This window comes from Vitis riparia, chromosome 8, assembly GCF_004353265.1.
Source record: "Vitis riparia cultivar Riparia Gloire de Montpellier isolate 1030 chromosome 8, EGFV_Vit.rip_1.0, whole genome shotgun sequence".
Taxonomy (NCBI): domain Eukaryota; kingdom Viridiplantae; phylum Streptophyta; class Magnoliopsida; order Vitales; family Vitaceae; genus Vitis; species Vitis riparia.
In genome coordinates this window covers 2,816,054-2,888,142 of record NC_048438.1, presented here as the reverse complement: position 1 = coordinate 2,888,142, position 72,089 = coordinate 2,816,054, and the positions used below count along the sequence as shown (strand labels likewise).

At 34.4% G+C, this 72,089-nt stretch overlaps 3 protein-coding genes across 4 annotated transcripts in view; all 3 read right to left on the bottom strand.

The window, feature by feature from the left end:
• Positions 1-14,328: 14,328 nt before the first annotated feature.
• On the bottom strand, positions 14,329-23,544 carry LOC117920458 (cationic amino acid transporter 2, vacuolar-like). Its single transcript, XM_034838005.1, has 14 exons — positions 23,240-23,544; positions 22,856-23,051; positions 21,975-22,059; positions 20,214-20,351; positions 19,959-20,077; positions 19,774-19,870; positions 19,497-19,669; positions 19,202-19,268; positions 17,305-17,463; positions 16,503-16,773; positions 15,923-16,031; positions 15,429-15,541; positions 15,034-15,109; positions 14,329-14,721 (listed from the first exon to the last, which is right to left on the bottom strand). Exons 1-14 carry the CDS (start codon positions 23,397-23,399, stop codon positions 14,565-14,567), a joined length of 1,920 nt encoding a protein of 639 aa, XP_034693896.1. The 5' UTR covers positions 23,400-23,544; the 3' UTR covers positions 14,329-14,564.
• Positions 23,545-29,471: 5,927 nt separating this feature from the next.
• On the bottom strand, positions 29,472-53,391 carry LOC117920525 (cationic amino acid transporter 4, vacuolar-like). 2 transcript variants are annotated; one of them, XM_034838119.1, is made up of 14 exons: positions 53,174-53,391; positions 47,243-47,444; positions 43,785-43,869; positions 41,728-41,868; positions 41,509-41,627; positions 41,336-41,432; positions 35,841-36,013; positions 35,662-35,728; positions 33,779-33,937; positions 33,388-33,655; positions 30,551-30,659; positions 30,191-30,303; positions 29,902-29,977; positions 29,472-29,793 (listed from the first exon to the last, which is right to left on the bottom strand). In XM_034838119.1, the coding sequence occupies exons 1-14, from the start codon at positions 53,340-53,342 to the stop codon at positions 29,631-29,633; spliced, it is 1,941 nt and encodes a 646-aa protein (XP_034694010.1). In that variant the 5' UTR covers positions 53,343-53,391; the 3' UTR covers positions 29,472-29,630. The 2 variants fall into 2 exon arrangements, with proteins under 2 accessions (XP_034694010.1, XP_034694011.1); XM_034838120.1 differs by lacking the exon at positions 53,174-53,391 and having other exon boundaries at positions 43,785-43,918; positions 47,243-47,411.
• Positions 53,392-61,643: 8,252 nt separating this feature from the next.
• The window catches only part of LOC117920817 (plastidal glycolate/glycerate translocator 1, chloroplastic), an 18,136-nt gene continuing 7,690 nt past the window's right edge, over positions 61,644-72,089 (bottom strand). Inside the window, exons 5-8 of the mRNA XM_034838461.1 lie at positions 65,763-65,872; positions 65,045-65,222; positions 64,683-64,812; positions 61,644-62,029 (exon numbers count right to left, since the gene is read on the bottom strand). Of these exons, the coding sequence (XP_034694352.1) occupies positions 61,879-62,029; positions 64,683-64,812; positions 65,045-65,222; positions 65,763-65,872 (569 nt within the window). The 3' untranslated portion in view covers positions 61,644-61,878. The remainder of the gene's footprint in view (positions 62,030-64,682; positions 64,813-65,044; positions 65,223-65,762; positions 65,873-72,089) is intronic.

Genomic DNA, 72,089 nt, shown 5'->3' with positions numbered 1-72,089 from the left:
AACTTCCTCAGGGAAAGACACACGACACTCACAAACATCACATCCGGACGACCGCCATATCACATCCGGACAACTGACATATCCTATCCGGATATATTTGTCCAGATCATTGACTGAAGTAAGCAAGTCTTGCACGTCATTCTAATAGCCTGCCATGGCCCACGTTCCGCCACCTGCAGAGTGAAAGGACAGGAATGAAGTGACAGCAAGTCACTTCCCACGATCTCTGACAGTCGCGGTGCCTCCCACGTCTCTATCAGCCGCCCGTAGGGTGATGATGGCCTTGCCACCACCTAGAGACATCATTACAAGCCAAAATATCCCCCTACCATTAAAGAGGGAAACAAAGCTTCTGTCACTATATATATGAACATTCACACAAGGAAGAAGGTAAGCTTGCTATACCTAATAAAAGACCAACTGATTATTCTCTCTAACCATGGCTGACAAAACCATCGGAGGGTGTGTCTGGACACCCTGTCAGGACGCCTTTTGCAGGAACGACTGAACCAGGAATCTATATTGGTTGAAATCGTGTGTCCACCCATTTGGCAACTACGTGGATCACCAGGGACGCGAGGCCTCAACAGTGAGCACATTCTTTTGATCCAAAGCCTGTTTTGGTCCGTCCTTTGGGTCAAAGAACATGTTGAATTGGGCTTAAACCAAACAGATCGGTGGATGGATAGTTGAATGATCGACCTTTTTCCTTGAGCAAAATAGTTGAAGCCTAACCCAGAAAATTAGGCCATTGATGGGCTCTGCCTTCGGCCCTGAAGCATGTCTAGCAAACCATTGAATGGACAACTTAAAGGCTTCTCATCCTCATTTGCTTCTGATGTGGGACCGAGGATATTGGGTTTTTGAAAATTCCATGTGAGGGTTTGAACCACAGACTCTTAGATCATGAGATGGGGTTATGAACGCTTTGTTGCTTATGGTTACTATTCAATAGTTGCAAACAAAAAATAAAATGACATAATTATTTTAAAAATTTTTATAAAAATTAATGTGTAAAAATATAAGTAAAGTAATGTTATATAAGTAAAATAAATTATAAGTAAAATAAATTATTAATAAAATATTTTTCTTCTATATTTCACATTTAAATATTATACATATTTTATTTAATAAAATTAAAAATTTTAATATGTTTATATTTATTCATGATTGAATTTTGATAATATTGAAGATGAAGATGAAAATAAATATTATTATTTTTAATTTCTTTATACATATTTTAAAATTTTAATATTATTTTAATATTAATATTATATTTATGACATTATTGATTGGATGATTAGTCCGACTATTGAATTTTGAACTGATAACATTTTTTCTTTTTTTTTCAATGACTAGTATGATTACGAAAACATTTATTATATATATACTTATCTCTCCCACCAACATTGTTTGATTGTTTTTTATGTGACAACTATGTTTTAGAATTTCTAATAATATATATGATGGGTCCAAAAGATTTGTGGGATGCTGTAGACCCCCGTTTGGGGCTCCTCTTCCATGCATTTTTTTACCAGGTGTCACAACCCCGGGAGAGCTGGCAGCATTTTTGGAAGAGTGGGGGCTAGTTTCTGAAGGAGCCGAGCATGCTAGGACGTGTGGCCATGGACACCACCACCTTGCCATGGTGGTGGTTGAGGATGGAGACGGGCTGATGGTTGGAATAGGGGAAGACTTGCAAGAAGGGATAAACAGAGGGCAGGTGAAGGCTAGCAGGAGGGTCTTGATTTTTTTAGGAGAGGTGGATACGGGAGGGAGATGAAAGAAAAGAGAGAGGGAGTTGTGTGTTTGGAGAGTGGAGGAGGATCTGCTGTTTCATGAGTTTCGTTGGTTTTGGAGGAGGATTTGGGGCATTTGAAGCTGAACAGAACCTTACTAGAGAAGGGCACCCTCAGGTATGCATGCTACAAGCTTATCGTTCGATTTGGCTACTTATCATTCCTCTATATATCTTGTTGGTATTTGAATGTTTGTTGATTTGTTTGGGGTGGATAATGGAGGTCACTTGATTGCTTGTCAAAACATGATCCAGAATTCCCATTTATTGTAAATCTTAGCTTGCTTTGCCCCTATTGTGAAATACCAAAGGATTATATCCATGGTTGCATTTGATGTGGTTTTTCTCACTTAATCAGAGGGCTCACTGATCATTTAGGAAGTGAAGCCTCTGAAGTTTCTTTTATTTCTTCGTTTTCTTTTGTGCTTTGTTTTGTTTTCCATCTTCCTCTGTTTCCGGTACCGGTTCATGGAACGCATTGTTTTTCTCATCTCTGCCCATGGGAGTAAGGAGTTACAGAAAACATATTCTCGTTATTGGGTTGGTGCTCTGTTGGAGACTGTTGCCATGTAATACAAGAAAAAATACCTCATCATTCGAATGGAGCCTTACAGGGTAAAAGAGTTTGCATGCTTTTGAGCCGTTGTTTGCATCGGTGGCGAATGCGTTGGGGAGTTTGGAGGGGATTGGGAAGGTGCCTAAGGAGCTTAAGGGGATGGAAATGGGACTGTTGGAGGTGGAGAAAGGTCTGCCCCAGGTTTCAGCAACCTTGGAATTTCTTCATAACCATGCTCGTCTTATTCATCGGGCTATATCACCTAAGACTGTCCTCAGTATTTCAAGTGGAGCTTGGAAACTCAGTGGATTTGGCTTTGCAATTTCATCATATCAGGCATCGGGTGATTTAGCTAATGTGCCAGCCTTCCATCATGCTGAATATGACGTTGAGGATTCAATACTACCCCTTCAGCCATCACTGAATTACACTGCTCCTGAAATGGTTCAGAGTAGAGGATCTCCAGCTGGATCTGCTTCTGATATTTTCAGTTTTGGGTGTCTTGCTTACCACTTGATTGCTCACAAGCCTTTGTTTGATTGCCACAACAATATGGAGATGTACACAAGTAGTCTGACTTATTTAACCAATGGAGCTTTCACATCCATTCCTTCGGAATTGGTTCCTTATCTGCAAAGAATGCTTTCTACAAATGAGTCTTTTAAGCCAACAGCTTTGGAATTTACAGGTTCTCCATTTTTTTTTAGATGACACTAGGTTGCGTGTTTTTCGTTTCTTGGACCACATGCTTGAAAGGGACAATATGCAGAAGTTTGAGTTTCTAAAAGCATTATCAGATATGATGGAAATCCACACTGGTGATGATTATCATTTCAATGCTAACGAGGATAGGCCATTCTCAGTTTTGTAGCAGACCAAGCTTGTGGCAATACTCTCAAAAAGAAATTCTCAAGCTAATGTTGGCGATGCCCAGCAAGTTGAAAAGGCTACGTGAGCCTTAGGTAATTATTTTAATGTGAGGGTTCATGCTTGTGGTGTGGGCATGGCAGAGATGTGCATTGGAGAATGGGCTTGTGGTGTAAGTATAGCATCATTACAATATGTAGAAAAATGGGTTTGTGGTGTTTTTTTCTTTTCATTTGTTTATTCCTTATGGACTTCTGTACACGTTTGGTGGCCATTTCCTTTTTTTTATTATTGTTATTACTTCCTTAGTTTTCTCCAATTTTTTTTATGTCAAAGATTTTATTTTCAAAATTTTAATTCCAAGATAATTTTTAAAGACACTAGTATTAATTTAATTTCTCAAAGCTCCAATTTTAATTTAGTTTTTCAAAAACTCCCTTTTTTTATAAAAAAAATATTTAGTTTTCAAAACTTTGACTTCCTAAAATTTAATTATTTTCAAATTTAATTTCTTTTTATTAAAATAAAAATAAAATTCCATCTTTAAATAATTTTTTAAAATTTCCATTTTCAAATTTAACTTTCAAATTTAATTTTCTAGACTTTAATCCTCGAGTAATTTTCCAAGTTCCAATTTTCATGACTCATAGTTTCAAATTATTTTTCTAAAATTCCAATTTTTCAATTTAGTTCTTAAAACTTCAATTTTCAATTTAGTTTCAAAACTTGATTTCCAAAAATTTGTCTTTCAGATGGTTTTAAATATTTTAAATTCATTTATTTGTTCTATTTATTCGCCTAACTTAATTATTTTTATTCTTTCATCTTTCATATAATTATTTATTTATTTATTTTATGTCATTTGTTTATTTATTTATTTGTCATTATTATTATTAGCATTATTTTCTCATTTTTGTACTTTTCTTTTCTTCATTAAAATCCTCATTCACCAAAACCTAATTTTTAATAAACACGTTGTCGTTTTTCATTCAGATATGCATCTTGTGATTTTATTTGGCTCTTAATTATTTTTTCGTTTTTCACTATTTTAATAAGCACAGAGACAATTTTTATAATTCCAAAATAATGGAATTTGTGATATTAATTCATGCAAAACAAATTGGGCTTTGGTGGGGCCCCTACATTTGAGATCTCTCTTCTGATTGTTAATTGCTAAGCCTAATGAATATTGTTTGGTTTTTGTTCTGATCTTTAACATGCATGCGATATATTTTGCATTTGATATTGCGCACTAACTCTGTTTCATGATAGCACTTTTACCTACTGCCAATGTACACTCTCACTTTGTTCATTTATTCACTATCATGACTTGCTTCTGATTTATGATCACTTTGATACCCATTGATTTTCTCATCAATTGCCACATCTGTCTCACCTTATTTAGTAGAGACCTGTTTTTTTAGGGACTTAAAGGGGTACTACGGTATTTACCATACCTTCCCGATAAGTGACATGACCCCTGAACCTGTATTTGGTTTCTCACAGACTGTCTTTTCCAAATGAGGAGTCACACTTAAGGTTTTATTTCTTATTTTGTTTACCCTTTAAAAATAAAACAAAAATAAATAGCGACTCCAAGTCATTTTCTAAACAATAAATCATTTTTCAAATAAAATTGAGCTCGCCATCGAGTGGAAGCGCATAAGCCGAAGTGCAGGGTCCACAGATGCATAACTAATTTGAAGTGTATAATATCTATATATATATAGATAAAAATACTCCTCTTGCTTGATAGATGATGTAGCTATGTAAAAAACAAAGTTGGAATAAGTGTACTAAAAAATAATTAATATTCCATAAAAATATAGATATATACAAATAGATTTCGTTTTTTTACTTTTGCATGTGGGTACACTCTTCCATGGTTGAACTAAATATAAAACAACTCATAAAATATTTATCAGAGAAAACAAAAAATAAAACAAAAGAAAAAAAAAAGAGACATTTAATATTCAATTTTTAAAAATAAAGAAATAAAAACTCTCTTATTGCCCATGTCTCTCTCTTTTAATCTAAAGAAAGTTTAAAAAATAAAAATAAAAAATCTCTTGACAATAACTCCATTCTCACATACAAAGGATACCAATGTGTTTAAATTTGGTCTTGCAATACAAATTATAATGGAGGGTCTAAATAATATTAAAGTTGTGGTGGACAATAAGAAATTTAATAATTTTAAGTTTTTACCTTTTTATGTGCTTTTTATTTTTTAGATATATTTTTTTAAGGTTATTTTTTATCTGTTAAGGATATTGGATAATCCATAGGTTAAATATCTTCTAGATCAATTATATAAAAACTTCTAGTCTAATCATATTTCTTTTATATCCTTGACTCATTATATGCTATTAGAAGTCCTAAAAAATAATCGTTCCTTTTTATATTCATCAATAAAAGAATTCTTGTTATCCTTGTTTTCCTAGGAATTCATGCTAAATCTTGACACTTTTTTTTGGTTATCGGATCATAATAAACAAGTACTTGTTTAATAAAAAAATTAACAAAATTGAAGATAAAGAAAGAGATTTAAATTTTGAGTAAAATGGGAATTGAGACAATCAAAGCTCCTATCAAACCAGGCTAAAGCAACTGTACATAACATTTGGATTTAAAATTGTGGCAGAAGTGTTGTTTTTTTGTGAAGATTTGCAATCCTCTCTATAGATTTGCAATGACGTTTACAATTAGTATCTCACAATACTTCGAGTTTGGTGTCATTATTTATAGATTTTACTTCTATCATCTCATGTGCCATCTTCACCCTTACAACTGGTGGGTATAATTCTCCTTCAATTACTTGTTAGATAAAAGCACTCAGACTTGTCTTCGATTACTCACTAGATGAAACTACTAATACTTTTTCCTCTAATATTGGTGATCTTATAATGACCCTCTTGGGATATTGCGTATTACATTAGTCAAAATAAGTATTTCATACATCAATATCAATTTCCATTTTTTCAAAAAGGAATCAAAGATTTTTCTTATTCCTATATAATTTTCATGTATGTGAATACGACTCTATCTTCATTTTTATCCGCAATCAATCTTATCATTTACGATCAACATCTTATGGAGCCCTTCTTGGGCGAATATTTTTCTATGGAAAAATAGAGCATTTTGTCGAAGTCTTTGCTAATGATTTTCAGACAATCTTATGGTTGTTCAAGAATCCTTTCATGCATTATGTTAGGTATCAAGGAAAATCCATTCTGGCTTCAAAAGGAGCGCCTCTTCTGATGAATAAATGGAAATATTACCTTATCAATTTCTGGCAATGTCATTTTTACATGTGGTCTCAACCACTAAGTATCCATATAAACTCAATATTTTAATCACTATTAATACTTAGAGAATGAAGTGTGCAAATTGAACAGGATATGAGTGAGTCCTCAAGCAGCCATGCTCATTTCTAAACTCGAGAGAAAATAGAATTATGACAAAAGAAATACTTCTATAAAAAAAAAAAAAAATTATTTTATTTAATGTTTATAAATTTAATTTTATTTAAATACTAATATACATTATAAAATAAATATTAATAAAAAAAAAATTTATAATTTTTAGATTTAATTTTTTTTTAAAAACCTTTGCTTATTTTTATTAAAAGAAATGATTAAATGCAATTTAATTAAAAAAAAAAAGTTTCAATTGGATTTTATTTACAAGAAAATGCTTGTCATTTACTTTTGTTGGGACAAAAATGATTTTTACAATTTTATTTATAAAAAATAATTATACCAATATAATTTTATTTGCAAGAAAAGCGATTTTTATTATTTTTAGTTAAAAATGGATTTTACAAATTTATTTCCAAAAGATATTTCAATTTAATTCTATTTGCAAGAAAAATAATTTTTTTAGGCTTTATTGAAAACAAGATTTTTACAAAGTAAGAAAATCTAATTCAATTTCTTATAAGAAAAATAATCCTTTAGGAAAGATGATTTCTTCCTATTAGAAAATGGTTTTATTTTTGTTTGATTTTAAAAAAAAAAAATGAATATATATACCTATGTACAATTGAGCCTCCAGAAACGTAGCTCTCAACAGCTTCCCTAACGAATCTCAATAATACAAAGGATCTCACCACTCACTGGAAAAATAGAAACCAAACATATGAATCAATAAATAGAAGCCCAAATCAAAGCCCACAAACAGTTACTATTCAGATCAATGAAAAAATAAACTCACCCATTTTTGAATCTTGGAATGGAGAATGGAGTGGCTGTCAGGGTGCGGCGCGGTTGGTGGTCCGATGGCGTCGCGGTGACAGCGCGAGGGCTGGTGGCGGAGGAGGTGGAGTGGCGGGCACTGTGTTGGCTATGAGCGGCAATGGTGGAGAATGAGTGAGGGCATGGCCCGGCGTGGAGGCGGCAGCGGGTGAGAGCGGTGGTGCTGTGGCGAGGTGTGGATGAAGAGAGGGAAAAGAAAGGGAGAGGCCCGGAGCCGGAGAGAAGGGACGCCGGCGGCGAAGGAAGCCGAGGCAGCGGCTTGGTGATCGCCAGAGATGCGCGGGTGCCGCACAGGGTGCAGCGGCGGCACTGGCAGTGGACGGTCACGCGCTGGGGATGGGGAGGACGGAGTGGTCGAAAAATAATTCCTAGAATTATTAATTTCAACAAAATGTTAAAAATATATTGTTTGTATTTTAAAAATTCAACTATTCTAACATTAAAAAAATTATTCAATGCATAAAATTCTAAATATTTTTCTATTTATAAAGATTTAATTTACACTTTTTGAAGCAATTGCCAACCCTTGTTGCTCATAATTAAGTTGTGGCTTCTTCATATAGACATCTTCTTCTATGTCACATGCTCATCTTCTGTCTAAATCTTTTATACTTGTTTTCTGTTTTGAGAAGGGAATAATCATTTCATGAACCTCAACTATTGCAATAATAAGGCACATGAAGAACATGAGAAAAGTAATGTTGGTTTGAGAAAACATCAATAACCCTGAGTATAAAATTTCACATGGAGAGCATGGAGGCGATCAAATTTATCACATAGCTAGCATCTATGGTGGTTCCCCAATCGAAAAAAGCAAGTTTATCAATGAAGAAGCAGGCGGAAACGAGTTTGACTTGATCTCGGATTGAAGAATGCAACAGGTAGATTAGTGTTCAAGTGCCTGAAGCCTTTCCAACATCCAAAGCTGCTTCCAGTGCTACTTCAAGCTCTCGATCGCCTCAAGCAACAGTTTTTTAGGTTTTAGGGAGTTTTTAGGTTTTTTTTATAATTTTTACTAACCCTCATTTTGTTGAAGGTTTTTTTGGAAATATTGGTTTTTGGCAAATCCAATTATGGGTTACCAAATATGCAACATGGGAAGCTTGCTTTATTTATTTTATTTCTTATCGGTCGTAAATTTTTTATTGCTGTTCTAGAATTAATAAAATAATTGGACGAGTTAATTTTGGATTTGCTTATGGAAAATAAATTTTCAGAAGAAGTTACTTCCAAATTAGAGGAAGAGTTAGTCATTTTTTTTTAAACAATCCTTGTGCATAAAAAATGTGGTTCTCTTTGCTCTTCAATCCAAGAGAAGGAGAACAATACCTTTATAATTCTTCAAGCTCTTGTACCTAAATGAAAAAGAACAAAGACTGGATGAGGAAAGTTCAAGGAAAAATAATTATAAAGCAATCCTTTTTTAGCATAAGTGTTTCAACTTAGCAAATAAATATAAGATTTGGAAAATTTCATGGTAGAGAATTTATATTAAGAAAGGCTACCAAAATTACAAAGAAGTCTCTTTTTCAAAATATTAAGTGGGAAAGGGTCATAAATAAGCCCATAGCCTCCAAGATCAAGCTCATATTGATTTTGAGCGCATCACCATCTTGAAGATTGGGTTACCCAAATACAAAACTTGGATGCATTCAAAGTTACATAAAAAATCTAAGTCGTGGGTTGTTTGCAAATAGATGATTAGTTCACAACCGATTCATGAATTTAGGCAATCCATTAGAGGATGTAGTACACTACCTTTTAATTTGAGAAATGATTGATCTTGATCATTATGATGAGATTTCCATGGTAAATACACTATGTGTACAATTACACATTGGAAATGACCTACGATGAGTTATAACATAAGGTTATTGAGTGGTATATATATATATAACATGTCAATTGATCACATAATAAGAGGATTTGTAACTCAAATATAGTAAAGGTAATCTTAAGAGGTTGGTAGCATTCACCTTAGTAGATTATGGAGGTCAATTCATAAGGAGACTATATACAATGGATAGCAAGTCATTAACCCGAACATCTTGTGTCTCATTGTTGTTTATATAAGGTACTAGAGTGCAATTAACTCTCTATAGTAAGATGTTGAGCCAATTTTAAAATTGGATTGTAAAGGAGTCAATATTGTCTTATGGGTCTCAATGGTCCATGGTCAAGCTCATATTCTTTTATGACACAATTTACAAGGGTTTGGTTCTTGATTCACTTATGTGCATAAGAGTGTTTTGGTAAATATGCAAGGTTGCACATGATTAAACGAGTTGTCTCTCTAAATTGAGCTAAATGATTAAGTGAAACTCGTTTGGGTTAATTAATCAATTAGTGGTCTTTTTAAGTTAGATTAAGTGACCACACCCCAAGATGGGCTTAAGTCACTTCAGTTCACGAGAGGTCTATAAACCCCCTTTAGAGGTAAGGGCTTCAAGATCTAGCTTTTTTTTTTTTTTTCTCCTATGTGTTCCAAGAAAGAAAGAGAGAACCCTAATCTCCACCCTCTTAGATCTCCACTATTTGAGTGCTAAATTTTAAGGAAGAGTCATTGGGTGGAAGACTCAAGGTGTACAAGATATTCCATTATTTTTGTTCTACTCTTCACCAACAAAAATTGATCTAGAAACATTCAAATCTTAGTAAGAATACCCAAACCCTTATTTTTGCATGCACCTAATCAAATCCAAGGCCTAGGTACAGAGAATTTTGAGATTTCCTATACCTATTTCCTTTATCATTCTGGTCATCACAATCACATCCTTGAGTTCCTGTTTCCTTTATCCTTTAAAGGTTCCATAGATTTTGATTATTACCACATCTTTGAGTTCCTATTTCTTTTATCCTTTATGGGTTCCATAGACTCCAATCATCACAACCAAATCCTTTGAGTGTTTATCTTCCTTTACTCTTTATAAGTTCTATAGATTCTGGTCATTGCACATCCTCAAATTCGTATCTATTATTTAGGTTCCACTTATTATGGTGATCATTTTGACCACATTCTTCAGTTGTTTTCTATTGGTCTAGGTTTCATATATTTCAGTCATCATAGCCACATACCTAAATTTATTGTTTTAGCTTTCCCATTGACATATGGGTTATGTGAACGGATTGGATGAATGGGTGTAAAGTAAAAATTATGATGGAGGTTTTGTTCATAAAATGCTTTATTTGTGAATTCGGATTTGCTAGTATATCACCTGTTTCGAATTTAGTGTCAAATTCGATACTAAATTTTTGTCAATATCAAATATGATATTAAGTCCAATATCAAAATATTCATTTGGGTAATATTGATTTTATATGCTCACATGTTTCTCTTAGACTCTATTTTAGATTAGTATCCATGTCTCATTGTATATTTTCATGGATTTTTGAAAATCTTATGATGAATTTAAAATTAAAATTTTAAAATACAGTATAATGAAAAATATTTCCAAATCTATAGCACTTTTTACCACTTTGAAAGGTGTCTCTTGAAAAGACACCTCCCATCATTTTTATATAAATGATACATGTTCAAAAAAATTGAATTTACATTGAAGGTGTCTCTTTCACAATTTTTATGTCAGTAACACATGTTAAAAAAATTTGAATTTATATTAAAAATGTATCTTCAAGAGATACCTTTTACAATTCTACAAAATCGAATTTATATTAAAAGTATCTTTTAAAGAAACATTTTTCACAATTTTCATATTAGTTGCATAGTAAAGAAATTGAATTTATACTAAAGATGTTTTCTTAAGACCCACTTTCTACAATTTCACAAAATTAAATTTATATTAAGAGATACCTTCAACAATTCTTGTGTCATTCATCCTTTAAAATAATTGAATTTATACTAAAAGTGTATTTTCAAAATACACCTTTCACAATTCCATATAATTAAATTTATATTGAAATGTTTTCCTTCAAGAGAAACTTTTAGTATAAATTTAATTTTTTTTTATAGGTGATTAATATAAAAATTATGAAAAGTGTTTTTTCAAAAAACACATTTAGTATAAATTCAATTTTGTGGAATTGTAGAGATGTTTTCAATGTAAATTCAAATTTTTTTCATTGTGTGACTAATATGAAAATTATCGAAGATGTCTTTTCAAGAGATACCTTTAGTATAAATTTGATTTTATAATATTGTGGAAATGATATTTCTTTAATATAAATTCAATTTTTTTTTTTCTCGTGTATGACTAATAAAAAAAATTATGGAAAAGTGTTTTTTGAAGAGACACATTTAGCATAAATTTAATTTTATGCAAATATGGAAAATGTCTCTTAGAGAGACACCTTTAGTGTAAATTCAATTTTATTTTATTTTTTTTAACATGTATGGTTAATATGAAAAATATGGAAGGTGTTTTTTCAAGAAACACCTTTCAAAGCGGTAAAAAGTGTTGTAGATTTGAAAATATTTTTATAACTACCATATTTTTTAAAAAAAAAATTCAAAGTACCATTTTCTAAGAATTATTTTTTTAAATAGCCGTAAAAACCTATTTTCATTGACTAAAATACTTTAGTTTAGCTCGGGTGATTTTGAGAATTATTGTAACATTTTTGCTCATGATATACAACAGAAGGATATCAAATTTAAAATGGATATGTGAAATTACTTACTTATCCTCCGCGTCCTCCTCCTTACGGTTCATCTTTGATTTCAAAAATGAGAAAAGAATCCTTATTTCAAAAATTCAAAATTCAAAAATATTACATAATAATTTATATAAAATTTGACTGACTTGATATTCATTATTTTCGATCAGATTCACATTCTTCTTTATTATTTCTTGACTTGATTTTTTTTTTTTTTTTTATTGTTTCTCGATATTCATTATTTTCCTGGTAACAATCTTGATTCAGATTCTTCATTCTTTCTTTTAGATGATAAGATGTATAATCTTCTTTAGTCAATTTCCAGATGTGATAAGACTACCACTTTTCCTCATTTAATCTTGGTGGTTTATCTTTTTGTTTTAAAGTGATTATGTAAATACCATTATTCTCAATAGTATTAATTCTTAATTCTATAAAAAGGAAATAATTGTTTGTTTTAGTATACACCAATATCTCACTTATATTCCATTAAACTCTACAACGATTCAACCCTATAAATATTAAAATTAAGAGAAGAAACACATTTTAAGAAAAAAAATCATGTGAAGTAAACCTTGTTAGCGATGTTAGTCATGTTAGGCTATCATGAACAACTAATTTTGAAAATCACAAAAAATGCATGACAAGGTCACCTTACATAGCTGAAATTATGAAGTAGATGCCCATGGAAATTGGGTTTCTTTATAAGGAACTTCACTCTCATACCTAATGCAAGTTTTTTTTTTTTTTTTTTTTTATCTAATAAATATAACAATTTTAAAATATATTACTAAATTTATAATATTTTGTGTAGTGAAGTCAGCATATGAAAATGGTATCTTAAAAACATAATTTTTTTATATTTTATTAAAGTTGTATCCTAAAGATCTAATTTTTGTTTATTTTATTATAATCATATCTTTACAATACAACTTCAAGTATTTATCATATAGCTTTTCTAGCTCTTCCTTTTTATATCCTTTCTACATAAATTATGTTAATATCAGGTTAATACGTAAGATATACATATTTTGTCACATCATAAATTTTTTTTATCAATTTTTTTTTTTTTTTCGTATATGACTTATTTTGTAATTTTTTATTATAAAATAACTATGTGGTTAAAAAATAAAAATATATTTATAAATTATATTGTAAAATAAAATTAATATATGTATTATTTAATATATATATATATATATATAATATAAAAAAATTTATTTATAAAGTTTAAATATTTTAATCATAAATATTGTTCAACATAAGAGAAATTTCATAAATAAAAAATATTAAAATACAATATAATTTTTATTTTAAACATTAAAAAAATTATATTTACTTCATTTTATTTTTTTATTCATTTTTAAAGTAAATATTAGCATAACATTAAATATTTTATTCTATATTCTACTTTAAGATATCATGTCCATTAAATTTAATATCCAAAAATATCATATTCCAATATGCATTTCCTATCAAATGAAATATGATATCCTAGAATACCTATATATCCTAATCTTATGTTATCCCGAGTCAATCAAATATAACCTTAATTAATTATTATTATTATAGAAATTGGGTATGTATATTTTAATTGCTACTTATTAACGAGTATTTTTCATCTCTTCTTAGTAATTAAGTTATATATAAATTTTTTTTCCTATTTATCTTCATTGAATCCTAATAAAAGTGTTAAACCAAAAATGACCATATTACCCCTAACCTTTTTGTCTTTTTTTTCTACTATTTCACTTATATTATTTTTATTAACTTTCTTTTTCTTCTATTTTATTTGTGATATACAAAAGGTATAAAATTAAAATTCCATACCACATGAGTGCAACACATTTGTTTTGTACATATACATTATATTATGCACTAAAATCTTGATAAATTAATAATTTTTTTTAAATTTATCCTAATTTGTATACGAAATTACTAAGATAATAATTTTAAATTCAAAAACTAGTTTTTGAACTCCTATATTTTAAGAATTATTTTTCAAATTACTGTAATATTTTTCAAAATTCTGAAAGGACTAATCAGTGATTTGTGACCAAATTATATCTCCAACTTTTTATATTTTCATTTTTTTTAACTTTATTGTAAAAGAAATAGCCTATGATAATGACATTTCTATATTCATGCAATAAAAGAGTTTACATATGTGACCCAAAAAAGATGTCATTGTTGGAACCATAGGTTTTGACTCTACAACATACACCTCATTCATCAAATGTTTGAAAAAAAAACATGCATTTCATCACTATAAATATACAGTATGGACAGGGATTAGTGTACAATTTTTTTCCCAATTCTGTACTACATTAGTAGACAATTTACATTGGTTTGAACAAACTGAGAATGCCACCCACCAAGGGAATATTAATTATACAAACAAACTCACTCAAAGCATCAGCCAGTATAAGAGTCATTCATATTCCAACCCCCATTCATATTCTTCACACACATCCTAAGCTAGGCAGTTTGAAGAGCTTCCATAGATTTCATCCACATCAGCTGCTGGTACATAAACTGCATTCTGCAGTGAGCTGTGTCTTCGCCCATAGAATCCATAAACGAGCACTCCTATCCCCAACCATATAGAAACCCGGGTCCAGGTAGCAGATCTGCAAATTACCAGACATAATGTTATACAAGAAACAGGGATGAAAGAACAGCTTTTTGCTCATGGTTTGTTCGGTTTACTTGAACAAATCAACCTAGCAGAGAACCTATCTGGGTCACTTATGCATTTAATGAATCAGGATCTGACTAAATGCCCTGAAGAAAAAAAATACTTAAGCAAGGGATTGAGGTGGGGTTATCTTGTTTTTTCAAGTTGGACCTGTCCCATGTTGCATCCTTAGGGTACAACATATTCCAAAAAATTCAATTATGTAAAATAACAGTGAAAAATCAAACTTCGTCTGGGTGCTCACCCAAGATTCACCAACAAGTAGACGTTGATGAGAATGCAGGCAATAGGTAGGAGTGGGACGAATGGGCAAATGAAACCTGAAAAGAAATCAACATTTCATCTTGTAAATTTATCCAAAATTTCTTGCATGAACATTGAGTTTCAATGATTTATTAATCAACATAACTCCAAGCCATATTTGAACTAGTTCAAATGGACACCATCCCCACATATATATATCAGGATGCAAATAAACCAAATCAAACAGTCAGGACCATGGCAAGACTACTAGTTGGCACCCACCATACTTTAGCCTGGACATGATCTAGATAGCCAAAGTAGGACACATGCCAGTTTTTATGTCAATCCAGCCTTACCAAATATATTAACTGTAGATGATTTAGAGTGAGAACGTACCTCCTGAATGCCCAAAGTTGTGCCTTGCATCATCTTGATCTATACAGGTGAGCACTATCAGACCAGATAAAAGTAAAGCACCACCGATTCCACAAAACATGTAACGAGGAAAGCTGGTAGTAGATCGACAAATTAGTGCAGCTTAAAGAAGAAAGAAAACTGAACCATTTGCAGGAAAAGATTCAGGAGGAAAAAGGAGAAAAAGATCCTTCACCCCTAAATGCCAGAGACTAATTTCCTTTTATCAGAATTAAATACAAGACATATTCACATGGTTGTTGTTTTAGTACATTATGCATATAGGTTCACACACCAATGAAGGACTGAAGTATTTCTCAATAACTCATATCAGCAGTTTCAGTTACTCTCCCAACCACAACTGAGGCCAGGGAGAATTCCATCTTGCGAACCAGGAAATAATAATTTTTTCTAAGAAAACCGCAACATAATGGTATTGACAGCAACTAAAGCAACGGTCTGGAAAAGAAACCCACCTGGGAAGGTTCACATATGAAGCAGCAGATGTAAGGAGAACCACTCCTACACATGTCAGCATTATGGTCCAGCCGGCAATTTTTCGCCTCATGTTTTCATCTATTATGTCTGAGACAAGCAATGCAAAGGGGGAAACAGTACCCATTTTAGTAAATCCCAAACCATGGAAAGTAATGAAAAACACACTTTTTACATGGCTTCTAGTGTGCATATGTGCCTTCAGGTTGCTCACCCAACCTCCACATCTGTGGATTTGGAATTAATACTCGAATTCTATATGAACTCATTTCATAACATAAGTTAGGTTAATTACTTGTACTGAAAAGTTCTTTCCATTTTAAACATTGTTTCATTAGCATTTGGGGAATTATTTTTCTTGCCACAGTGCACATATCCTATTATGTAAAATTGCTTCGTTGCAGGTATATATACTTCCAAAAGCACTTTAACCAAGTGAAATTCGAGGAATGACAAAATCCAGCACTGTTAACACATAAAGTTCACACCTTTTGAAATTTAAAATAGCAGAAAACAAAAGGAAATATTGTAAACAAGAAGAAGAACATGAAACAAACTTACATCTGTCTAGAACTACATTTTTTACAACAACAGGATCAGCTGATGCTCCCTCTTTAGCAATTAAAGGTCGAGTAATCTCATTAGAGGGGCCAGCACAAACTTTGGAATTTTCCTCATCAATCTTCTGGTTGCTACTGCTATGTTGTAATGAAACTGTATCAATTGATTCCTGATGTGATGGTGTGAGTGGCACTTCATCGGGTGGAACATATCGGAGTATTAACACAGAACATGCTACCATGGTGAAGGCAAGAAGTGTGCCCACACTGACCTGCAAAAAGGGAAAAGTTAAGGGCAACAATTTAAATATCCATATCTGTCCACCTATATCATTATCACCCTGCAACATATAGAAAGCTTTATAATCTTTTAGATGGTAAGGATCCCAGACTGCCATTCTAGAGTTCTTCTGGTTTAAGGGGCAGGAAACCCAAAAAAGAAAAAAATAAATATCAGCTTGAACTTCATTCAAGTACTGAATTATTTCCCCATGAACAGCCAGGAACTATTGTAAGGTTGAGTCCAATGAATTATCTATCATTAGAATGACCAACAGTTCAGTAATACATCCTTGATATGGTCATAATTGTTGAGTAGTTTGCTTTCTAGTTTAAAATAATTAAGCTCATAAAGGGGCCCAACCCAAAGCTTGAAGCCCTTTAGGGCAAGCCACAATTGAAGTGCATAAGTTATTCACTTATTCTGAAATGTTTGCTTCCATATTCGAAGGGATCTAATAACTGGGAAGTCCTCCCTGCCAAACAACATTGCTAGACCCTATTTTCTGAGAAAGTTAACTTACCATTCCTGCCAATTGTGAAACATCCATAAAGAATGCCAGAGTTGCAGCCCCAATACCAGTTACTATTGTGGCCTTGACAGGAACTTGTGTGCGCCTGTTGAGATCTGAAAAAAATGATGGCAGCAATCCATCTCTAGCCATTGCCATCAGGATTCGCGGCTGAGATATACATAAAGATATGAAAAATAAAAATAAAATATCAGCATTTCATCAGATGCAAGAGAGAACTTCTTTTGTGGTAAAATCTAATTAAGTTTTCATAAGTTAGCCAAAACTATCACCACTAGAAAATTGCAATACTAACTTAACCAAAATAAAAAAACAAAGGGAACTCATCCCATACTTGAGCATTAGAAAGTACAAAAGAAAGTATGGAAGAAAAGAAAAAGGAAGGGAGAAAAGCATCTAACAGTAAGCCCTGAATAATTATTAGATTAAGTCACAAGGGGTGAGGTTGGAGACCGGAAGTCTCCTTATTTAGTTCGATGCCAAAAAAAAAAAAAGGAAGGAATTGGCAATAAAAAGTACATCTAACAATAAAAAATGTGATTCAGATTTCAGACTAACCGTACACTTTCTAGAACAATAATCAGTTAAATCCTAATTTCTTATGGACTTCTTTTTTTCCTTTTCTTTCTTTCTTTCTTTTTTTTTTTATCAGATAATTTCTTATGGACTTATTATAATTCAAAAACCATTTCCTCTTGATTGTTTGAAATACTATAGGCCATTTATAATATCATTGCACATAAAACAACTAGGATAGAAATATAGAGAGATAGAGAGGAAATGCAACAAGAAGCATTTTTTTGATATAACAAACAAAAGATATAAATTCAAAAAAAAAAAAGAATGCACTAATAGAAAAGTGAACTAGAAGGATGAGGAATCATCCAGCCAGAGCCAAAAAAGACATAAAAGTAGCAAATAGCTTTTTACCCTGAATTTCTGTTGTTTTCAAAGTCAATTTTGTATTCTCAGAACTACTTGTGTTGGAAATTCTGTTCCAGAAGTTGTTGTAATGTGAGCCTCTAAGTTCATTTTGCATCTCACCCATCCACCTTAAGTTTAAAAAGGTTACAGGTGAAAATAATATTGTTATATCAAACAAACCTGTCGTTAAGCAGACCTTAGGGATGATAAGTGGTTCAAAGACCCCATTTTCATTAACAAAATTTGGAAAGCCTTTTTTAAAGTTTTAAAATGTCATCTGAAAATTTTAAGAGGATTTCTTCAATGAGCTTTTCAAAATTTCCCTAAATTGCCTTTTAATACATCTCTCGATTGTGTTCTAGAAAGTCTCCCATTTAAATTAAAAGAGCTTTTAGGTATACCTTTACACAAGAACAAATTCTTCATGTTTTTCAGAAAAAAAAATCTTTTGAACATCATGTTCAAGAATTATGGTTTTGTTCTTTGATTTTTGAAACACAACGAATTTTGAAACACACCCAAAGAACCCCTTTCTCCATTCTTTGATTGGGAGCCTCATAAGGAGTCGATTGCTTCAGGTAGATTTTGTGAACTGTTGCTTCCACTGGATGCCATAAAGTGTGTGTCATCTACAAGAGGTGGGCAAACAAGGATTTGTTGTAGTAAGCATGGATTTGTTTGTTCATTGCATTGTGTGGATTTCAGAGAAAGGGGTTGGAAGATTTATGAAAAAAGCTGATAACCTGGACCAGATATGGTGTTCAATATTCCTACAAACTCAACATAATTTCTTAATGATTAATTAGTGGACTATGATGGTCATGTTGTTTTTACCCTAATAGATAGTCAGTTGTTTGGTGTTTCCATGTAAAACCTGGTGTCTCTGTTTTACTTATTAAGATGAAACTGTGCATATTTAAGAACTATCCACAAAGGAAAATCCCAAACCATTCCACCAATTTACCTGAGGGAGGAGCGAACCCATCAATGTTGAGCAGAGAGCAGTAACAGCTCCAATAGTTATTATGTACCTGAAATCAAAATCAGGAAAATAGCTTTCAAAAGAGAGTTAAAACTTGAATGCACTAATATTTACAGAAATAATAGGATGCACCACAATTTGAAAAAAAGGGTATTTGCTTGGGCTAGACCTTGAGAGCTAGATCAAGGGGCAAAAGGTTAGGATGGGGGTGTTTCAGTTCTGATTCCCAAAAAGAAAAGTGTTACCATCAGAAAAAATAAATAATTTATTTGCTTACGCTGCCCATTTCATCCCATGGCTAGCAAATGCAGTGGAGATGGGGGTGTCAGGATCCATTGAATAATAGGGCACCAGACCAACAATGACAACAGAGACCAACATATATAGTATGCAGGATATCGACAGTGCAGCACCAATACCCAGTGGCAAATCTCGCTGGGGATTCTTCACCTGTTAGGATAATAAAATATGGCAGTAAGTACAAACCCCCTTTGGTCACAACATTGCCAATTATCTGAGAAGTGCAAGTTCCAGGAAGAAAAATCCATATATACCTCCTCAGCTGTGCTGGCAACAGAATCAAAACCAATGTATGCAAAGAAGACTGTTGCAGACCCAGCCAGCATACCATCTACTCCAAAAGGAAAATACCTATCAAATGAGAAAAACGAAAGTGTGTTAAATAAACTACCCGAGAAGGTCATCATATGGTTGGCATTGCAACAAAAACACCCTTTACCCAGTAGGAAGTTCATATCCAGCCCATCCAGTCTTGAAACCAAGATATCCACCAGCTATTACGACAAACATCATGGCACATACATTTCCCGTTGTGACAATGGCTTGTGCAACTGTACTCTGAAAGAGCGAATTGAGTATTAAAATGAATTAGGTTCACACTTTACATGGCAAGAAGATTTGTCTGGATGTAACCAAAACAAAACGTCTGAAAAAATATTGGAAAGGAAAGACAGAATAAGGAGAAGAAAGTAACCTCCTTGATTCCCACACACAAGAGCCCAGTGACAATAAAAACTAAAATTGCTGCACATGGGTCAACCACAATATCAAGTGCAGGAATATACTGACGGGCTATAAAAGCAGGTAGATCCCCACCTCCAAACAGCAAGGCCTGACAAGAATAAGGGAAATAAATTAAATAATATAGTAAGTAGTGAAGCAAAGAAGTCTCCCATACATTTCAGTACATAATAGCATAAAAGTCTAGCATGCAAGAAAAAATCTGAAACAAAACCAAAAATGTCAGAAAATTTGATATGGCAATCATCACCTGCCTCAGTGTTAAGTCAAGAAGATCCATAAAATTACAAACATGAACACAATTTCTTCCCAGTATGGCTTGATACGTCTCTCAAACCATTTCCATGATAGACTTTTGTGTGGTATTCAGTCTTCCAATTCCAGACTTTAATAGTGTTGGGGCATCAAGTGAGAAGCCACATTCAATCTAGCCAGTACCGTTTTGAAATTATTGGTCTTAACTACAGAGGCATTTCACAAGCATCTATTCGTTTTGCCTCTTTTTTCTTGGTTTTAAATTAGAGGAAGATAATGGGACAAGAAGTCCCCAAAACCAAGAGACAAGCTACAAGAAGAGGTTTACACCTGGTCAATATGAACACTAATATCAGGAGAAAAACTTATCCCAATATTCTGAAGCCTTACCTCAACCCTTATCAAATACAAACTGTAAAGGAGGAACTTGTTCTGTTTCAACTTTGATTACTTCTAAGCTAATCACTTCAAAGTTTAAGCATTCTTTCCTTCTAAATCCCCAATTAAGTTTCACATAATGCCAAATTCAGCAGCATCTTCTTTTTAGGCCAAAAGCATAGATGCACCAACCACTTAGGTGAACAGAAAAAGAGGCAAGGGATGCCAAAGAAACTTCTAAACCACAAGCAGATGTGATATCGAAGGGTTGAAGCCAAGAAATAAAACATGAATAAACACACACTGACTCTGCTCACAACTCAAGTAGCACTTGTTAACCCTCATAGATTTGGACTACAGTTTGTAGTCTCCCATGTTTACATGGAACTTAAACAATGGGGAGATTGGAGCAGTTGTTGATTTTTTTGTCTTCTGCTCTGCATCCTCCGGTTGGATATTCATCTTCTACTAAGAGAGTTTTGTTTACCGTTTCATGCAAAAAGCCTCTTTCTTTTCCTTTAGTTAGGTCAAAACCATTAGAACTCTATGTACATCTAATCTCATATGCAATGTCCTTGTTCTCAACAATAAGAGCAACTCCTATCTCAGCATGCTCAATTAACCCTGAGTGATGTTTTTCTTAAAATTTAAATAGGTAAATTATAAATATGCTAAACTGAAACCAAAAAGGAGAGATTCCCCATTAGAGCAGAAATAGAGTCACTATCCATGTCCAGTTTCACAGTAATTCAAGCAATTCTAATGCACATAAAGCTATATATCAACAAAAACTGATGACATATGGATTTGTATCAACTGGCATGACAGAGCAGATAGCGGATGATCCTGTTACTTAGAGAGCGAACCAACCTAAACCAATAGAAAGAAGCTTTTAGGAATCATGACGAAGATTATACTGTATAGACAAAACAGGAGTAAATGAACAACTTCCAAACTACTAACAATCAACATGTAATACACCATATTCAAAACCAAGAGCCAACAATATATCCTATCAAACTCAGAGGGAAACACATAACATAAAGAGTTAAAACTTTGAAGGAAATGCAAACAGCAAGGCCAGATTTGGGGATATGCCGCGTGCAACTGCTGAACCACCAACTGTATATTCCAGAATCAATGCCCAACCAATCAACCAAGCAACACTGCAAGCAATGATAACGTTAAAATCACAAATGAATTCTTCAAATGCTATGACTCATGAAATAAATATACATAAAAATGAATAAATAAAAAATAGAACAGATTCAAAGTGCCAGTGTCCCAAATCTAAAGAAAGAAATATTATCATCTGAACTCAAGGACTGAATCAATAACATGGTGTGACATGGTTCAGGTTGATGCAACCACTGGGACCAATAAAGGCATAGGGTAGAAGCTTTGAGAAAAGATATGCTTGCATCACGAAAAACAATTGGAAAATATCTCGTATCCTCACTTTTTGGCAGTTCACAATGTAAATAAAACAGGACATATCATTATGTAAAAGCATGGTCAATGCCCTAAAAGCAATTTGGAGATAAAATGATTCACGAAATATCACCAATATGGATCTAAAATTTTCATAATGCTTCTCCACCTGTTATAAACAACTATTGACTTGATTTGCATTTTTCTTCCTATACCATATGTAAGATTATTTGTATTAGAAGAAATGAACATTTTTCCAACACTTTAGACATATATAAGCATTCAAACATATATGTTCTTGAGTTTCACCCTACCCATCAAACACTTATGATATATTTCTTTTCATAATAATGTTTTTGACTTCAATTTGTGCATTATTACTAGTATAAACAATTACAAATTCTGATTTTAAATTCACACTATATGACAGCATTTTTTCCATAAAAACATCATCAATTTCTCCATGAATATCAACTGAATGGCATGTGGTTTAACCTCCAAATAGTTAGAGAAAGGATTTGAAGATATTACCTTTCACCAACACATATGTAGGAATAATGGTAGGCACTCCCGGCAGATGGGCAACGACTAGAAAGCTCTGCATAGCAAAAGGCTGAAAGTGCAGCTGCTATTCCAGCTATTAGAAATGAAATTGTGAGTGCAGGCCCTGAATGCTCCCTTGCCACAGTTCCAACTAGGATATAAACACCAGCCCCAATTGTTGACCCAACTCCTATTCAATTCACAGCATAAAATTTTCAACAATCTACTCATAATCACCGAAACAGAAATTCAGAAAACAACCCAGAAGGCGCATGATAGATGATTCCATATTCAAAATAAAAATCAGAAAACCATGGAAAATCCACCTGCCCAAGAAATTCAGAAAAGAACCCAGAAAAGAGAAGGGATTACCAACTCCAATAGCAATAAGATGAGTCACAGATAATTCCTTGGCCAATTTATGACCACCATCCACCTCCTTTCTGGCAGAATCAACCAGCTTTCTCCTCATCAATCCTTTGAATCCCCTTGAACCCCTCTTCTGTGAATCAAAATCACCACCCACACCCATCACAAATTCTTTTTAAAAATAAAAAATAAAAAAAATTATTGCACAAATAATTTTCCAAGAGAATGATTTTTGCCCAGTTTCCTCCGACCCAAAAGATTTGTCAGAGCGGAGGGAGGGAAGGAATGGGCAGTCTGAAATTCTGAATTGCCTGTTTGCAAGTGGCGTTTTAAAATGTGAAAATTCTGCCTAATTATTAGCTCCCATTCTGCTGCCCGTTGCCCGCTGCCCGCTGTCCTACCTTTTGGATGACGTGTGGAAGGCCCTCAATAAAATTAATAATTTAGTTTCATCCCAATAATTTAAAAGTAATTATTGTTCATTTGAAAATAATTCTCCGGGAATCTTGTTTTCCTGCAATATAAAAATTGTTTTTTTATTTTCTATTCTCAAAAATAAAAAAGGTGTTAATTTTAAATAGAATTAGGTAGAAATATATCATTATAGAAACAATTTTCTTTATATATATATATATGTTTGACCCTTACAATTATTATTTAATTCTTTTTTATTTTTAAATAAAATTAATTATATCTTTATTTCTCAATCATGTGTTTTTAAACACATAAATCATAAGAATTGAGTTTTTATATATAAAATGACATTTTTATTGTGAGGTATGACTCATATCATTAAAAAAATATTTTAAAAAAATTTAAATTGAAGTTTCCATTATTCATTGAGGTTTTAATTAAAAAATTAAGTTTTAAATGATAATTATGACTTCATTTTCACGGAAGGATAATGTGGTACTCATTAACAATTACGGTTTTATTTTTTAAATGAAGTCTTAATTGGTAATTAACATTTCATTTTCATGAAAGGATGATGTGGTATTTATATCAATAATTACAACTTTATTTTTTAAATATAATCATAATTAATAATTGACGTTTTATTTTTATGGGATGATGATGTGGTACTCATATTGAAATTATGGTTTCATTTTTTAAATGAAGTCTTAATTATCAATTAAAATTTTATTTTTGTGTGAAGATGATGTGGAACTGATGTTGGCAATTTCGATCTCATTTTTAAATTGAGCCTTGATGGTTAATTGAGACTTTTTTTTTTTTTTTTTGTGAGAGAAAGAGACTTAAAAAGATATGTTTTTGTGGTCAAACCGACTATTTTGACTCAAAATTCATGGAGAATTTTCTTTCTTTTTGTATTAAATTAAGAAGAAAGTATGGTTGGTTGATGATGATGATGAACCAATGAGAAAAACCTAGATTGGAGGTCGGTCCATTTGATAATTTAGTCATTTTCAATGTGAGATCAAATCTGATTAGATTCCGAATCTGACTAGATTCCGATGTGGGATGTTTATACGTCAGCCCATGTGTGGAATAGTTGCTTAAATCGGAAAGGCTGTGGGTGTGGGGAGAGGTTTCAAGAATTAAATACGATAAGGACAAGGAATTTTATTATAATTTTGAAAGCAAGATTCCATATCTTAAAAGGCAAGGAACCTTCTGTGTTTTTTTAATACTAATAATATAATGCCATCAAAATCACGAAACATCGACATTTCTATAGACGTGTGTTTTCAAACTCTTTTTTTTATTTTTGGGCCCCATCGGAAGTGTTTTCAAAAATAATTTCTCATAACAATGAGATAGCGGTTTCAAAAACAGTATTTAATAACCATTTTTTAAATTGGTTTTTAAGGTTTTACGAAAATAAAAATATGTTTGAGAACTTAAAAATAATTTTATAAGTTTTTTATGTTGTTAAATATCTTTCAAATATAATTTTATTTTTTATATTTAAAAAATTATTTTTTAAAATGACTCTCAAATTAGTTTTTGATAATGATCTTTCCAAGTTGTTTCTATGAAAAAAAAAAATCTATTTAATAACTTAAGATGTCTTTGACATATTTTTCATTTCTATTTTGTTAAATGTTTTTTTAATAATTTTATTTTTAATTATTCTTTGTATTTATAAATTTATTTTTTAAAACAACCATAAAAAATATGAAAATAATTTAAAAAAAATGATATCAGAAATCATGTTGTTTCATGTTTTTAAGAAAAAAAATTATTTTCTATTTTTTATTGTAAAATATTTTTTTTTTATTATTTGTATTCTCAAAAATTGAAAATTGATTGTAAAAATAATTGTCAAACTCTTAAGGCCATTTGAGGTGTTTTTTAAAATTTGTTCTTAAAATAAAGAATAAAAAAATATTTTTTTAGAATTTTTTGAAAATTGGAGTGTTTGGCAAGATGTTTTTTTTAAAAAAAAAATAGTTTTTTAAAATAAAAAACAAGAAATTTGTTTGAATGAAATAATTTATATTGTTTTTAAAGACATTGTATTATTTTTATTTTATAATAATAAAAAATTAAATTCAAATTAAGTATGGTTAATAAATAAAAGTTAAATTTACAATTAAAGATAGTGAAACAAATTTTTTTATGCATTTAATAGTATTTTATTTAGAAGTATTTTTAGAAGATCATCTATCAAACAAAAAATAAATCTTGTCAAAGGTCATACTGTTTTCCAAAAATATTTTTAAAAAACATAACCAAACGGGCACCAAGTAGTGTTTCAAAATGTTAGAAATTCATAATATAAAAATCAATTTTATTATCATCCTATGTGGTATTCCCACGTAGGGGGAAGACTTGCTGAGGTGGTGGCTTATGATGGGATAACATGGTCCGACGTCAGCAATGTTTGCAATTATCATGTAGAACTATTTGTATTTTAGTTAATAAATTAAAGATAAATGAAACAGAGAAGATTGGGCGGCCAACAGAAACGGAATGGAATCCATCTTTTCTATGCTTTTAGATAAGGTATTAGTACTCGAATAAAGGGGGATTTTTCTCCATAAAGTCTATCCTAATTTTTCTAAAAATGCCACGATCCAAGGGTGTTTCACGGGTTTGAAATTTAAATAAACGAGATAAGAACGAATTTTAGAATTTTTCTTTAAAATTCAAGTCATTAGTATTAAAAGGTAATTTAATTTAATATTTAATTTTAAAAAACGTAGCTAAACTTTTGATAAAAAAATTATTTTCTTAGAATTTTGTTTTGAAAATATGTTATTTTTAGAATAAATTTATAATGTTTTAATTGTTTTTTTAGAGTTTTTATTGTTTTTTTTTATAGAGTTTTTTGAATAATAATTAAAAAATAAAAAATATTTTATAAACTTTGGGGTTGTGTAAAAACATACAATACATTTATAAAGAATAAACCAATAAAATTATTTTTCATATTTAATTCTCAAACAAAAATTTATTAATTGATCTCAAAAACTAGATTTGAAAACATTGTCAACTTTGGGCATTTTGCTACTTGTGAGACCATGAATAACAAATCATATAACTATAGAAAGAGTTGTTTTTATTATGATTAAGAAGGAAGATGAGTTTGGTCTATTAGTAGTATTAGCCCAAAGGTTCTCCTAATCGGGTTTTGATGATAACAAATCATGGTTAAGTGACTAATTTGTTTAATGGTTAAGAATCTCAGGCATAAACTCGAAAATTCATCAAATGACCAAATGGATACAAGATCGAGACGTTTGGAAGACTTGTGATCATAGGAAACTAATGTAAGATGAATGCATGAGTGCACTTAAGATTTTTACACGTTTCATGCATCTTTGAAAACTCGGTTTATTATTTAAAACGTCGATTTCATTAAAACCCGAGTTTTGAACTAATGTACCTTAGGCAAAATATTTTATAATTGGCTTAATAATTTACCTAAAGGCCTTGCCTAAGTGTTAGAAAAGAAAGAAATTTAAAAAATAAGTTTTCGGGGCCAAAAATGCTCAACCGGTCAAGGTTATGGTCAACCGGCTTAACCGATTGAGGAATCGGTTGATCGGTTGTGCTCGTCCGGTCGAGGACCGATTGAGGGAGGCAAAAAAGTTTATCTTTCTCTCAATAGCCTTCTCTCCTGGTCGAGGGGATTCTCTTCTCGATCGAGGTCCGATTGAGGCAATGGTAACCTGTCATGCATTAAATGCTTCAACGGCTAGTGAACCGGTTGACCCCTAACTCGACCGGACGAGGTTATCTTTTGATGTTTTTGACTCCCGAGCTTAGAAACCTATAAATTGAGAGCTCCACTTCATTTATTGATAAAAGAACACTTACATTCAATAGCTTACCTACCTATTCTTGATCAAAAAGCTCTCATTTCTTTTGTAGTGCATTAAATCACCACTTGCATATCATTTAGTGCACTTTTGTGTGTCATCCTAGCTTTGTCTTGTATTTGAGTTATCCTTAAGCTAGGTTGAGGGATCATTTCTTGTATTAATCTGAGTGTCAAAGCTTTCAAGAGGTTTGAATCTTGAAGAGATTGTGTAAGAGTCCATTGGAGCTGGAATCCAAGTGTAAGAAGCTTGGAAGCTTGGTTAAAGCTTCAAGTTAGTAAAACCCTCACTTGGTTAGGAGGTTGAGGAGAGTGGACGTAGGACCACTATAAACCCGAGTTTGAATTTTTTAAATTTTATCTCTTTATTTTACTTATATTGTGTTTAAATTTGTTATAATTTGGATTCATTGATTTAATATGGTTTTTGCGGATTTGGATCAAGTATAATCTTATTTGAGTGATATTTGTGTTGACTTGTATAACTAAAAATGATAAATTTAGATATTACTTTATTCTGCCTCGTATTGTCCCATTTAATTTAAATAAATGGGATAGAATAAATGGAGTAGGGTTGGGATCGATTGTACCCATCCCGAATCCCATATGTTGACATTATAACCCACCGATATGAATTATCATCTTGTATTAATTAATGGTTTCAGATGTTTTTATGGGAGGTTCAACCAACTATTTGGCATATTTTAGTCATTTTCAATATGAGATCATATCTTATTAGGTATCGATGTGGGACAAATCTTAAATGATCATGAATTCAGCATGCATTGTGAAATATTGAAAACAAGATTCCAGCCCTTGAAAGGCATGAAACCGTGTGCTATGCGAGTGGCAGACATCAATGACATCATGGAATCAAGTGACGACACAGTGTTATCAACCCTTTACTTGAAAACAAGATTCCAGATCTACAAGATTCCAGATCTTGAAAGGCATGAAACTGTGTGCTATGCGAGTGGCAGACATCAATGACATCATGGAATCAAGTGACGACACAGTGTTATCAACCTTTTACCCTTTTTAATTAGCAGTGGGGCTTGCTCCTACACTTTGGGCCTGAGCTTCACTGTTTAGTATTTTCAACCTTAATTGTGGGCTTTGCTCATTTTCTTACAAAATTTCTAAGGATTAGTTTCAAAATGGCGGTTTTAACTGTCTTCTTGAAAAAAATGATTTCAGTATAAATTTATATATTATACTTAAATTTTAGAGAGCTTGCAATCCCAAAGTATTCTTGAAAATAATTCTAAAAAATAGTTTTTAAAAATACATTTTTTTAGATACTTTTGTAATATTTTTATGAGTTTTAATCCATTTCCGTTTTATCACTTTTTTTTCTCTAGAATTTCCATTTGCTATTTCCAAATTTTTCATATTTTCATAAAACCTAAATATTGATATTCCATTCCAATTTTCATTTTTTCTTTGGGGTTTTACTTTCATCTAAAAACACAATGATTTTCAATATAGTTAAAATTATGTACCCATTAGGGTATCCCAATTGGTTAGGATGAATACTGAAAAATGAGTTCCTAATAAATAACACATGATCCTGGGTTTGAATCTTACCACTAATGATACCCTGAATTTACTCGATGCTGGTTGTTGTTGGACGATCAGCACCCTGAAGTTTGGATCCCCCTGGAGTCCTAAGTGCTTGGTCATTGAAGTTTTTCAGTTATATAAAAAAAAAGGTTAAAATTAAGTACATATGCTCTTTCCACATATATTAGCACAAGTTCTTAAGATTAATAAAAAAAATCCGTAAGTAATAAAATAAATTGAAATTTAATAAACATATATCAAAGGTTTATAGTAACTATAAGACAACATAAAAAATAATCAAGGAAAAAAATATTTTAATTAATAATAATAATAATTATTATTATTATTATTATTCAAAAAATAATCCCAGGTGGGATATTAGACTAAAGTCAAAGTGAGACATGAAACTATGAAGAACATTCCTATACAATATAGAGAGGTTTGAGCTCATGGATGCTGCTAAATAATGAGGATTTTACATGTTTATAAACAAGAAAAAATTGATTTCAAAGATACAAAAAGAAGATGAGATGGTTACTGTGATCAAGCCACATCCTCTGATGAAGTTGCAGAGATTTCTTCAGCTTGGGTTCTGGGCTCATGAGCTGCATCTGCATCTACAAGCGAGCTGTGAGTCCGACCGTAAAATACATAAATCAATGCTCCTACTACCAGCCATACTGAAACCCGGATCCAGGTACCAGCTCTGGGAGTTCAAAGATGAGTCGCACGTCAGATTATTCAGATTAAGAAAATACTTAAGAAATTGATCTAATACACGACAGTTTGATAGGAGAGTCAAGTGGGCACTCACCCAAGGTTGATCAGTAAGTAGGTGTTTATCAGAATGCATGCAGCAGGTAAGAATGGAACAAATGGGCATACAAAGCCTGAAAACAGGTTAATAAATCATCTCAGCTCATAGCTTGTTAATCAATATGCCTGCAGCTTACAGTTTATCTGGACGATTTAATGAACATAATGCGTTTTTCAAAGACATGGAAGTGCTGTTAAGCCACAGAAAAACCGATTCAGATGATCTTAACTATTACTACTCAAATACCCTTTAGGCCACTGTATGGTATGACATTGAGTATACAAACCTCCAGTGTGTCCAAAGCTGTGCCTTGCATCATCTTGTTCTATACATGTGAGCACAGTCAGACCACACAACAGAAGAGCAATGCCCACTCCGCACAACATGAAGCGAGGAATGCTGGTACAATCAATAAGTTGGGACAGAGTTATGAAGCATAAAATCCAAATCACTTATAAAACAAGAAACATCGTGCTACCACATATAGTTGTTGCACATTAAACTTAAAAAGAAGGTAAAAATGCACACATAATTTGAAAATCAATATTTGTGAACATACAGGTATGATTGGAAAGTGAATATTTTGGATAGTAATTAAATTTCAACAGCTTGAGGAGTCAATACAGAAACGGAATGGTTAACATACCTCCAAAATTTTTCAGCTGAAGCTGCAGATGTAAGGACCAGAACACCTATGCATAAGAGGGTTATACTCCAAGCAGCAATTTTTCGCCTTTTTTGTTCGTTTTGCACATCTGAATAATGAACATGCAGACAAAAAAGGAAAAAGGAAAGAAAAGAAAATAAAGGGAGTAAAATGTAATCAGTTTTAAATCCTAGAAAATAGAAGGTAGCCATTAAGTCTTAGGTGCAATTTACAAAAGTATCTAAATACTTGAGAGCATAACAATAACATAATAGATCAGAAGACATATCCTTTTTTCAACAACAAAGGTTCAGTGCAATTTGGGCATGAAGGAGGAATGCACTATCAAATAGGTCTACTTTCTACGAAACACAAGCCAAATATAAATTGTAGTGGAGGATTATAATAAGTTCTTTTGTTCTTTCTTCTGGTATATCCTGGGTCCAGCTCCACTTGATGATGTTCCTACTATGATTTATGTTGACTATTGAAATTCCTGTTTTCACACTGTTGGATACGAAATTACACATTGGCAAGTGTATCTATGATTATGCAACATATGACTCTCATAAGCAACAAGATCTATGATATGAGGTGCCACACCATCAAGAGCACCACAGTTGTTTCAGTGCTACACAACTACTATCATTATCAGTGCCACTGTTGTGGCCATTCTACCACTACTACAACTTTAACAATGTAGAAGACACCTTGTATCTTCAGCATATCTTATACATTCCTATTGCAATGTAAACGGAGTAAGGGTTACCCCAATATGATAAGGTGGGCTATGAGAGCTCACTTCCCCACTTTTGCTTGTTGGCTTCCCTGCCCTCCTGTTACTCCGTCAAATAGATATCTCCAATAGTTGTTTTCATACCCCTTTAAGAGGAGGGCAGCTTAGTTATATTATCATCATAGCGACTAGTGAGATACCTCATGCACCTTCACCGAAGAGGACTAGTCGTATGACACCGAGATGCTTTATGCCTACCCAAATCTAGAGCAAAGCTTGAGGAACCCAATTAAACCTCTTTGTACACCTTTGGGATAGTTACACCTACCTGCTATAAAGGATATTGGATAGTTTGAAGTTATGGTTTAATGGTTAAAGTTGGAGGTCATTGAGGCAAAGTTGGCTAAAATACTGTTAAGCTCATTTCAGTTGGATTGGAAGAGAGAGGAACCATTCAACGGAATATGTGTATCTATTACCACCACATATTGCGCGACGAATCAATTAGGTACATGCATGGTAGCATATTATTAGTCCCTATACACATGGCATCACATTATTGGCCTACTTATATGTGACACTATCTGATTGGTCCGTGCTGTGGGATCTACTTATCCAAAAGATTATATAGATGGGCTTAAAGGGTAGTCATTTGAAAAGGGTATTTGCTCTCCAAAGATCATTGTAGTCCTCTTTTTCAAAATTAGCTTTACTCTCTTTTTAAATTGGCATACCTCACCATTCACGTAGTCAAGTAGACTTGTACCTAGGCAGTGGGTTTGGTACCCTACTATCAAGAATATGGGATGGTTCAAGAATCTTAATTTGGTAGCTAAAGGCTCATTGAGATGAGATTGGCTTAAATGGCGCTAAGCTCCTTTTGGATGGATTTAGAGGGAGGAGGACCAATTAGCAGGACACTCGTAGCTCGTATCGCGTTTCTCTAATGTATCAATTAGTTGCACATGTGGCAGCAGGATAGTGATCCCCATACACATGACATGACATCATGGTCTAAGCACATGTGACACCATCTCATAGGTCCTTGTTATGTCAACTAGTTGGCCTATAAATAAGCTTCAAGGATGACCATATCAAACTGGAATGAAAATTTTGCTATCTAAAATATTTGCTCTCCAAAATTCACTGTCATTCACTTTATAAAATACATGCATAATCTGGAGCTTCTAAATCATGAGAAGGCTTTATCAAGAAAGGAACATGCTCCTAAAAACCTTCAACGATTAAAAATCTGGATCTTGAGGGCCGTTTTTTATTCATTTTTAAATATATTTCAATTTGCTTTTATGAAAGATATATTATCGGAAGGCATTTATTATTTATTAATATTGAACAACTAATTTTCCTAAAGCTTAAAACTTGTAGAATTTGGGCCGACAAAGTATATCATTCACTCCAACTCCTCCCTCATGTGTGGTCCTATACCCACATGTGAAGAAAGACATCGGCTTACAAATAAACAAACCACAAATAACCTCCTTGGGGCATAATAAAGTGGGGAAATAAACATATGATAAGATTCAAAAACATAACTTCCCACCGGTTGAGACTTTGATATCATGTTAGACGACCAATTTTTCCAAAAGTTTAAGCTTGTAGGATTTGGGCATGCACTCTAACACCATCCCTCGTGTGTATCCTCCTTTGGGATTACACGTGGGCTTAATAAGTTGGGGAAATAAACATACAGTGATGAGGCTTGAACACTTGACCTCTCACTAAATGAGGTTCTAATATCATATTGAACAACTAATTTTCCAAATGGTTAAGCTTTTAGAAAAATTGGTTGTTCAACATGATATTACAGCCTCGTTTGGAGGGAGGATGACTGTTCGAACCTCATCACCGTATGTTTATTTCTTCAATTTATTAGGCCCATGTGTTGCAAAAAATGGTGGCTGCATGTGAAGGAGGGTATCAGAGAGCATGACATACATTGTGGGCCCAAATCCTAAAAGCTTAAGCTTTTAGCAAAATTAGTTATTCAACAATTAATTATTATATTTATTCAACATTTCCACACAAACAATAGATCACATAAGAATCAAATGCAAGAAAGAGCATCTAATGATAGTGTTACCTTGAGCTAGTTCTTTCTTATTAAGTGGATATCCAATTAATGACTCTTCTTCGCCAAGTAAAGGTTGACGATCGTCCTCACATGAGCCAAGAAGATTCTTTGAGGTTTCAGTGCCAATATCCTGTGTATCATGATGGAATTGCGAGGTAACTGAATCAAGGGGCTCCTGAAGTGATGATACAAGTGGCACCTCTTCTGGTGGAACATATCTCAGTATCAAGACTGAAATTGCAACAGTTGTAAATGCGAGCAGGGTACCCACACTAACCTGGACAAGCAAGGTATAATTCCTCTATTATATCTTCTATTTAAAGTTCATGTTAGCATAGTAAAGCGGTGACCTTCCCATAAGCATCCCTGCTCCATAATCAGTATTCAGCATAGAACTCACCATTCCTGCCAACTGTGAAACATCCATAAAGAATGCCAGGGTTGCAGCAAAAATGCCAGTTAATATCGTGCTCTTGACTGGAACATGGGTGTGTTTATTTATGTCTGAGAAAAATGATGGTAACAGTCCATCTCTAGCCATTGCCATCAGGATTCGTGGCTGAAAAAACAAGGACAATAGAGATACACAGGCAGAATGAATTCCTATTTCAAGAAAAAGGAACAAAGAATACAGTATTCATGAATTTGCTTGCTGAAAAGACATCTACAATAGAGACAAATACAAAGCAGTAGCAACAAATAAAAAAGATATATGTTCTTAAAAAAATTACCTCAAGAAAAAAATATTAATGAATCCTGAATGGAAAACAATAACAATGATTTACCATGGAAATCTATAAAACCAAATGTGTTTGCCAGTAGCAGACCATATTCTGTTGCTAATTCCAAGAATGCCACTGATAAGACAAATTGATTTGTATTCTTGTTTCATATCTTCATCTTTACTCAATAACTCCCTCCTAAAGTCCAATGGATTTCCTTTGGAATTTTGTATAGGTTTTGAAGGAAAATGATAATTGCAAGATTTTCTTAATTTATTTTGCTTGATAATAAAATATAGTAAATTATCTTATTGTATGGGCAATTTATCACATGCATAAAATAATCATATCTTCTATTTTTATTTTTATTTTTTCTGATTTTTAAACTATGTTGGTACTTCAAGAAAAACTTAAATGAGCTAGTCTGAGATCAATTCACAAGAGTGCTGATAATATTGTTCATATTTCACATTCATTTATTTATTTTTTTATAAAAAATAATTGACAAGTTTTACATAGCATGACAGGAAGCCGAGGAGTATTAAATTTAGAAGTTATATAGCCTTGCCAACAACTTATCTTTTACTTTGTACTTGTCTATCAAGCACAACTTTATCCATCTAAGAGTGTGATTTCTACAATTTTATTTGAATGTTAGATGTTAAAGTATAACATACATGGTGGGTCCAAATCTTAACAGTTTAAACTTTTGGGAAAATTGGTTATTCAACATTGGTATCTATTGTGTGATTGATCTTTCTGATTCCATTGATCAAACTGTTTTAACTTTACACTTTGGAGATCTAGTTGAATTTCTCAAGCTTCTTTGTACATTGTTGTGTAATTGTTTTTTTCCACATTATTGTATCACCACATAATTGACTTATCATAGCACAATGTATTATGTTTACTATATACATGAACACATCTTTACATGAATTATGTTCACTATATACATGAACACATCTTTCCATTTTAATGGTCTACTTTATATTTCACACACATTTCTTAACTTTTTTTTTTATGCTTTCATGAATCTTTCTTGTGTTTCTTTGTTACCAAAGTACCTTGAAATGGTCCCTTTCTTGAAAGATAAAGGAACTCTGAAAGTCATAAAAATAAATAAATAAATAAATATCAGTTAAACCGAATTGCAAAGACAATTTAAAGGGTACTAAGCATCATAGAGGGATGGAGGGAGGGGGAGGGGGAGGGGGGTGGAGGAAGAGAGAGTTAAGGAAGTAGTCTGTGCTAATTTGACAATGGTTTAAAGTTTCTTGCAGAACCCTCAACAAGTACCAACACGATTTGCTGCCTCACTGAACTTCTCATGTATCATGACAATTTTCCATAGGGTCCCAGACAAAACAGAAGACAGATTTTAACTAAGTCCACCAATAGCAAACAATTACTGAAAAATTTTGGAATTTGAACTGTAAAGCTTCAGGCCTTCCATGAGGGAAGTTCATAGAAACTTAGAACTACGTTGATAAAGTACCACAGTCAAGTGGTTGACAACTAAGCTAAATCACAAAATGAAAGCACACATCTGTTTACGTACCTGAGGAAGAATTGAACCCATCAAAGTTGCAACAAGAGCAGTAACTGCTCCTGTTGTTACTGTGTACCTACAATTAGAAAGAAGTAAAGTTGGGTTGAAAACAAATCATTTCAACTAAAAGGCCCTGAGAACTACAGAATAGTCTAGCGCACAAGTTATGAGCAAAATATTTTGCTTACGCTGCCCATTTCATTCCATAGCTAGAAAACGCTGAGGAGATAGGGGTGTCTGCATTCAATTCGTAGAAAGGTACCAAGCCAACAATAACAACAGATACAAGCATGTATAAAATGCAACATATGGCCAATGCAAGGCCTATACCAAGTGGCAAATCTTTTTGAGGATTCTTTACCTGCAAGAAAATAAAAATAAAAAATAAAACATGATGGTAAGGCATAAAAGCTCTAAAAGAGTAGTCCAGCAACTCAAGTATGTAGGACATTTTATCACATGACATATAAGAGTTAGGTGACCTAGGCAAACCACATAGACATACACATGCGGATGCACACACACACACAGAGGATTCTAATGTTGGAACAAATTCTTGGCATGATAACAGAGATTTTCTGAGACTCTGACTGCAAACAAATCCTTTGCATGATACCATAAAATGAGTGACTCAAGGCATGAAATTTCCTAGAGAAATTCATACTGTCAGCAATTTTTTTTTCTTTGAACCTCAGTTAAGCCATTAACTGAATGAGAAAAAAAAATATTTTAAAATTAATTATTATATAATTAGTCTTCCAGAAATTGAACTGCAGATAAGATCAGAAAAGTGTTCTACGCAGTGTCCAACCAGTTCAACTGTGCCTCTACCTGGAGAGTTCATGATAGAAAGTAGGTCAATCATAAACTTAGGAGCATCCCCATCTCTGGATGTTTTTATTATCTTTTATTCTTTCTATTCATCATTAATTCAGTTTAAGTTTAATTTCAAATTAGGTTAATTGTTTTTGACAATAATTAATCCATTTAAGACAAGCGATTGAATAGGTAAACCCTGATTCTCTATGGGATCAACCAAACTGCTATTACTATAGCAGTTTGTTTCTTTTTGGATTTGTTTTTGGTTTGAGAAACAACAGTGCACCAACTCTCAACTGGCCAATTCCGACTCACCTATACCTTCCATTTCAAAGTCCGATAGTGAAATTGAAGAGAAAGTTGACCCTTTAGTCACCCCCACTACTATAGGTACTACCCATACTTGAACCCATGCAAGTCCAAGAATCCAATCATGTAACAGGTACTAAAACTTCAACCTTACCTTCATTGTCATCATCTACACCATCTCTAATTGTTGAAGATTTACACTCACCCATTGCCCTTAAGAAAAGAACTAGAAAGTGTACCCAACATCCTATCTCTAATTTTTTTCATTTGATGAACTGTCACCATCACACCGAGCCTTCTTCACACAACTAAATCCCATTGAAATCCCATAAACAGTCCAAGAGGCACTTAGGCTACATTTCGTTTCCGAATAGTACGGAAAGAAAAAAATGCTAAAGAAAATGATTTTCTCATATTTGGTTTCGCTATGAAAAATAAAAAAGGAAATCAAATATGATTAAAATTAGTTAAAAATTTATATATTTTTAAATTATTTAATCTTTATACAATAGAGGGAAATAAGTAAAATGAGTCCAAAGAAGTATATAAAAATAATTTATTGACTTTAAACCTATTTTTTATTTTCTTTCCTTATACGTTTCCTCTCTATTTTCTTTCCTTCACTATTTCCCTCAAATTTTTTGAGAACCAAACATAACTTTAGGGATGAGAATTGGAGAAAAGCCATGAGTGAAGAAATGAAAACTTAAGAAAAAAAACAAAACATGGGAGATTGTGTAACTTCCTAAAGAAAACTAATGAGATGTAAATGAGTCTTTACTGTAAAGTATAGGGCTTATAGGGCTTTAGAAAGGTATAAGGCTAGATTGGTTGCCAAGGCAATGCCCAAACTTATCAAGTGTGTGGGTTTTTAGCTAGGTTGGCAATTCCGGACAAAAATTCCTAAGTGTCTCCTAACTCGATTTTTCCAATCCTTCTACAAACTACTTGGCTAATGGAGATCAATTCGTTGAATTTGTCAAAAGACCAAGGTTTGTAGTTGAGGTTGGAGTTGGATGAATTTGAATCAACCATTGTATTTAAATGTTGTTTTTTTTTCTTGAAGTTTTTTTTATGGAGTTAGGAAGGTTTAGAAAGCATTTTTTTTTTTTAAGTGTTCAAAATACCCTATTCTAGAATCGATCCAACTTTAGGTCGGATCAATCCAACTTACACCTCTTTGATGAAATCTCATCTTTTGGATCAAGGACTTCCTTCATTTAAGAACCCAAACCTTGCTTCTTGTGCTGTAGAGAGAGACACACAACGCAACCATTCCCTTTGGTTCTCCTCTCCTTTCCTATTTTGGGGTGTTTGGTTGCCAAGAAAATCCAACTTTCCTATTGTTTTCCAACCTGTTTTCAATAGATTTTCTTGAGAAAAAAATGGGTTGATTCCTTCCTTCATTCATCTCTCAATTTCTAATCCATTTGGGTTTGGGTAAAAACTCAATTTCTTTTTGTGTGCATTCAAGAAGAGGTCGAGATTGAGCTTGGTGTGGACTCCAAGTGTCCTCCAGAAGAAGAAGGTGAGAAGCTGAAAGTGGAAAGTACTAGTCAAGTGGTCTCAGAAGGATTGGTAGACTTGAGTTAGGTAAAACTTTGTATTCAGTTTTTGTTCTTCATAGTGGATGTTTTCGATAGGTTGTAGGCCTGTGGTTTTTGATCTCTTCGGAGGTTTTCCAGATTAAAATTTGGTGTCATTGTCTCTTTCTCTCATTCTCCACTATTTGATTTATTTTCAATTTTTGATATCATTGGTTACTTGGGCATATATGTTGAATAGAAGAAAAATAAGTTGAAATAGGTGTGATTATCCATTGGATATCTTGAATAAATTTTCTGTTCATTTTGGTTAATGATATCTTGTAGTAATTGGAAATGAGTTAAGGAGAGAATTGCTCTTATGAATTAATTTTGAGGAGTGTTGAAGCATTTGCATGCGAATTGCATTTATAAATTGTTGGGAGAGTGTTGGTGCACACATACTGGCTTAAGGATTTTATGCTTTGTTGAAAAGTTGTTGGAAGAAAAGTTTATTGACATCGAGAAATTCTAAAGTTAGGTAATCTTTGGTAGGAAATTTTTTTATAGTTCAACAACACCTATTCACCCCCCCTCTAGGTGTAGTCCATTATTGAGATTCACCTTTCAGAGTGGATTACCAAGAGACTTTTGCACCAATGGCAAAAATGAATATTGTTAGAATTGTATAATCATTGGCAACTAACCGTTATTACATGTTCCAACAATTTGATGTCAAAAATGCATTCCTACATGGTGATTTAGAGAAGGTGTATATGGATACTCCACTAGGGTTTAACAAACGGTTTACAACTAACCATGTATGCAAACTAAAGAAGACATTGTATGGACTTAGACAATCTCCCAAAGCTTGGTTTAGAAGGTTCACCAAGGCTATAATAGAGGTGGAATTTTGGCAAAATCAAGCAGACCACACTCTCTTTATCAAATGCTCTTATTCCAAAAAGGTCATTGCTCTAATAGTTTATGTTGATGGTATCATTGTCACGAGTGATGATTTGGAGGATATAAAATAGCTTAAATAGCAGTTGGCCAAGGAGTTCAAGATAAAAGACGTAAGAAAATTAATGTATTTTCAAGGAATTGAAGTTGCACACACAAGAAATGGTATTCTTGTGTGACAATAGAAGTACACTCTTGATCTCCTTAAAAAAAAAACAGGGATGCTAGGATGCAAGCCATGTGAAGTGCCAATTGAACAAAATCATAGGCTAGGTGACTCATCTAAACCAATAGTGGTAGATCAAGGGAAGTATCAACATTTAGTTGGGAAGTAAATCTACTTGTATGCACAACCAGACATAGCCCATGCCATAAGTGTAGTGGGTCAATTCATGCTCTCTCCCAGGGAAGCACATCTAAAAGCAGCATATAGAGTTCTCACTATATGAAAGCTACATCAGAAAAAGGAATTCTCTTTTAAGAACAAAGAACTAAACTTAGAAGCTTATACAAAAGTAGACTAGGGAGGATCAGTGATAGATCAAAGATCAACATCAGGTTATTGTACTTTTTTAGGAGGAAATCTAGTTATTTGAAAAGGTAAGAAGCAATTAGTTGTTGCCAAATCAAGTGCAGGGGCAAAATTTAGAGCAATGGCATAGGGATTTCCAAGCTGCTTTAGTAAAAAATCATTTTTGATAATCTTGGAATAAGATGGGAAAGAACAATGAAGTTATACTATCATAACAAATCCGCCATAATGGCTCACAATTCGTTTCAACATGATCATACTAAACATGTGGAGATAGACATTTGATGAAAGAGAAACTAGATAATGGGTTGACTTGCACTCCATATGTTTCAACAAGAGGGCGACTTGCTGATATCCTACTTAAGGGATTGGCTAATCACCCATTTCAAGCAATCACAAACAAGTTGAGATTGGATAATATCTATTCTCCAACTTAAAGGGGAGTGTTGAAAAGTTAACAGAATTCAAAGTTAGGAATGAACTGCATATTTTGTATTTAATTTAGGCTAATTTCTGATGTTGTAATTTTTTTTCCCCTTTACAATAATTTGACCAATCTAATCCCTGATTCTTAGAGATTGATCCCTGAACTTTAGGAATTGTACTGCTAGGTAATTATTTTCCCTTTCAGAATAGAGAAGTCCAATATAGATCATGTACTAATTCATCCAGAAATATATGAATTATTCTTCATCATCATTATATGTGTGTATGTGTGTGTATAGACATTCCTCTAGTAGATGAATAATTATGAATGGGTGATGTGAATATCTCACACTCACTAACTTCATTTTGCACTAAGATATTAAAGAAGAAAAGTTGGTTATTAGACAAAACTTATAAAATTCATGCTGCTGCTTCTTAATATTTAGAGAATAGAAAAATCCAGCACAGATACTCCTTACTCAAGTCCATGGGATATAGGTGGGTACTATTTTGGATATTGGAAATGCAAATTTCAATGTAATAGTATGTCAAAGACTAGGCACATTATATATTGAAGAAAATATCTAGGAGAACACCATGATGAACCCAACACAGATACCCCTGTACCGGACAAACTCACAGAATTCCATGTAAGTGGGTACCATTTTGTATATTATAAAAAATAAAAATTTCACACTGCTAGAACGTCTAAGACTGGCACTATGATAATATTCAAATAAACATCCGGGAAAACAGCATCAGTGATCACCTTAGACTGCTAATCTCCTACAGTGAAGTTGGATGGTACTACCTACCTGGCATGGTCCTAGGTAGTATTTTTTTTTTTTACTCATATAGAAGGCAAAGGTGGTATTCATTATGCCAGTAGTAACGTACAGAACAGATAAATTAATCCTATAAAAGCTAATCAGTCAGGTCTGACTATAAAATATGGAAATCAAGAAAATATCTTGCTCATCATACTTTTCCATAACATTGCACTTTTCTTAGTAAAAAAAAAAAAACAGATTATTTGAAAATTAAGATAGGAGGTTGCTGTTTGACTCTATTCTCATTTCCATAAAACTGGTCTATTATCTGAAACTCATACCTCCTCAGCAGTGCTGGTGACTGAGTCAAAACCAATGTATGAAAAGAAGACAATTGCAGACCCAGAAAGCATGCCATTTGCTCCAAATGGGAAATAGCTATAAGATCAAGAAACAAGTCAGCAAGATCCCTAAAAGAATATAAGAAAAGGTAGAAATAAGAGCCACCCATTACCCGCTTTGAAGTTCATATCCAACCCATCCAGTCTTGAAACCTAGGTATCCACCAGCTATTATGATGAAAACCATTACACAGACATTCACTACCGTAACAATGGTTTGAGCCAATGTGCTCTGAAAATTTAAGTATTTTATTAATGCCAGAAAAGATGTAAACAAAAGGATTCTTTAATGTAAAACAAAAGTACAGCTCACACATATATATTAAGCACACCTCCTTGATCCCAACACACAATAGCCCAGTGACAATGAAAACCAGAATTGCTGCACATGGATCAACCACAATACCAAGCCAAGAAATAGTGTAGCGGACTAAGAAAGCAGGCAGCTTATCCTCGCCTCCAAAAAATAAAGCCTGAAAAAAGACACAAACACAAAGGAAGCATAATAATCAGATGCATAAGATATATTTTTTAAATTATAATATTAAAGAAAATTATCGTAAGTCAATAATCAATCTTTCAAATTGATGAAGTGATCCACGTCTTTCACTACCTCTATCAGCAAATATTTTGGTTTTTGCTTATCTTTGGTTAAGTCTCATTTCATAATTCAAGTTTGGGGGCTTTTCTGATCAGTTTCCTGTATTTAGGAGTCATTTTACTATTCCTGAATCACTGCTGTTGTGGCTCATCCAAAGCTCAATTCCTCTATGTAATTCCTCATTCTAAAGGCAAGTAAGTTTGAGTGTCTCAAATGTTATGCCCCCTGCTTTCCAAGTAACACTAGGCATAAGCCTCAACTCATAAGACATCAGCCTTTCAGTTCTTTACTTTTTATATGACAAATATGCAAAAATAAAAATACATAGTGCGAGAAAAAGAGTCATAGATATCAAAAACTTAAAATAAAAATTTTGAAACATTTTACAAATGTACTAAATGTTAGTATCATATTTAAATGAGGAAACATGCTCAACATTCCATCACCAATCCTGTTAAGATTGTTCATGAACAGGCTGATCTAGCCAATTGATGAACCTTAGGGCCCTTAATTAGAGAAAGGGAGGTTAAAGAAATCATGCTGAGAGAGGACTTGAGGTGCCCAACATCCAAACTTAGGGAAGGGGATTGAAACCCCAAACTATCCCATAAGCTGGATGATGGTAAGAGGAAAAGGAAATTGATCTTCATGTCAAACTCACTCTTGGCAATGGATGAAGATTCACTTCTAAGAGGATTTATGATGAGAAGACCCACATCTTCTTTTTTTCTTCCCACATCTATATATCATGTCTAAGTTAACAGGCAAATATTTATCATCAATTCTTTCTCACCTAAATTTCCATCCTAAAGCAATAGTCTTTATGATTTTCCTTCCTTATTGCTTTCCCTGCCAAATGCTTACCTCTCCCTTCTCGAACCACAGATGTGAGGTATTAGATCCTATTGGCATATTCTTTTCTAAACCTTTCTTTTGCACACTTCAACATTGGCAACTTGAGTTTCCTTTTTTCCTCGAACCATATTTATCTGGAAATCTAAGACTCGTATAAAAGTTAACAGTCTTTGGTTAAGAGCTGCTAAAACATTTAATACTAATACCTAGATGCAAATTAAGAGGCCTTGTAAAATCTATATTTTGTGCAGAGAGTGGGGAGACTGCTGACCCATTTTTTCCCTCTTCTATCCAATTGCCTTGGAATTACAACTTAGACTACTTTATTGGGTTGGTTCCTTTACACCCAAGAGATATCATAAGCACACTTGTTATTCATTTTTAAGGGTGATTGAAGGAAACCTAAGGAAGAGTGTTACAAGGAGGGGCCTTGCTAGCTAATTTTGGGTGAATCCAAGGATCTTTTAGGGTAGGATTTTCGTTGACAATTTGTGGAATAACATTTTTAACCCTGCTTCTCTCAGGGTAGTCACTTCATTAAAGAGTTTGTTGATATTCCCAACAACATCACCATGTTAGATATGAGTGGAAGTTGCTTTCCCATCAGAGGTGAGCTTATTCAGGGTTGAGCAGGTTGCCTTACGCTCAATTTTATTGGTTCTTTAGGTAACTCAGAAGAGATTATTTACATATAGAAATCCTAATCATCCTTTGTATTTCTTTTCTAATTCAATAAAATTATTCCTATTTTTAACAAAAAAATTATATATATATATATATATATTGAAAAATAAAAGGAGTAAATAATGTTTAACAAAGCAAGAAAGAACAAGTGGTAAATGTTAAGAGAGACTAATTAATAACATTTGTATGTCACATAAGGATAAGTACAATTGAAAGTGATTTCAAACTTAAAGTAAAGATGCACCGCACCAGATTTGGAGATATGCCACGAGCAACAGCTGAGCCACCAATTGTATATTCCAATATTAATGCCCAACCAATCAACCAGGCAATGCTGAGAGCAATCACAAAACTTGAGTCACTGGCTAGAAGCATACCAAATCCTATACAAGAACATTGAAGTGAAATTGATTATGTCCCCAGTTTCTCATGGAACTAGTGCATAAAGCATAAATCATGTTGTCAATTTTTTTTTTCCTCTTTTTATTCCTGCATAATTTTTACTTAAACCCATACCAAAACCATCCCTCTAGATTCCTTTAGAACTATTGTAGAATGGTCTTAGCCATGTTCTCAATAGCAAACATGTAGCAAAAAGTCCTTCAACAACTAGGCCTTCAAATGCAAGCCTTAAAAACAAAAAGTTGTAGTTTTCTCCTAATACTATATGAAATTGAGGATGATTTTAGTAGGAGTGTCCAATGTTAAAACATGACATTGAAGAATATGCAGCAATGGATTAAATGTTTAAAGTATCCCAAATTCCATTTTGATCTTATTTCTACGTCTTTGATGTTTTTCTATTAGGAAAATATTTTGTAAGAACATTTTTATTCTATTTATTTATTTGTAAAAGAAGAATTTAATTTTGAGATTTTCTTATAGAAATAATTTTTTTTTTTTAATTATGTAATTGGTTCACTATAAGTAATATTCCTATGTAATCAGAAAAAAATGTAGGAAGAGATTTTGACTGAAAGAGAATCCTTTTGGGTGTAATTGAGGCTTTGGAATTTAGGAACTTTAAGAATGTAACAACCTCTTTGAGTGCATTTAATTGATTTCAACTCTCTTGATGGACAAAGGCACATTGGCGAACTACGTTGAATCTTGTATTCTCTTGTGAATGTTTTCTTGTTTAATTTTCATTTTCTTATTTATTGTTCTCGTACTTCCCCATAACAAGTGGTATCAAAATCAACACAATGTCTAGGGCTAAGCATGAAAAAAATGAGATTTTCTTGTGAGGAAAGTTGAAGAAACCTACGTAAATGATAGATAAGACGTATGAAGAGATAGATGAGAAGATTGTGAATATGATTCCTCTAAATCTCTCTGATGAGGTAATCCATAATATAAACATAAACTAATGAAGCAACTGTTAAAAATGTTTAGAACAGTTTAGAGAAATTGTATCTGGCAAAGAATTTGTCAAACAAGTTATATTAAAGAAGTTGTATGATCTACATATCGCAGAGCATGCAGACTTACTACAACACCTGAATACATTCTGGGCAATATTTAAAAAGGACAAAGAGATTTTGCTATTAGCATTGCTTCATCATATAACAATTTGGCAACAACCATGTTGTCAAGAAGGAAACTTTGGAATTTGATCAAGTTCAATGTCTTGCTATCATATGATAAAAAGAAAAAAACTTTCGGTGGACAACAACAAAGTGATTGGCTTGATCAGAATAGAAAAGGGAAAAGATCATCAAATAAGGAGATCATAGTCACACCTACATCAAGACATGCAATGTGACTACTATCACAAAAATGGATATGATAGAAAATTTTGCATAAATTTGAAACCAGACCTAGAAGAGAGAAAAAATCAGAAGAAGTCCACAAATGAAGCCAGTGTTCTCAAAGTTAAGGATGAAGATAATAAATTTGAGGCAAACCTCTTATCAGTTTTGAAGAGTAAATTTCTTCTTAAAAAATGATAGGATTATGAATGCTACCTACTTCTACCATATGTGCCCTCACAAAGACTAATTTGTATGAGTCATGTGATTGTGGGACTATCTTTTTCTTTGATAGGTAACAAGACATGATTGTGGGACTATCTTATTGAGCAATGATTTAGCGTGTTGGGATAGAAATAATAAAATTCAGAATGTTGAATGAAGTGGTGAGAATCCTCATGGGTGTCGAGCCAAATTCCTAAAGTAAAGGAAGAATTTAATTTCTCTTACAGCATTATACAACCCGAAACAGGAAGTTAAAAGTAGCCAAAGGAGCATCGGTAATTATGATAGTTGAGAAGATTAAAAATTTATGTAATCTAATGGACAACACTATTGTAGGTAAAGTTACACTATTGGAATTCACTAGTTGTATGAGATTTAATGTCAAATTATCAAAGAATCTCTAGGCAAAGGCTGTTAACACAACTAGTCACATAATTAATTTTAAGATTCCAAACGGAGAATGGTCTAGTAAACCAATTCATTTTCTGTTCTAAAAATGTTTAGCTATCCTGCTTACGTCCTTGTGCATAATAAAGAAAGATCAAAACTCAATTCAAAATCGAGAAAGTGCACATCCCTCAAGTTTGAACAAGGAGTTAAAAGTCTATAAACTCTAGGATCCAACAACTAAGAAGAAAGTGGTGAGTAGAGATGTAGTGTTTGATGAAAAACATATGCTGAAAAAAAAGACCAGGACAGATGAAAGATTTAATGGAAACACTCAACCATAACCACGAACTATTGAGATGGAATTTGAGAATAGCTACATAAGGAACCAAAAATTACTAAACACTCTCTAAATCCTTGCTTAGTTGGTTGCTACAAAAGTGAATCTGGTTGAGAATACAATAATTAGTTGGTAAGCTGATCAATAAATCTCATACACAACTAGAAACAACTTATGCAAAGAGTGTCATCATTCGATTAATGTGCTCACCACCAGAAGGTCATATGGATGCAATTCAAAGAATTCCAAGGTACTTGAAGGCAACTCCTAAGAATGGTCTAATGTTCCCTAAAGACAATCGTTTAAGAGTAGAAGCCTTCACTTAATTATGTTGGATCAATTAAAAATAGAGGATCTACATTTGGATATTGCACTTTCATAGGAGGCAATCTAGTTAGTTGGCAAAGCAAGAAATAGTTTATGGTAGCCAGGTCATAAGTTTAGGGCAATGGTTCAAGGGATTTGTGAACTCCTGTGGCTAAAGATCCTTTAAAGGAATTTTGTCTGAAAATTGACGAACCTATAAGGGTATATTGTGACAACAAGACAACTATTAGCATGGCTCACAATACAGTTCATCATGATTGGACAAGCACGTTGAAGTTTATTAGCATTTTTATTGAAGAAAAAGAAGGGACGACTGGCAGATATCTTCACCAAAGGTGTTGCAAGCCCTACATTCAAGTTTATTGCATGCAAGCTAAGGTTAGAAAATATCTTAAAACCACCTTGAGGTGAAGTGTTAGAATATTCAGTGGTCTTTATTGTAGCTCCCTAATTTTATGTATTGATTCTTAGTTGGCTATGAGAAATAGGAAAGACGGATTTGGGTATATCTAAAGTAGGTTTGAATTTTGGTAGTTTTCCTTATTTTTCTCCTTGATTTCCTCTTGCTACTTGGAAACAAGGATGTATATATTCTGAAGTCTTATCTCATACCTAATACAATGAATTTACACCATTCATAACACATTAAATAAATGATACAACAAGTTGTAGATTACCCTTCTCCAACACATATGTATGAATAATGATAGGCACTCCCAGCAGATGGACAACGACATGCAAGCTCTGCATAACAAAATGCAGAGAGTGCAGCAGCTATGCCAGCAACAAGGAAGGAAATGGTAAGTGCAGGTCCTGTGTTCTCTCTAGCAACAGTTCCAACAAGAATATAGACCCCAGCTCCAATAGTTGAACCAACACCTGATCAAAAGAGAGCAAGTGCAATGAAATTCAGTGAACAGAAACATCCATAATTCAATGATGAAAGAAATAGAAGCAAGGAAAAGGGAAGAATATTAGAGGGGGAAGAAAATATAAGTAAAGAGTTGCCCACTCCTCAGCATTTCCTATCCTAAGATGTATACAGAGAATCTGTTCTCTGTTAAGCTGTCCTTCATATAAAATGTATTTTATAAGTTGCATAAACAAACTCAAATTTGTATAAAACAACTTACTGCAGCAAATTTTCAAGCATTTCAGGAAAGAAAGCATTAAAACTCCTCATAATCACATATATGACTCCAATCAAATGGCTAATAAAGTAAAGAACAGCCACATTGAAAATCAGTGGACTGAACTGTGAGCCTATGGCTTCAAAATCCCTCAAATATATTTTTAGCTGAACCTTAATGTAAAACAGTGTCAAATGATTCTAAAAGAAGAAATAGATCGATTATCACTAGGATTAGTTAGTTTGAACAAATTAAAAACACATGTAACACTCAGAAAAGGCTATATTACTTGAATGAAATAGGCAACTCATGAGATAAATGTATGATTTTTTCTTTCTTTTTCAATATGAGATGAGAATATTTGATTAAATAAAAATAAATTTAGTACAAGGAAGGACAAGCCATCCTTCAAGCACACCTCAAAAACAAGAGGCTATAAAGACAAATTCCAAGATGCCCTTGAGTCCTGGCTCAAGTGGTAAAGGGATGGAGAGGGTTTGTGGGAAGTTCCAGGTTCAAGTCCCAATGAGGACAATAAAATTTACCTATCAAAAAAAAAAAAAAAGATAAATTCCAAGATACAGTCAGCCCCCAAAAGCCCAATAGGTACCCCATAAAAATAAAAATAAATAAATAAAACAGGGGAGAGGAAATCCCCAATGAATGCCTTCACCAAGACAGCTCCTTGCTTAACCAAGTTAGCTGCTACCTGGTTGGCTAATCTAGGTTCCCAAGGACTTTGGAAAGGTCATCTATCCTGTGAAGCCATAGGATATATCTTCAAGACCCCTACCCTGAGACACCTTAGAAAGAGTAATAGCTGAGTTCCGTTTCAACTTGCACTTCACTCTCCTCTTGCATTGACAAATGTTTTATTTTTCTCAGCATGACAAGCAAATTTCATCTATCGTATATCTGATTTGCAATAACCAGTTTTGTTGTAAGGATTTGAAGATGCAACAGCTCTCCTCCAACATCCAGTAAATAGGCCTATACACCCAAATGTATGTAAAAGGAAGGACATAAAGTAGGTGTATTAAATAGCAATCAGGCATTGGACAAGGTACGGCATTGTAGGTTGGGTCATCCCTCAAGATATAACGTTAAGACTTTCAGTACTTTAAATTGTAATGATTTATCATCTTTTAATCACTTCTGTGAGTCACACCAGGCAGGAAAATCAAGCAACCAATATTTCATACTTCTTCAAGAACAACTATTTCTCCTTTGCTGTTAATTCAGTCTGATATATCCTTCATTCTGAGAAACTAGAAGTTGATTAGTTTCAAACTTCACAAAGCTTGAACTCTCTTCTCCACAAAAACAAAATGACTTCAAAGCAACTCCACTTTAGAACTTACCCATGGATTTTTTAAATAGTTTAATATTATTATGCACCTTGTTTACAAGTTTTATAGCCACATATAAGGAGCAGAATGGATTAACAGAGTGAAAATACCAGCATTCTAATGAGATGGGCACCATCCTTATGGTTCAGGTCTTCATACCCTAGCAATTCTGGCTCAAAGCCCTACTCTTTTGTTAGGCAAAAATAAAAAAATAAAAAAAACATTCTATAAATTAGTAGGTACTATGACAGGTAATAAATCCTCCCAAAATATACAAAAATTGATCAAAAACCAAATTAGTATGCCTAGACTGCTCCAGAAGAATGAAAACAAGCTGCACAATTAAAAATAACATAACAATGTACAATCTCAAAAACCATTCTACACAACTTGGGAAGGTGGAAAGTTCTCTATAAAAGAAACCAATAACTAGGCTCAACACTTAGCTAACTCATCCACAACACGATTAGCCAAAAGAGGAGCCCAAGAAAAGATTCCCAATCTAGCAGAGGCAGGCTCAAAGGAGTGCCTGCAGCGGAATTCAAGGCAGAAGCCCACAGGGAAGAAGAAAAAATAAACCCTGTCCTGAACAGCCTTCAAAGTTCTCTATCTATCTTCAAGAATATCAAGCCTTTGCTACCATATTTTCTTTAATTGATTGGCTTCCAGTATTTATTCTAGAAAACCAGTATTTCCATGAAGTCCTCTTCAGTGCAAATGACACCATTGTTTTCTATGGATTTTCAGCCGCCAATGCTTTTCAAAATTAATCCGTTTGCCATTGATAAATTCAGTCCTGAATCTGCTCCACGGTTGTTTGTAGGTTATAGTGTTTTTGTTAAAAGGTGTATATGTCAAAACACAAAATCTGGGCACATGTACCGCATGTATATTTTTCATCCATTGCTATGCAGAGTACACTATAACTCCCCCTATTTTCCCAATTACTATATCAGCCTTCATTGCTATGCCCAGTTATCTGCATCCATATCAGACACACAAGCATTACCATTGTCTCCTCCTCACAGTGACATGCCATGGTAGCTCACAACCAAGATGGTATCTGAAAGCACAGTTACAAATCCCTTCTTGCACAACATCATCCATTGCTACAAGCTTTTTCCTCAATGTTAGATTCTTTCCATGCTTCTCTGCCCCTCTCTTATGCTGATGCTTCTAGAGATCCTTAAATGACTGATGTAAGACATGAAAATACAAAACCTTGCTAGCCGAATAGCATCTGGACCCTTGTTCCTCCCTAATCCTTCCATGAGCCATGTTGGTTTCTGTTTGGTGCACAACATCAAATACAAAGTGATGATACTCTTAATCATTATGAGGCATTCTTAGTCACCAAGGGATTAACAAAAAGTGTAAAATTGGTTATTAAAAGACATTCTCTCATGTAGCTATACCCACAAATATTAAGCTTCTTGTATTAGATGTCATTACTGGTCCATCTAGCAGCTCAATATCAAGAATGTTTTCATTCATAGTCTTCTTCAAGAAGATGCATATATGCACCAACCACCAGGATTTATTAATCCTCCTCTACCTCATCATGTTCACCAAATTCACAAGGCTATTTAGCACCTAAATATGAGCCTCATGTGCCTAGTTGTATAAGTCTAACAATGTCTATATATTGGCCCTTGTCGAAGTGTCACTGACATGTCTATGTTTACAACACTCCCCTAGAGCCCCTATTGTTCTCCTGTTTTGTGTTGATGACATCAACTAAATTGGGCGCAATGAGTATTTGTTGAATCAGCTCACCAATAGTCTTCATAATCGATTTCTATGAAAACCCAAGGAACTCAATTTTTTTTTTGGAATTGAAATTATTTGAACCAGCGGTTCTCTACTTTCAACCTTCACTAAATATACTGTCAATTTGTTTAAGCATCCAGCAAAGTGGATTGGAAACCTTGCTCACTCCAACTGTTACTAGCTCTAAAATATCAGAATATGTTGGTCCCTACTCTGCAACCCAATTGAGTTTATTTCATTGTTGAAATCTTGCACTATCTCATCTTAACTCACCCAGACATTTAGTACACGGTCAATCACGTTTGTCAGCATATGGCTACATCCACCACATTACCTGAGCAAGCTGTGACCAAATCTTATGCCACCTAAGGGATCAGATCATAATTTTTGTTCTAGCCAAGTCAACTAAATGCATATCTTAATGCTGATTGGACTGGTTGTCCTACTGATCATTACTCTACAGCTGCTCTCTGTGATATAGTAGCAAACATGATTCAATGGAGCTACAAGAACAACCAAGTATTGATTGTTAAAGCATCAATGAAGAATACAAAGCTCTAGCAGTAGCATTTCTAAACTTTTAAAGGCCTATTATATTCTTTGTCATTTAAAACTCCCTCCACAATCATCCATGTTCTCTCTTTGTGACAACTTCAATGCAACTAACATGGTAAAAAATCAAATTCTCCAGCATGCATGAAAAATACTGAGGTTGATTATCACCTCTCTTTTTCTCTCTTTTGTTTCTTTTTTTGGGAGATCGGATTACCAGTTGATCTTTTTTGTGTCTCCTTCATTTGTCCAACCAGTTGGCCAACATCCTCACTAAGCGGTTTCAACTCCAGCTTTTCACAACAGTTGCTCCAAACTCATCAGTTTGTGAGGGAGTGTGATTGAGTGCATTCATAGTATAGCAAATAGCACCACACCCTTAGCATACTCTCTTAAAATTTGTACTCTGGACTCTGTACAGATTTTTAGGATCTTTAGTTTTTTAATGTAGCTGTAAAACGTAAATACAGATAATAATGCTGAACCTCATTTTGGTTTTGGGGTATGCCACTTACCTTTGAAAATATCATGTATCATTCCACCCCTATGATATATCATTTAAATGTCTAAAATGTAGCAAAATAATATATTTCAATCAATAGCTTTCTTATATCCTCCAAAATGATCCCTTCAACTAAGGCAAAAAAGCATGCAATACATACTTTCTGAGGGAATCATTTCAAAGAGAAATACGCTTAATATAACCAAAGAGAAACATTATCTAGGAACTAGGAGAAAAAAAAAAACCTACTTCCTAAAGTCTTCAACTATAAATATTTTTCCCTAAAATTGCATTCCAAGCACACCCTTGGTTCATGCTTCCAACAGGCAGCAAGGTGGTGGTGGAGTTGAGAACAACAGTCAAGGTGGTGGCAGTAATGAAAATAGTGGTAGTAGTGGCAAAAAGGTTAAAACAGCGGAGGTGGTGGTGCGGTGACAGGTTTAGTTATGGCGGTGGTAATGACAATGACCATGCTAGTCAAGAAATGGCAGTGGCATTGGTGGTGATTACATTGATGCTAGCTGTGGCAGCTGTGGTGATAGTAGTAGTGGTGCAGCAGTAACATAGTGACTTGCCAACAATGGAAGTTTTGTAACTAAAAATGTGTTAGTAGTCGACAGTGCTGGCAGTGGCAGCAAAAGCAGTAGTCATGGTGGCAATGACAGCCCAAGTTGTGGTGTGTCAACTCAAATGAAAATCAAACACTTCGTAGCATACCCAGGTGTGAGTTATTCTAAGTATCCACCTGAGAGGCAATACAAGTCAATTCTCCAACTTCCCACAAATTAAAAAATCCTAATTTCTCAAAAACATAAAAATCTTTAAGCAAATTGAACTAGTCCATATATAACTCACATCGATAATGCATTATCATACAAAGCATACACACCTTGAGAACCTTTATTTTAATAAATGAAACAAACAACTAAATAAAAGTTTCATACAAATTTCAATTCACAGGGAATGTGTATCATGAAAGTCTAACACTTCATAGTGTAAACCTTGTGAAGATTTGAATCTTTGAGGACCTGGAGGCATTTTACCCCATAGCTTCCTTCTGATACATAATTCTCTCAATTCCACAAATACAAGCAAGTTAACAATTACCATTGAAAACCGAACAATGAAGAAAGGAATAGGAACACATAAACATACATAGAAAGAGCAATATATGCAAGAAAATTTTCGAAAATATACAAGCAAAATAACATAAACCCATCAAGCAAATACAGTAGAAAACCGTATAAATCAAAAAATTAAAAAGACCCAAATCCAGAATGTGGAAGAAAAAAGTTTGAATGATACCAATAGCAATAAGATCGACAAGAGAGAGTCTCCGGGCCAACCCACGAGTCTCAGACCTGGTGTGAACCGAGTCAACTGGCTTTCTCCTAATCAAAGAAGTGAGTCCCCGAGAAAATGCTCTTCTACAACCATCACCACCACCCTTTTGCATATTAACAAGTGCGCCCATCAATCTCTGTGGTTTTTTTTTTTTTTTTTTTTTTTTTTTTTTTTTTTTTTTTTTTATCCTAAGGTCTTTCAGGAGGAAAAGAAAAGAAAAGAAAAGAAAAGAAAAGACAAAGAGAGATTTGAGGGAGGGAGGAAGGAAGAGGGGTTAACCGCTCGTGACCAGGGAGAGGTGGGTGTTGGGCTTCGTGGTAGTTGCGTGGACTGACCGGTGAGCCTTTGGAATTTTCCTAGTCAAAAAATGTTTCACATCGTCACACTAGACCCTACTCCTACGCTACATAAATGGGTGATCCAAAATCCACCCACGTCTTTTTCTCTCGTTGTGTCCATTCTCTATTTACATGCAAACAGCCAAACCCTTCTAATCTCTAATTACATCCACCTTCAAAAGTTTTTTTTTCTTTTTTTCCCTTTTTTTTTTAATATTACCAAATTTTGATAATACCCAAAAAAACACCATCAATCAAATATGAATATATATATATATATATATATATATATATATATATATATATATATATATATATATATTTGCACCTATTAATGAGGTATGAATCACGTTCATACTTTTAAATTTTATTATTTTGCATTCAACTTTCCATCGTTGGCATCTTTTATATTTTGATTTTATTTTTTAATTTCTCATCAAACAATTTAAATCTCATTGTCCACATTTAAAAGCTAAGAGAGAGATATGATAGAATTCAATATTCTACTAATTTCTTTAATATTTATTAACTTTTTTCAAATGTTATTAAAAAATATGGATAGTGAAGATTTCTATAAAAAAAAAGCCTCGAAATTATTTATAAAAAAAATAATATACATACCTGTATGTATATATATATATAATTTATCATATTTGATAATAATATATTTTATATGATAAAAATATATAAATTTTATAAATATATATTTATTATTAAGTTGTATTATATATTATTTCATAATAATATTATGATAACACGTCTAATTTTAAAATATATTTAGTATTAAAAATATGATCTATTTTAATTTAAATGTATTCAATAATATGAAATAAATAATAATATATGTATAATTTCTTAATATTTATATTTTTTTATGTTTAATAAATATATAGATTATATAAAAAGGAACTATTAAAAAATTGTGTTTTTATAGTTTTGGTAATAAATTAAATCAAATATAAAAATAAAATAATTAAAATTTATTTATTTAATAATCGGTGAAATATAGATAAAATATCTTAAAATATTGATGAAATATCGATTGAAATATAAAAAAAAATGATAAAATATCAATAAAATATCTAAACATATATGTTAATGGATATATCTTTCCGAATTTCATCCGTAATATCATAGTGAGAATATATTAGATATTTTAAACCAAATAGGCTATGAGACAAAGTACGTAACTTTCATATGATGGGTGGTGTGTTTTTATAGTGGAGAGATTATGAAACAATCTCATTGCCTTTATGATTGTCATTTGTAGCGATTTAAATGCATATTAATACGTAATAAGCAATTATTAGCCGCCTGAAACGGCAGACTATTGATGTTATACGGTGACTGCTTGCCTCGTGTGAACACCTTTACTGCCCGGTGTCCATTAATTGACAAGCTCGAGGCTACCCAACTGACCTCTAGTGCCCACACTCTCCTTTTCAAGATGGCCAAAATGGCTTGACACCAATTAACATGCAAAAACAAGTATCAAGCTGTATTGAATCTTATTGGATTGGAGCGGTTGCCATCAGAAGTTGAGTAGAGCATAAATGGAGTATTGAATTTATATTTTAGTATCAAATTTTTAAGTATATTAAAATAATATTGTCAAAACCTTTAGTTTCTTAGTTAAATTTTCTTAGGATTAGTTATGCTTACATGGCCTACCATCATTAGGCATAAGCATATGTCTTGGCCTATAAATAACTTATTACTTAGATGATAGATACGAGGTTAGATCATAGTTAGAGCGTCAGATTCTCAATTTTGTATTCTTCTATTCTAAAAATATTTTTGAGTCATTTTTGTGGGGGCTCTCCTCCATGTGTCTATCCACGTGTCGCGTGTCGCATATCCTCAATTATGCCTAGATAGAGGCCATAAATCCTGGACCTTCCTATACGGACCACGTGTGCACCCCCACCTGAACGGGCAATGTCCTCTAGCCAGCCTCTGGGCCCTCTTTGCTACATATAATTATTTCCACCTAACATAGGAATGACTGATGGGATCTTCTCCAATCCTTACATCCATGTCAGTGGACTGTCACATACTACCCCATACCTCCAACAGGTTGAAACAACGGGCAGTTGCATCATGACACACCCATTAATGGTACCTGCCAGCTGCCCAAACTGTGATGATTGCCCTGTCATCTATAGGACTGCCATCATGGCAACAAAAGTCAAAGTGTCAACTCAGCGCAACAGTAACTCCCTCCTAAGCACTATAAAAACCCTCCTAAAGCAGAACCTAAGTATGCAACACAAGGGTTGTCTCGTTTTTCTCTCATCTCTAAAGGATTCCAATCCAATTGAGTGTGACTTAAGCTTTGGAGGGGCGTGCCCGGACAACCTGTCCGGACATCCTTTATGTAGGGAGGAAGCTTGCCCAAATTCCAGATGTTGGGCAGAAGCTCTCAATGGCATAGTGAATGGAGGATCCGACTCCAGTTGACCTCGTATCAACATTGGCGCCGTCTGTGGGAACCTTCTAAGTGGCGGCAAGGTCGCTCTCTACCCGTTCCAGCTTGGAGTGAAGTTCTTCGCTGCCGCCCATTTGCTAGGTAATAAACGCTCTCATTGCCTCAACGACCTCTAGTCGTTCAAAAAGCAAAGCACGTTGTCGTATCAGGTTGCGAACACCAACCATTACTTGAGAACGACATTAAGATAAGTGTTAAAGTTGGAAACCAAAGGAAACTCAAACCAAAGAGGAGGCAAAACTTACCACCTTCGTCGTCTCTTGAGCTATGTAGTCTTGCATCGGTTGAATACGGGAAATGATGGATTCTGGAGTGCCAAATGGGAGCCCGGCTACGACGGAGATGGGAGGATTGCCGTCTAGGTTCACTAAGATCCGCTTTGTGAGCAGGAAAAAGTCCGACATTTTGGTCGAAGAGGGCTTAGCCGCGGTGAAATAGGGAATCCACTTCAGCATCTCCGCCATCTCCTCCTAGTGGGGAGTGCGAAGAGGAGCGGTAGCATCCTTTTTATTCAGGTCATCGTCAACAGGGGTCGAACCAGTGGGAGCCTCATCTTGTGCCAGACAGATATCTTTCTTAGCAGGGGGACTTCGCAACTGGCACATTGCTGGGCCCTGCAACATCAGCTGGGGGCATTAGCATCGGGGGAGTATCCAGAATGGGAGCCTCACGAGGTTTCTTCGGGCAAGATCTCTTGGCAGGAGGAGTAGCAACAACAATAGATTCAGAGAGGCATTTGTTTTACCTCTCCTTAAAGCTAGCTCTTAGGTTCGCCGCGATGTCCTCCTCTCCGTCCTCCTCTCCGTCTGGATTGTGGATGATGCGAGGTACCACAGGCTCGACCTTTGAGTTCGGGGCAGTATTGGCCGCGGAAACAAATGCAAAGGAAGTTGAAACAGACGAAGACACGGGTGCCGAAGCAGGCGCCTTCTTTGCAACCTTAGCAGCAGGCTTCTCTTTGGCTAGGGAGCGGACGGTGGAAGTGGCAGCCAGACGGTTCCCACCCAGGGCTTGCCTTAGCGTCCCCTCTTGCCTTTTATTTTCCCTTTGGTCAAGGCGGTCCTGATGAGCCTTAGCGTCTGCCTCATGCGCAACTTCATAAAAGGGAAGATCCTTTAACACGTGATGCTCCTCAGGCACCAGAACTTTAGGAAGTGAGCGAGGAATGATGGGGAGGGCGTACGACTGAGGCTCCTAGACAATTGCAGTAGATTCCGGTCTGTTAGGAGAGTTTGATGATTCTTTTCGTCCATAGAAATAACTAAAAGCTTGTTAAGGTGATCAAAAGAGGCCTTCTCCACCCGCTCCACTAGCTGACCTCTTCTTTCCTTGCCTGCATCACACAAAATGGGAATGTTAGTATCAGAACTACAATCAACAAACTATAAAGAACAATTAAGGGAGAAAGAAGTCAATTCTACCTGGAATACTCAATGTGTGACGTGGGTGGAAGTCCCGGTCTAAATGCTTAACTAAGCCAGGCCACAGGCCCTAAAGAAGGATGTGCCCCTTAGCACCACCCTTATTGGAATATGGAAGCCTTGTCACCAATTGAAGTGAAGGGATCTGAGCGGACAGACTGAAGATACCCTTCCCGCTCATCTTGATTGTGTAAACAAAGAGAACCTCTAGCAGGTAGAGGTTCAAATGAAAAGGCATGTCTAGGATGTTGCATCCCATTAGCACCCTGACAGTATTCGGATGGATGAAAGTCGGGGGAATTTTCGTAAAATGGAGGAACTGTTTGAAGAAGGAAGGAAGAGGAAGACAGAGCCCTGCGTTGAATTGCTCCTTCTTAAAGAAAATGGCGTTGGGAGACTCCTTCTTAGTAGATGTGGGAGCATCGTCCACTAAATGCATAGAGATGTCGTTCGGAATGTGGAAACACTCTAGAAACTCCGATTCGGAAAGGAGTTCAATAGGTTTTTTCGAACAGATACGATTAGTACCTGCTCTTGTCCAACCACATTTTTTGCCCTTACCAACTGCACTGGTGGAAGCAACATCCCCTCTCGCTGACATGCTGAAGCAATGGGTCAAGTAAGACCTACACTACACAACGTCGAATGTTAGAAAGCAGTCACCCGACCCTACCGCCAAACAACAGTGCCCCAGATATGCAGCAAGCGGTTATAGCGGATTTTAAGCCCACACCTAGGCCAAGTGCCTGGTCCTGCTTGCTAAGAAAGTCTCAAATAAGGGCTTCCCCACTACCACACTACAATAACCACAAGCCAGAAGGCTCGGGTATACCCCTCACAGTACCAACAAACAAAAAGCATGGAAAAACCCTAACGCTAACAGACATTACCAGTCCTACCACCGACGGCGACTGCTTTCCCCAGAAAAACTCCAAAACCTCACACTATGGACTTCACAACGCCCATTTCATACCCAAGAAGCCACAAAATGAAAAAGCAACATATGAATCAACCAAACAAGCAGAAAGGAGAAAATGAGGCATTGTAAGGAAAAAACGAGCTTACCAGAAAAATGTCTGCTAGCAAACGATGAGGTTCACTCGAAGTAGGGCTGGAAAAGACGGTGGAGCCACTAGAAAAGATGAGGTAATGGTTGGAGTTGTAGGCGAGAAAATGCAAATAAAAAAATAAAAAATAAAACTTCAAAAAAGATCATCCAAGGGGTTTGGGGTCCCCTATTTATAGAGGACCAAAACCCTAGGGATCCCAAAAAACATATCGCCTAGAAGCACACCCCGAGGTAACATGCCGCCTGACAGTAGCCTTGGTGAAAGCGACCCACTTCAATACCCCCATGCGACACGTGTCTCAAGATCATTGAAGAAATTTGAAAAGGCATTTTAACCCGTCACCTCTGCTCAAACAAAGGCACGCGTATTAAAGGGGGCATTGTGGGGGCTCTCCTCCACGTGTCGCATATCCTCAGTTCTACCCAGATAGAGGCTGTAAATCCAGGACCTTCCTATCTAGACCACGCGTGCACCCCCACCTGAACGGGCAACGTCCTCCAACTAGCCTCTAGGCCCTCTTTGCTACATATAATTATTTACACCTGACATAAGAATGACTAATGAGATCTTCTCCAATCCTTACGTCTATGTCAGTGGATGTCATACACTGCCCCATACCTCCAACAGGTTAAAATGACGGGCAGTTGCATCATGACACACCTACTAACAACACCTGCTAACAACCCAAACTGTGATGATTTCCCTATCATCTACAAGACTACCATCATGGCAGCAAAAGTCAAAGTGTCAACTCAGCACAACAGTGACTCCCTCCTAAGCACTATAAAAACCCTCCTAAAGCATAACCCAGCTAAGTAACACAAGGGCTGTCCCGTTTTTACTCTCCTCTCTAAAGGATTCCAATCCAATTAAGCATGACTTAAGCTTCTGAGGGGCATGCTCGGATAACCTATCCGAACATCCTTTGTGTAGGAAGGAAGCTTGCCCAGATTCCAGATGCTGGGCAGAAGCTCTCAGTGGCACAACGAAGGGAGGATCTGTCTCCAGTTGACTAGTTATGGAGAGCTAGTTACTTGATATTTGGAAGAGCAATCACTTGCACTAAAAGAAAGCAAATGAATGCACTTCTTTCCACTCTTTTAGATCTAAATTTCTATATTTTTAGTTTGTATTCTTCTGATTTTTTATTATAGAACTCGCATATATGAATCTTGAGAACACAATAGATGTTCTATTATGTCTTGATCTTTTATTTTTCGATAGATCTGATATGTTTAAATTTAGGAATGAAATAAGAATGAATTTGAGCATGTTAAAGTGATAAAATAGCTAAAAAAATCCTTTTTAATTTCCTAAAAGGAGATTGTTTTGCTTTCAAAATTTTTTAGTATAAAAAATACACTGGTTGATCGAGTTAACAAAGCTACCAAATAAAGCTTTGAAGAAAAACCTTCTCTAGAATTTGAGAAACCAATAGTTTAAAGCAATCTATTTATCCAAAGGTGATATTCTATATGTGAGCTTTCACCTGCCTCTAGAATGTATGAGGATTTGAACCTCTACCCTTCTATTTACAAGGCAACCTCACCACTTACCATGCAGCTATGCAATTGTCTTTTGCTCTTTTTTTTGCCTCCCCTGAAAATAAATTACTTTTCCTGTCCCTCCTCAACTTATTTTCTAGCTCCCACTGATTATACGTGTTCCTTCAATAACTGATTGGTGTAGGCTCTTGTCTCCTCCACATGGGTGCTGGAATAGGTGGTCAACATGAGAAATTAAGGTCTTTTGTCCTTTCCCCTGGATGAAACTGGCTGTTGGTACAATGGGTCTTGGGACCTAGCGTTCGAACCACATGGCCAGTACAATAACATTCTTGCTAAGGCGTGAATGATCACTTATTCCATGCAACAAAATCTAGAGGGAGAATTATGTTAAAAAGGGTATATGAACATCATAAAGACTATATATTTTATATAATTATTGCTAAGTTCATACAAATTTATGGATGAAAATATAATTTACCGTTGACATATTTCTATTTGCATGTTTTTCGAATCTGATAGCTCGTTTTCGATATCAAATCATTTTTAAAATATTGTTTATATACATATAAAATGTCGAGTATATTTAACAAAATAAAATAAAATTCCCATATATACAAGACATTTGTATTAAAAGATTTGTACAAGTCTACATATTATAAATATATTTACGTGTTTTTATTTATTTATTTTCATTATTTGTTTTTATACCAATGGAAACATTGTTTACATGCATTTATAAATGTTAAAAAATGCGTAATGCATTTGTACCAATTGTATAAGGTTTGTAACGGCATACCTATTACAAATATATTTGTATGTTTTTATGAATAATAATAAAAATGTGAAAATATCTCGTATAAGTGTAAAAATGTGAAAAAAAAAATTATATTTGACATTTGTGCATATTTGTAAAAAAAAATTAGTAATTTCGTATTGAATCGAAACAAAGAAAAACATATACATCAATTCATGGTATACAAATTTAAGCATTGCTTATATGACATCCATCATCCAATTACATAAACTTACACTCATTTATCAGAAATACTGATGTCTCTTTTTAAAAATCATATTAAGGGTATGTTGGGTGATAGATTGCCCATATATCTTTCAAGCAATTTTGAAACTTGTTTTAGCCTTTCAGCCCAATTATGCAAAGCATGTGACCTTTAGGACTATTATGACATTCATCTACCCTTTTTAACTTAATTGTCCTAAATCTATAAGCAAGGACTGTTTGGGGGATCACCTAGTCTTCTCCTCCAACTAACAAGTCAGTGAAAAGTTTGGGGGAGAATGAGAGCATGAGGTATAAGGTAAAGGAACTATCTAGTTCTCTTGGGAATGAGTGATCCTTATTTGGGAATGGATCAAGAGGTTCACCAATTGTCTCTTCCCTTAGGCCCCTTAGGCCATTGCCTTACCAACTCTAGGGTAATCATATCCATGCTCCATGAGTTAAACTTCCTAAGTCCCTCCGCCTTTTGGACTTTCTACAGTTGGCCCATGGCCCAGTATCATGAGCATCCAAGGGGCATACATGGACCCCAATGGCCATTCAATGTTACCCAAAAGAAGTAGAGGTTGTTGCACACACACACACATAAATATGTAAACAGTTGTCTTATATGCAATAAATATTGATTACTCAGCAAGTTTGCCAGTTCTAATAAAATGGTCCTAAATCAACCTACATTCTAAGCTACAAATATCTAAACAGCCAAAGGGCTGATCTTGCTCTCCACATTTTACTAAAACAATCTGGAAAGGCTGAATTGTATGATAGATTACAACATATGAATCACCAAAAGTACTAAGCAATGGATCAAGTGTTGACATTTTCACCCAACAATTGCAAGCAGGCTTTGCCTGACTGCTGGAACTGAGCATAAGAGTGAGCCGAAAATTCCAGTGAGAGCATAAGCAATGGCACAAAATGGGAGAGCCTCAGGTTCCTTTGCTGACAGTGCCGCAGTGCCCAGTCCATGAGCACTGTAACATCAAACAACAAACAACAAACAACAAACAACATATTTTACTCATCCCAACATGCGCATCATATCTTATAATAATAATAGACTCCAGATACTTGTATTTCGATCACCAAGGCAGATATGTTTGTTTGATTGAAATGAAATCAAGGCAAGGGTCTTTTTCCATTTCATTTCCAGAAAACATAGAATGTGTAATCAACAACCTATTGATCATCTTAAGCTAAAAACAGAGTAGCAGTTGAAACCTTTTGGAATCACTTCATAGGTATACTATTCTATGGAACCTAGACTAGGCTGTGTTGTTTCAATGAAAAAAACGAAAAAATGAAAAGGGAGTGCACAGTTTATTATAATGGTCAATTTGGTTCCAGATATGAGATGAAAGAACCGGTTTCCTCATTCCATAATAATCTGTTTGGGAGTTTTTAATTTTGAATAAATTTTTTTGTGCATCAGACATGTTCATAGTTTTATTTGTTACTTACATCTCACCTCATTTAGGTACATTACCTCAAGACCTCTTTTAGCCTTTTAAAACACTGATAAAGATTATGGGTTGTTGGGATCCTCTACATAATAGAGAAGATTTAAACAGCAGTAACCTCTTCCTCTTCTTATTTGTTGTTATTCAAAGAGAAAATTCAGACCTCTCCCTTTGCTCTCTAAGGTTTCCCTTAAGTTTTCTTAGGCCTCATCCAAATTTTGCTCTGACCATTGTCCCTGAAACTCCATAAAAGGCTTAATTGAGTGGGTGGGAGGAATCTATTTTCTCTGGTGTGTAAAAAATCCAAGGAAATACATGGCTGAAGGACATTGATGCTAAGACATAAAACTGCAATAGTTTCTACATCAAAGATTGGGTGTTTATCAGCTTCAACTCATCATTAAAATCAGCATCTTTGAGGCAGTTTCTAAAACTGCTTTAGATTTATTTTGGTTTAAACTTTTCTGTAACCATATTTCATCATGAATGTCTTAAGATTTTTCTTTCAAGTCCAAGGTTTTTATCCCACATTCAGATTTGAATTTATAAGAAAATGTTCTTGACTCCTAGAAATCAGATTTTTAAAATTCTGGACAGCATGTATGGTTTGCATGTTTCACGCTTAAAGATTGAACTTTACCGGGCAATTTTGGGATCAGAGATGCATCTGCTTCAATATATTTCCCTTCAATGTGAGCACAGAAAAGTTCTCTAGGGCAACTATAAAAGGAGCAGGCTCTTTAGAGCACTCATAAAAGATCGAATAAGAATATTGCTTACTGTCTAACCGTAGGTTCATAGTCCCAAAGACAATGATGTTGATGCAGCCCCTTTCTCTAGTTCTACGTTTAAATTTCCATTCAGTTATTGAAATTAGAGGGCAATTGCTGCATCTTTTGAGATATTAAAAAGCATCAGAAAATTTTCTGGGGGCCTTCCATCCACTTTGTTACACTATCTTTCTTCTTTCCTTGTTTCTTTGGTGCTATGTCTTTTAATAATTTTCCCTCACTATAATGAAATGTGCTCCCACCTACCTATATTGGTAATAATCTAGGGAGACTCAAGGTGGAAGCTCAAGCATGAACAAGACCATCCATTTAGCGGAAGCAACCAATTCAAGAATGGGTCTTGGATGCCACTAAAACCAGGCTCACCAGGGATCGGTCAAAAGAGGCTAAAAACTATTTCTAAGGATGATGAAACCTCCATCAGTAAGAAGCCCATAAGTGAGTCAGAGTTATACCTATATTAAAGAGAAAAATTGCTAACATTGATCATGATGATGTTGATCAGAATAAAAAGTAATCAAATCAGGCTGTTTGAAAAGAGAATTTCATGGTGTAAAGGACTAAATAAGGGTGGCTGTGCATGCTCTGCTCACCGAATTGAATATACATACATACATACATATATATATATATATATAAAATTCCCTTGAAGTTCCAGCCAAAAACTAGAGCTACGTCTTTCAACTCTTTTATGTGATGATCAAATCAAAATAATGTTGAGGAAGAGCCAAGAGGGAGAGAAGACAATCCTAAAAAACTCAGAATGTTTTCTTTGATTTTTTGTTTCAGTGTCAAATGTTTGTGGGAAACTGTTACACTAGTTCCAAATACAGAAACATACAAGAAGCAATAATAAAAAGAATGATAACGGAAAGCGAAAAAAAAAAAACCATAAATCAGAAGCATATGAAAGTAACTCAAATGACAGTAGCAAAACTAACGAGCTGTTCACTTTCACATAAATAGTTTAAGTACTTAAAATGTATTAAAGATCACTTCACTAGCATTTTCTTCTTTACTATAAGCTACACGATGAACGTTCTATTTCTATTTTCTTGCCATTCCATTCAAACTGAGTTTATAGTTCCAAAATCATCTTTCTTCAATTTGCAGCATTAAACCTTCTGGTGTGAAACCAAAATGTTTGGCATGTAGTCATCTGGTATTAAATTCTGCAGATTGCATGACTAATGGTATTGAAACCGTATGTGATAGCCTTGGAACTACCATATTTGGGCAGGGACCTTATGCAGTTGAATTCTCAGGCTACGTTTGGTTGACAGGATAGTATATGATATGATTTCCAAAGGGATATAATATCCTTAAATAGACATATCTCATGGATATAATATTGTAAGGTAGGAAACTATACATACCTAGATGCAGTTGCTATCCCTCGAGCAATAGGATCTCGGAATTTTAGCTTATCAAGCACTGCTTGCACAAAATTAGCTCCAACCAGACCAGTTAGTACAACCACAGCGGCTGTGAGAGAGGAATTGGCACCTACAACCAATGTGGAAGGAGAAAATTCTTCTCATGCATAGAAGTGAAGGATGCATTTCCAAACATTTTATTCTTGAATTTAATTTGAGAAAGACATATGAATCTCATGAAGACAACGTAAACAGTAATGATCAAATTGTTATGCTCTGAATTTCAAAAGCCATGTTTAGTTGTAACAGATGATAATCAGCATCACCTGCCTACAACCACAGAATACAACATATTACCGTACCTTCAAACAGAGACACAATGCTGAGGGCTAGCGCAACAGTTATACATCTGGGTAGAATTGATATAGTCAAATCTTGTTCTAACCCCAGAATGCGTCCAATAAAAGCAGTTGAATACAAGGAGAATATTGTTGAGATAATGACAGATGTGAAAATCTCAGCTGCATGCCTCTTTACAAGCTGAAAAATCATAGAGAAAATGGGAAAGAGAGAGTTTACTCGATTGCAAGATTAGCGCACTATGCTGAAGGACATCTCTTGATGATAAATGCTCTTTACAGTATTTATGAACAATGTAAGTAACAGTAGTGGTATAACCAACTTGGTTGCCTCTTCAATCAATTTCATAAGAGAAGAGCGTACAATTAGTTGGTTGACCCACTTTTTTACATTCCAAATCACTTCTCTGGAACCAAAATACAAAAGCTTTCAGGATTTATTGCCATGCATTTACTTCCTTCTCATTTTTCATTTTTCAAACTATTCAATTCTCCATTCTTTCTACACAGCATAATTGTTGTTGTTACAGAACAGACTGAAATGATATGTCGTATTACTAAATTTATATACAAAGAGATCTCATTATTAGGATGGGATGCTGATTAAGGGGTTTCAGTGGACTAAATTCTACTTTAAACCTGCTGAGAATTAGTATTAAATAATTTTAGCAACCATAAAATGGTCAATTTCATGTCAGAGTTTGAAAAGGTGGTCACTTACCTTTCTCTGTTTGAACATGGAGAAAGCAAATGAGAGAATAACAGATCCTAAAAATCCCATTAGAATGTCACCAGCTCCAGGATTAGAAGATGCCTTTGTAAGGTAATATCCTATTCATATTAACAGAAGAATTAATAAATAAACATACGAGCAAGAAATATGTATATTCTAAATTAAAAGAAAAATACCAAACAATTATGCAAAGGAATCAGGGACCTGTAAAAGTCAACATGTGATTTTTATACAATTAAAGATTGAGAAGCTGCAAAGGGATTTTCTTTGGTCCGGGGCGGGGGAAGAGAAGAAAGATCATCTTATCAGATGGGATGTTGTTAGTAGACCAAAGGAGTTGGGAGGTTTGGGTTTTGGGAAGACTTCTCTGAGAAACATTGCTCTCTTAGGGAAATGGCTTTGGAGGTTCCCTAGAAAAAGGAGTGGTCTTTGGCATAAGGTTTTTGCGAGTATTTATGGGACGCCAACATGCTGGTTGGATGGTCACACAGATGCCCTTGGAAGGCTATTGCTCAAGTTTTCTAGGATTTTTCCCTTTTTGTCCGCTTAGTGGTGGGGAATGGGGAGAGAATTCGTTTTTGGGAAGATTAGTGGTGGGGTAACCAAACTTTGTACTCTCAATTTGCTGGTCTTTATAGAGTTATTTCTGTGAACAACCCCACTGTCTCAAATGTCCTTGGCAATTCTTTTCCACTGTCTTATAATTTTAATTTTCGTCGCAATCTTACTGATTCAAAGATTGATCTCTTTCAGAGTTTAATGTCCTCCCTTAGTTCAGTGATTTTCTCTCATTCTTTGGCAGATTCAAGAGCGTGGTCTTTGTCATCATCAAGCTTGTTTTCGATGAAATTTTTTTTCTTGGCCTTGTCAAAAGTCTCAAATCCTATCTTGTTCCTTCCGGCCAAGTTCTTGTGGAGTTCAAAAGCCCCCTCAAAGGTTAAGGCCCTCGCTTGGTTAGTAGCACATGGAAAGGTAAACACCAATGACAAGTTGCAATTGAGAAGACCCTACAAATCCCTCTGTCCTCAATGGTGCATTCTTTGCAAAGGAAATGGAGAATCAATAGACCACCTTTTTCTTCATTGCACTGTTACCATTGGACTCTAGCACAAGTTGTTCAATCTAGCAGGGTTGGCTTGGGTTCCTCCAAGGAGTATTGAGGACATGTTGGTTATTGCTTTTAAAGGCTTGGGGAACTCATTAAGAAGTAAGACACTTTGGCAAATCGCTTGCTTTACTTTGTTATGGATGGTATAGCAAAAGAGAAACAATAGGATCTTTGAGGATAAGGGGAGAACGAAAGAGATGTTATGGGACTTGATTCTATTCTTTTCCTCTCTTTAGGCCTCTTGTACTGCAGCTTTTAGAGGAGTTCCTCTAAGTGTTTTACAACTCAACTGGACTGCGGTTTGCGCTTCAAAAGTTTGAAAGTGTTGGGGTTTTTCTGTGTTTTTAGTTTTCTTTAGTTGGGTGTTTTCTCTTTTGTTTAGTTTTTGTTTTGTGGGAAGGACCTCTCATCCTTCTCTTGGTTTCTTCTCTTTCTCTTGTATCTCTTCTTTCTCCTGTATCTTTTCCTCTATTAATATACTTTTCTTCGTTTCTAATAAAATAAAAAAAAGTCAAACAACAAACACATACACATGCACAGACATGGTAGATGATTTTTTCATTAGTAAGTCCTCCATTTGGATGATATAGAGTTGATCTTTATACTTCGTGCAGCATGTATACTGGCCATATGAACTTTTCTAAAGGAATTGCAACTCTCATGAGAAAAAATTCACTCAATTAGCAAACATTTGAAATCAAAATTCAAATACAAGAATTGATCATGGTGAAATAGGGAGATCTGAATGGACTCTCTTCTAAAATCATGAGGATAATTCAAACAAATATTCAATATCCCTAAACAAATTTTAGGATGATTTTGACAACTCGACACATGATTTGATGAATTTTTGTATGGATTGAAGATGAGATCTTTTCATGTGGGACAAGTACGAAAAAAGATTCTATTGAGCAGAATACAACCCCTATAACCCAAACAGTAGTTGTGGAACAAGCATGATAAAATTCTTTTGAGAAGATATGCCCCCTCATAAAACTCTGTTGAGAGAATACATGCCCACTAGACCAAGACTAGATCAATGACTTGCGCTTTGTCCTCCATCTAATAAAAATGAGCTGCAGGCATTACTTTAACATGCAAATTGTTCCACATCAAAAGACATTAAAATTCAGGGCTATGATGAACCACCATTTCACTATTCATTTTCACATGCTTGCTGTTACTGTTCAAAAGTAATGAAATGATGTTATCATAAGAAACAATTGGTAGGAGCATAAAACTATACTAAGATCTTTAAGGATAGTGTATATCCTAACCACTGATGAAAATATCGATAATCACGGATATATCGGTACTTCGATTTTACGGATATATCAGAGATATATCGGCGGATATTTTGGAAAAAAATATCGGTAAGCTTAAAATTGTTAAAAACTCATGAAAATGTAAGGAAAACCTCATAATAATATAATTAGAAGTATAATAGACATTTTAAAGTTATTTTATTGAAAATTTTGATATATGTATAACATGATTTATCATATTTGATAATAATATCGTATGCATCGATAAAAATATGAATTTTATAAGTGTATATTTATTATTAAATTACATATAATATTATGATATTTGATTATAATATGTCTAATTTTAAAATATATATTAATATTAAAATATGATCCATTTAATTCAATTGTATTAAACAATATAAAATAAATTATGATATATATATAATTTTTTAATATTTAATTAATTATTAATGATATTAAAAACATTATGAAGAAAATTATATAATTTTTATATTTTTGGTAATTAATTAAAAGAAAATTTTGCATTTAATTATAAAATAATTATAATTAATTTGCTCTTTAAAATATTCTTTTAACATTTTCTTATATAATGACTTTAAGTATATATATGTTTGGTGCACTTTATATTACAAGGGCAAGTTAGCCCACTTGCCCAAACCTTTTGGTTTGGGGTTCAAATCCCCTTGGAAGCAATTTCAAGCAAAAAGGGAGGTGCACTGTAGCGGGGGGGGGGGGGGGGGGGGGGGCACTGTAGCACATTTGACTTTCACTGTAGCGCGTTTGACTTCGTTGACCCGCGTTGAGCATGCGATATATCGGGGAAAATCGCTGATATATCGCGAGATATCGCCGATTTCTCAAGATTTATCCCGAAATATCGTCGGACCAATATTTCTCCAAGAAATATCGTGTCGATATTCTTCGATACACGATATTTCGGCGATATATCGCCGAAATATCGTGACATTTTCCTCCTTGATCCTAACTACCTTCAGGATAGTATACGAGAGTAACAATCCAATTCAGTTCTAAGCATAGAAAACTACAGGCTGCACTATAGCAACTATGTCCACAATAGACTAACTACCTATGGCTTTCATCCTACAGAAATCTTTCATCTGATCTGCAGATTACCTTTAACTTGGATATGAATTGAATGGTAGTCACATCACTCTCTAGGGATTGAAACAGTGAGTCAATGTTTTCTAATATGAGATCTCAACTTGAAGAGCCTTTTCTTAGGGTTGGCTAATAGAATCCTTTTTTACCATTAAGCTTTATGTAGGGCTACATCTTTTGTTGATAGCATATTTTCTCACATTCTTAATCAACAATGTTTTTGGCCAGTATCATGACCTCAAAACATCTTTAGCCTAAATTCGACCACTTGTCCTTTATCATTCAGCCAGTGCTAGTTCTTTGAAATATACATAGTATAACCCTAAAAAAATTACTAATCTCAAGTTTTTCATAGCCTTTATGAAAATTCATTTCCATCTATGTTCTAAAGCATTCTAGAATTTATTGGTTCTATTCACACTGTAAAGAGAAGTGAAAAAGGGAAAATATATGGGCTTGAAAGGTGTTAGCTGTATATATCTATACTTACCATAATTAAGTTGTTTCCTTAGGGATAATACCTTCCTAATTTAGGACTCTCAATTATATATATATATATATATGTGTATTATTCCTCTAATAAAGATACAGGAATTGAGAAATACCTTTGTTGATTTACATGGTATCAGAGCCTTTGGCTCAAATTCTGGGTTTGTTATTTCCGAGTCACCGATTTCCAGTGACATTTTGCCATTCTCTGTTCTACTTGGGTCACGGAATAAAAGTGACCTGGTGTGTCACTGCCTTCAGAGGGGGAAGCGAGGTGTCATGATCGGCCAGTACCCGAAGTCCGACGACCGGAAGCTGAACGCATGAAGCTCACGGGCCGGCGCGTGGCAGCTTCTTTTGACCTCCGACCAGTTTCATTGGCGTCGCAATCCCATTTTCCGGCCAGGGTGATCTCATTCTTGGATTGTGAGATTCTGTTCTTAGGACGCATCGACGGAGTTCCTCGTTTCCCTTGAATGATCAGATTTGTCAGTTACATCCGTCTTCTCTTCTCTTTTGGAAGAAGTAAGGAACACGAAGGAATCCTTACCCTCGCTGTTACTTCGCCGGAGTAAATCTCGGAACCTTCGCCGCTTCGACACCGATCCAGTTGAACTGCTCTTCTTAGGAACCGGGCTGATTTGAGTTTCACGCAACACCTCATCCGTCGAAACGAAAGTGAACTCGAAATTATCCTCATCAACTCTCCGATCGTCACTCGCACACTCCTCTTTGCCCACTTTGGCCGCCACATCGGCAAGTCTATCGGATGAGTAACTGTTGAAGCTAGGGCATTCCTGCAGTTGAAGATGGCTCCAATCCATTTTCCCTCACAACTTTCAGGGTGAGAAAAAAGGGAGTTAAGGGTTTTATAGTTGCTAAGACAGAAATGGGGGAAGAAAAATTATAAATGAGTTGACGCTTTTGACGCCTTCTTGTAAGAGAGGTACTTGTCTCTTTCTTTCTTCTTGCTATGGTGAATTGCAATTTCTGGTCTGGGTTGCTCTTATCTGGGTGTAAAATTACTTTGGAGATTGAATTTTATTGCCATGGAAGAGAATATGAATTCTGTTGCTGATATAGTGCCTATTGTGTCAAAAATAGCTAAACACAAATTAAATGGGTCTAATTATATTGAATGGAGCAAGACGATCAAAATTTATCTGAGAAGTGTTGCTAAAGATGACCACTTGACTGAGGAACCTCCTAATGATAACACTAGAAAACTTTGGATGCAAGATGATGCACGGTTATTTCTGCAGATTAAAAACTCTATTAATAGTGATATTGTTGGTCTGTTGAGTCATTGTGAATTTGTTAAAGAGCTAATGGATTATCCAGATTTTCTTTACTCTGGAAAAGGAAATGTATCTCGGATGTATGATGTATGGAATGCCTTCCATTGTTCTGAGAAGGGAACTAAATCCCTCATTGCATACTTTATGGACTTCAAGAAGGTATATGAGGAATTGAATGCACTTATGCCTTTCAGTCCGGATGTTAGAGTACAACAGGCTCAACGGGAACAAATGGTTGTTATGAGTTTCTTATCCGGTCACCCATCTGAGTTTGAGACTGCAAAATCTTAGATTAATTTTTGGTTCTGACATTGGTTCCCTTCAGGAAGTTTTCAATAGAGTTCTACGAACTGAGAATGTCCCGTCTTCTCAGCACACCAATGTTCTTGCTGCAAAAGGAGGAAATGCAGAGAATGCAAGGAGGGTGAATAACAGGGACGGAAATAGGGCATTTGAAAATCTTGGCAATGATTCAAGTACCATTGAGTGTTTTTACTGCCATGAGGCTAGCCATACCAAGAAGAACTACAAGAAATTGTAGAATCGGAATCGGAGAAATCAAACTGCCAATGTTGCTACATCTGATACTGCTACATCTTCAAACTCCTCAAACAAGATCATCACAATGACAGCAGAAGAGTTTGCTAAATATTCACAGTATCAGGAAGCATTGAAAGCATCTACTCCTGTTAGTGCTCTGGTAGAGTCAAGTAAAACATGTCTTGTCTCCTCCTCAAACAAATGGATAATTGATTCAGGTGTCATAGATCATATGACAAGTAATCATAAAACTTTCTTTACCTTCAGAACACATTCTACTCCTCCTGTTACTGTTGCTGATGGTTCTACCTATGAGATTAAAGGGTTTGGGACTATGAAACCAACATCTTCTATTACGTTATCTTCTGTGTTAAACTTACCAAATTTGGCCTTTAACTTAATCTCTGTCAGTAAACTTACCAAAAATCTGAATTGTAGTGTCTCATTTTTCCCTGATCATTGTGTGTTTCAGGATCTTATGACGAAACGG

Coding starts and splice junctions, on each gene's coding strand:
- LOC117920458 (XM_034838005.1), bottom strand. CDS start 23,399: ATGGGTGTGGGTGGTGATTTTGATTCACAGAAGAGGGGTTCAAGGGGA. Junction 17,464..19,201: donor TGGGTTCGCTCCTCCCTCAG/GTAAATTGGTGG, acceptor TGTATATCTCAG/CCGCGAATCCTGATGGCAAT. Junction 15,110..15,428: donor CAACTTTGGGCATTCAGGAG/GTACGTTCTCAC, acceptor ATTTCTTTTCAG/GTTTCATTTGCCCATTCGTC.
- LOC117920525 (XM_034838119.1), bottom strand. CDS start 53,342: ATGGGCGCACTTGTTAATATGCAAAAGGGTGGTGGTGATGGTTGTAGA. Junction 41,433..41,508: donor GGATATGAACTTCAAAGCGG/GTAATGGGTGGC, acceptor TTGATCTTATAG/CTATTTCCCATTTGGAGCAA. Junction 30,660..33,387: donor TAAGAAAGAACTAGCTCAAG/GTAACACTATCA, acceptor TTCATTATTCAG/ATGTGCAAAACGAACAAAAA.